A 70,206-nucleotide genomic window follows, 5' to 3' on the forward strand; every position below is an offset into this window, starting at 1 on the left:
GAAAGACAGAAGATGAGTGTAATAAATCCTCGGCGCTATGATAAAATATTTGGCTAATCTTTTTACAATTGAGAATGACATGGGTGGGGATTTTTTTTTTTTTAACAGGTGCATTTCTGCTGATGTGCCTTGGGGGCAGAGATTAGCTTCTGTGCCTGTGCACAACTGCAGCACTGAATGGATATAATACCATGAGCAGGGCATGTCTAGAGCCGGCTACAATGGCGGCCGACTCTGCTACCACCTGAATGTCAATGTTAAAGCTTATTTGTTCCAAATTTATTCATTAGGATAAACCCCTTGAGACACACCATCTCGTTTTCGAGGGAGTCCCAACATATATCACAGTCACTATATAACAGAGGGTCCACAACAGAAATACAATTATCGACAATGTACATGCAAACAAAAAAACAAGGATAAACCACAAACATAAATTAATGAAAATATTGAAAACATACAACCACAAGGTGGCCAAGGAAGAAGAAAGCCACTTTATGTTTGTCATTGTACAGTTGTTTTGGTTACAGTGAAATGTGTTCTCTGCATTTAACCCATCCTATTGTACAGGAACAGTGGGCAGTCGCAGTACCCGAGGACCAACTCCACTTCTTCTTTCCATTGCCTTGGTCGGGGGCACAGACAGGAGTATTGACCCTAACATGCATGCCTTTTTGATGGTGGGAGGAAACCGGAGCACCTGGAGGAGACCCACGCAGACACGGTAAGAACATGCAAACTCCACACAGGAAGGACCAGGGACTGCCTGGGGCTCGAACCCAGGACCTTCTTGCTGTGAGGCAACAGTGCTAACCACTGGGCCACCATGCATCACTTTTTTTTTCTTTCAGAAAGAAAGAAAGTGGCCAATAACAGAAAAACAATAGAAAGGATCACCATATACAATCAGATATAAACATCAGTTATAAACATCAGACTTAAGCATCGGTTGTAAGCATCATGCATACATTATGTGTAAACATCAGGTATAAACATCAGTTATCAACATCAGTTATAACATCAGTTATATCATCAGGTATTTCATTTCATTATTGTTTATTCCACTCATGGTAAAGCACAGCTCCAGAAAGAAACAAGCAATTCTTGATCAAACACAACTCAATTTACACATTCCATGATTGAAAAGGAGCAGGGAGAAGAAAATCTTATTTTGCCTGCCTCTTACTCAAACATAAATAAGCAACAGAATGGATGGTCTGTCTGTCAGTTACTCAACAACTAATACTTACAGCAACATGAATACACAATAATTCACCCACAACTGAAAACCCATTACCTGACAACTTCATATTGTCTAATTAATCTTTCCTTATGTATTCAGGTATAAACATCATTTATAAACATCAGACTTGAGCATCAGTTATAAACATGTATAATCATCAGGTATAAACATCAGTTATAGATATAATGTATAATTATCAGCTATAAACATAAGCTATAAAAATCAGTTATAACATCAGCTATGAACATCCACTATAAACATCGGTTATACACATCAGTTGTAACAGCAGATATAAACTTCAGTTATAAACATGTACTATAATCATCAGGTATAAACATGTATGAGCATCGGGTATAAACATCAGTTATAAACATCAGTAATAACATCAGGTATAAACATCCGGTATAAACGTCAGTTATAACATCACGTATAAACATCAGATATAAACGTTATAAACATCAGTTATAAACGTGTATAATCAGGTATAAACATGTATAACCATTATCAGTTATAAACATCAGTTATAACATCAGATATAAACATCGGTTATACACATCAGATATATACATCCATTATAAACATCAGTTATAACAGCAGATATAAACAGATATAAACATGTATAATCATCAGGTATAAACATCAGTTATAAGCATGTATGAGCATCAGATATAAACATCCGGTATGAACATCAGTTATAACATCAGGTATAAACATGTTATAAACATCAGTTATACACATGTATAAACATCATGTATAAACATCCGGTATGAACATCAGGTATAAACAGTGACAGCATCGAGCAGTCCAAATTCATGGCATTTATTGTTCAAAGTGACGTTTGTGTGCTCAAAAGTCATTTTAAAGCTTCGGAAATCATTTCACAATCTACAGTAATTTTGACCCGTAACTATTATTGTCAGTTGCTACAGTGATGAACAACACGCTGCACTATCTGGAGCCTCTCTTTAATGACGTCGTTACAGCTGCTGTTACACTGTAGCCCGATATTGGCAGGAACGCACATTTCTTCATCATACAATTGAATGTTCATTTCCAGGGTGTTTCCAGCTGTGGGGTCTTTAATGCCGCGAAATGGTACGAAAAGCAAGTTTGTGGCTGAAAGGTCACGGGGTCAACTTCTAACGCGGATGAAGTGGGGGAAAACATATATAACCGAGGCCAACGTCTCCAGGGTTTATACATATTTCCTTTCCCAACAGGGGAGGGAGCAGCCTTCCTTTGTCAGCTTTACTGGGGCTGCTTGTGGCTGTTCGCCGGTACGTTCTCCTCCTTTCAGAGTGCTCGTGTGTTTGTGCAAACCTCCTCACCTTGGAAACTGCATCCCCACGCCTTCGCCGCCCATAAGAATGTGTTCTTTGTCATCTTATGTGGCAGGGAAAGAAAAAAAACCCGCTTTATTCATATGTCCTTGCAACGTATCCGACAGTAAATCCTGCAGAAATTATAGTTGTTTTTTTTTCTTTCCTCAACACCAGAACTCAGTATCAAGAACTCAGAATAAAGCTCCTACAAATAATGCCATCTTCAGACCAGATGGCTATAATGCCGAGCGGACACCCCACCTGCAAATGTTTAGGAGCATTAAAAAAGAGAGAAAATGACCTGTTGTGAACTTGTGATTCGTCTTTCTTCTGATATTGCTCGGTTTAATGCTGAAAGCGCAGCTATTTTGTAGACGTCTCCCATTTAAAAGAGGTCACAGACCCTAAAAGGCCGAACCAAATGGGACGCTTTTCCCTCTTTAGAAAACAATGCTTATGTAGCCCGTGGAATGAGATACCACACAGGTCACCATTACTTCCGGGGTTCTTGTAGCTTTAATTTTATTGTTTGAACCTTCGAATGCAGATCGTTTTACTGAGTGCATAAATTCCTGTGTCTTTCGAGCAAACAGCTCAGAAATGTTCACAGATGTGGCAAGTTTAACAGAAAAGATTTTAAAAGGAAAATAATAAATACAACATACAACATACGGTGCAAAATACGGCAGTGGACTATGTATGTTAAACAGGGTTTAACAAAGACATGTGGAACTTCCTGAAGATCACGCAACTTCTCACTCTGTCAGTTACCTTTAAACAGAATTAAAATGCATAAAAAACCTTTACATTTCCCTTACTGCCCAAATACAATGGCATGGTGTGGCTTTATGCACGCCGACATTACCTTGTCATGCCTGCAATGGCGAACAGCGGTCGACGGCTCGCGCCCAAAATCACCGAACATCAACTCCAGTAGCGTCTAAATCAAACCATCGTGTCAAATTACCGACATACAATATTGTTTGGAATAATGTTACAGGTATATTTCACAAGATATTTACCCCTACTTACTACGGAGTCAGAGCACCGTCACACCGCAATCTTCAGGTGCTTCACACAAGAAAAAAGAAAGAGTACCCAGGATGCACTTGGATAACTTGCACGGAGTTACAATAAAAGTCCGCAACACTGCCACTTATTGGTCAAAACATGCAATGACAACCAAAACTATAAAAATACACTCACAATCTGCTTCACAATTTAAATACATCAAATGACATTTTACATGGCTTGACAGTGTAACAATTACATATATTAACAGTTAAACTATACTAAATTTAAGTGGAAAATCATTTAACAGATTTAACAGATTTACCACCCGGCTACACTTACTTTAGAGCCACTTGGTGTCGGACCAGCAAATGGATCCGGCGCGGGTAGAAGCACACACTAAGGATGCTGGAAGGCAGCTACGTGCATTTAGAAGCAGAAGGACCTTGAGGACCAGTTCTTAACTGGTTCAGCTAAAACACTGGTGTGTGTAATGACGGAACAGATGTCTATCAGCAACACATGCACAAATCACTCTCCGGCGTTGCCCCAGTTTTAATTAAAGTACTGAGGTGACCGAAGACGGCGGAGGCAATGATGTGCTTTTATTGCTCATTTGTGCATAAAGATGAATCCCTCACGGGAAAGCAAAGCCGATGGATTCTTAGTTTTATTAAAACAAAAGATTATCAACTCTGCTACCCATGCACACACAAAAAAAGAAAGAAAGAAAAGAAAAAGGTTATTCTGCAGCAGCACAATGACAGCCCCCCCCCCCCGACATAAAGAGATAAAAAGCCCGCGCCATGACAGAAATGAGATGACAAAAGACATTGTCCCGGTCGTCATTATATAACGCCTTCCTGTTGCAGGCCTTAGACGCGCCACTTTCGTTCCGTGTCCCCCAGAGGTGGCTGCTCCCCCCCCCCCCCAAACTCAAGGTAGAGGACATTGTTGGGACGCTGCAGCTTATACATGTTAATGCCCTCTTTTACCTATTCCAGCCCTGCTAGATTGATGGCTCAGCAGGCTTCTCATTGATCAATCAGACACAATCTGCGTCTCAAATGAAGCCCGGCCGGGGGGATTGTGCATTCTTCCAGGGGACCCACATCCCCGAGGGTATGACAGTGTGTTGCGCTGGATCGATTGTTTTCAACTTATTTGTGTAAATACTTTGTAACCTTGTCAATTTATCATTCGCAGCTCTGTTGCCGGCGAGCTCGCGACACCGACAATGCACAGAACAAAGCCCTGTGACGTGTCGCCAGATAGAGATCCGCGGCTACGCCGTCGCGGCCGTGCAACGCTTGTATGCGAATTAACTATGCGTTTCATCACGATGATGGATACCGCACGTTCGACTACCAAGCCGTATTTCCCACGAGGCCCGACACGAGACCTTAGAGAAACACTGTCAATCCCCACCTTTGGTGGATGAAGCCGTTCCGGGCGTTCCTTTCTCTGCACGGAGATGAAACTCAGCTTTGCTGATTGATCACAGTTCCTCTTCTCTCTCTCTCTTTTCTTCCTTTAAGAAGTGTATCGTGTTTTCTAAACCCCAGCGTCTTTTTTCAGTCACTACCAATTGGGACCCCCCGAGAAACAATTCAGAGCCTGGGATAGAGTAATTTCAAGGTTTATATGGCAAGGTCAAAGGTCAAGAGTCAAACGTGAAACATTACAGATTGGGGAACATAAAGGGGGTATGGTGTTGACAGTATGGCCACGCTGCGCAAATTAGACCAGTAATTTATTGGTGTGCGAAGGACTATGAAACAAAATGGATAAATCGGCGGCATCTGGGAAGTGTAGCGGTCTGTTCCGTTGCCTACCAACACGGAGATCGCCGGATCGAATCCCCGTGTTACCTCCGGCTTGGTCGGGTGTCCTACAGACACAATTGGCCGTGTCTTCAGGTGGGAAGCCAGATGTGGGTATGTGTCCTGGTCACTGCACTAGCGCCTCCTCTGGTCGGTCAGGGTGCCTGTTCGGGGGGGGGGGTAGCGTGATCCTCCCACGCGCTACGTCCCCCCTGGTGAAACTCCTCACTGTCAGGTGAAAAGAAGCGGCTGGCGACTCCACATGTATCGGAGGAGGCGTGTGGTAGTCTGCAGCCCTCCCCGGATCGGCAGAGGGGGCGGAGCAGCAACCGGGACGGCTCGGAAAATAAGGGTAATTGGCCGAATACTATTGAGGGGGGAAAAGGGGGGGGGAGTTTATTACATTTTCTAAACCGGTGTTTTTTCTTTAATCTCCCAAAGTATCGGCATTATCAATAACATCCCAGCTTCCACACTTCGTGTCAGATATGTCGGGTGCCAAATCATCACTCACCCGATGTCTGCCTCTCTGCACCTCGCCTCCTCTCTGAAAACATATATAAAAGAAGGAGAATACAAGGATTATAGTTTCCTCACATGGATGACCACTCTCAGCATTGAAATACACACAAAACCGAGTACAAAATTCACTCTGAGAGCCGTAAAAAAGAAAAAGAAGATATTGATCATGTCTGCGATTATCCCAGTTCAACAACCAGGTGAAATTCCCCCCAACAAAGAAATGAACAGCCATGTTTGCTGCGTTTTTGTGTAGGTTAGTTCCCACATTTGGCATTGATTTAAAAAAAAAATGCAATTATGCAGAAGCGGCTGGAATCCAAAGAGGGTGATCTGACCCACAGAAAGGCACCGTGATCTTTTGCAGAAAATAAATAAAACCATCAAACGTGCCTTCGATGGGAAATTGAACCGGGGAGGTCATTTGTTGTTCTACCGTCATTTATCAGCAATGAAAGGAGGAAGAAAAAAAAAATCAGAGTCATTTTCAAAGATACTGTCAAACCGTCTTTTAAAAGATGCCAGCCCAAGCAATGTTCTGTGGTGACCCAGTTCTTTGCTCTCCATCAACCCAGACAAGACTGCAGATGGTTGACGAATCCATGTTCTCCCGTGTCGGAGGCAGACTCCGGGTGACGACTCGGATGTTTCCTGTCCAACGGAGAGGGATCCACCTCAGGCGGCGTCAGCTCCGTCCTTATTTGTCATACGTGTCTGCTGTTTCCCATGGCTTGAGACAAAGGCCAAATAATGTATGGGGAACATGCATTTTTAATGGGACATCCTCATCAAATTCACCACAGGGGACTGAGTGGAATACCAATGATGTTTTATTCCTCTCACAATAACGGCGACGCGATATTGAGGACAGAGGCCGTGGAGGACACATCTTACTCCTGCGATGACAAAACTTGCCTGTTCATTGGTTGAATCTGCCCCCCCCCTTTTTTTCTCCCCAGTTGTATTTTGGCCAATTACCCCCCACTCTTCTGAGCCGTCCCAGTCACTGCTCCGCCCCCTCTGCCGATACGGGGAGGGCTGCAGACTACCACACGCCTCCTCCGATACATGTGGAGTCGCCAGCCGCTTCTTTTCACCTGACAGTGAGGAGTTTCGCCAGGGGGACGTAGCGTGTGGGAGGATCATGCTATTCTCCCCAGTCTCCCCCCTCCCCACCGAGCAGGAACCCCGACCGACCCGAGGAGGCACTAGTTCAGCGACCAGGACACATACCCACATCTGGCTTCCCACCCTCAGACACGGCCAATTGTGTCTGTAGGGATGCCCGACCAAGCCAGCAGTAATCTGGGTGTAGGTAGGCAACGGACTAGACCGCCACGCCACCCAGACGCCTGGTTGAATCTGTTTCAAGCAATATGTTGCATCAAGTGATTACTCTTCACACCGAAATGTTCTCAGGCACGGCTCCAGGATTTCAGTTTTGGGTGGGCCAGGCCAATTATGGATGGGCCTGGAATTCTCTAGGGGGGTCCGAGGGCATGCTCCTCCGGAAGAACATTTTTCAATATTGATCATTTAAAATGCATCAATTTGGTGCATTTTGAGACCAAAATCGAGCTAGATAGAATAACAAAGGTAATCACAAAAAAACCCCTCAAAATTCATGCAACATTGACAAAATGAGCCAAAATGTTAAAAATTACTCAGTGCAAAATATATACTGCTTGAACAGCAGCAGGACCATCACTTGCCAACGTTGAAAGCCAGTGAGTGACCATTTTGAACTATAATTCTATCACAGACCGAACAATAGAGGGCGCAACAGGTCTGTGATCAAGCAACCACAGCCCAGTCAAATGCCCTGTCCCGATACCCACCCTACGCGCTACCTAGCGTGGTGCAGTTTGGTACTACAGCGTTGCGTAGGGCATGCAGAGTCCCCTTTGGGAAGGTTTAAATGAAATTAATTGGGACGCCCGAGTAACGCGAGCAGAGCAGCGAGCCAGTATTCAGAACTCGCTCATAACGTCATCTGTCATGTGAAGACTTGCTGCTAGAGTTCATTATCAATCACTATCAATCACAGTCTACACATCTCTATGATCACAAGACGGTGGCGGAGAGGAAGAACGTGGAGTTGTGGATACCAACTCTTGCTCATCTCCTGGTTGCAGTGACGACTCCGAGTCTGGCACCGTTCGTGCACGTTTAAAGAACTTAAACAAAGTTGGTTGCGCCATAGCCTACACCCACATACGGTAGCATAGCCGACCGCTTATATGTTTTCGTGAAAAAAAGCAACGCTTGGTATGGCAGTTGGAACTAGCCTAGCCTAGCCTATCCCGCCGGCGTCGAACATCACATCACGTGTCTCATGAACTTGCTTGCGCATGAACATCAACATATAAAATCACGTTTATAAAAACTATTTTTAGCACAAAATCATGCGATTATTGGCTGATTTCAAATCATTTATGACTAAATGAAAATTTGTAAAAAATAATATATATATTTTTTGGGGTAGGAAAATTGTAGGGTGGGCCTGGTGAAAAGTGGGCGGGCCTAGGACCGTCGGGCCCACCCATAACGCCGTGCCTGGTTCAGGTACACCGGTGCGGTGCACAAAGTGTACCAATGTAAAAACTTTGGTTTATTGTCAGAGACATAGTCATCTCTCTAACCCTGCTCTCGCACTGAAAGTGTCATGAGCAGCAAAAGCAGCCGGCAGCGGAGGTGTAAAAACCAGGCCCAATGGAGGTGTTGATTAGAATCAGCTGGTCTAGTGCATTGCACGGATGGATCAAATACGAGGTTAAAACTTTTACTTTCTGGTCCTGTGCCTCACGCCTCTGGCAGGCAGTCAGTCATTTCCAGTGTGAGCTTGTGTTGAGGAGCAGCCAACACCATGGCAGCAGCGAGCAGTGCCAGCGCCTAGAGCGTAGATTGGAGGTTGAGCTAAGCTTTATGCAAATGAGCGATGACATGTTGAAGAAGAAAGCAATTGTGAAAGGAATATCTTTCATAATGAGTAACTGTAAATAGTGATTACGTAAGTGAGTAATAGGGCAACAAGCTCTCACAACACACTAGTTAATATTAGCAGATGGCTCAAAAAATATTAATAACCGTATTATTATGGTGTCTAATGGTGTATCCACTTACCAGAATAGACTGTCTAGACCAAAGATTTGCCCTAATCTGAACCATTTAGGACTTTGTACTTAAACTTTCAAGAGAAAATTGGAAGGAAAGCGACAGTGGCGGTTGTAGGAATTTTTAACTGGGGTGGCCCAGGGGTGGCAAAGGGATATCTAGAGGTGGCCACAATGTGTTGTTAATATGTGCACACAGCATGCGGATTTTTTTTTAATTGCATTAACATTCTACTAATAATAAGCTAAAACACAAATTAACAGACCACATGCATACACATAACTGTTGACGGGCAGTCTCTTTTTGCAGAACCTCTATGGTCAAGTAGGCTAACATTAACAATGACAAATAGATAGGACTTTTTTTCTGGGACTGTTTACAAACGTTAAGACTATTAAATAGTCAAATGCTCTAAGCAAACCACCAAACAAAAATGCATTATGCAATCCCTGGGTTCTATCTTCCTCTAAATTAACTAAAGTGAATTATAATATACCATACATTATAGCATATACTGATATAACAACACAATTAGCCTGGATTTTTTTTTTGGGATAAAGAATAAAAAACAGATTCTGACCATATTTAATGCCACATGGACTCTGTTCTGCAGAACAAACTGCAAAGTTTTAGGCAATCCCTACCATGTTACACTTAACAGAAGACCAATTTACAGGCTTGTTTTAATCTGAGGAGACTAGCATGAAGTGACTGGAGAAGTAATATGCATCATTACACAGTTAGTGTGAATGTGAGTTTTGGACAAAGCAACTATGTGTATTACCATTTTCAGGTTCCTGAGCTTTATAATAACAAATAATGCTCTGACCTGTAACTAAACCCGTGCAAGTATTTGTGGTCATGGATCTATAACAAGCCATTCAAAGAGCTGATGAGGCCTTTTACTAAAAGGTAGGCGAAGAAGAAGAAAAAGAAGAAGAAGACGACGACAATTTCATGAAAGCTATACCTCAATGTTCATAGTTTGGTGATGTGTCAGACTCAGATGAGATAATGTTAAGATATCAGGCTGACGTGCCTCTTCAGCTAACACATGAATATATTCACATGGACGTTAGATATCCTTCCAGGCTATTTGTTAGATGTGAGGTTGTGGCAGACTGTCTCAGGTTATATAGTCTTGGTTGTACACGTTACACACTGTAGCCTAATAGAGTGGTTCTCAACCTTTTTGGGCCCAAAAATCAAACCAGAATCACAAGGCACGCCAACTCATGGTACTCAACTATGCAGATTGTCTTAAATGTCATAATTATATTGTCATTAGAGAAATGTCCCCTAAATGGCACACTGACAGATGATTAAATCTGACAGGCAGCAATGACATCCTTCATCAAAACTATGTAGGCCTATTTATATGAATCAGTACAAGAGCTTGCAAGACAAGTGTGCTACACATTACTGTTCAGATTAAATAAGAACAGCAAAAACAATTATGATTATTATGATAAACCAATGTATTTTATGATTTGGGGATGATATCAAGGCCTATGACTAATGCAGTAAGAAAACGATGCCTTGCTGATGTGCAATCAAAGATTGCAGAAACATAGATGAGAGAACAGTGCAATGTCAACGACAGCACAAGCAGCAATTCCATGTGAAAGTAATGGGCATCTGATTAACAAGTGCCAATATTGTATAGTATTTGTATTTACCTCTTATCTGGATTAAACAAGCGGCATGTTCATATTACCAGCACCTGTAATAATCATAATCCAGAATATTCAGACTGTGAAAGGAGGGGTGTGGACTTGGACAAGAGACATCAAAATAAATGGAGGGAGAGAGAAAGAGAGAGAGCAAGAGAGACTTTTTCATATAAGTGATAAAGACGAACATCTTGACACCAAGTGGCAGTGGCTTGACAAGTTTTAAATGGAGTGGCAGTGGATTTGCAGTGGATCTTGAGGAGGGGACCACAAAGGGGTACATTCACACCCTTCTGAGGATTAAAAGAAAATGTCATTGGCTGATACAGTTACATTTATTCATTTAGCAGACGCTTTTATCCAACGTGACTTACAAGAGAGTCAGTGATTAGCAGCTAATTTTGAACGTTATCAACTAGCATCAGAGTGCTATACAGTAATCATATCATAGCCAAGGAAGCGTTCCCAGATCAAGCGCATTTAGAGTCTTTGAGCACCAAGAGGTGCAGAATAGGAGAATCAAAGAACAAAGTAGATGCACATTGGGACAAGCCAGAAAACAGGCAAAATTAGCTGTCAAGGGAAAGCAGATTAGGTCTCAATAGCAGACACCAATAGTAACGGTGTTTAAGTAAGAATTTTTCATGTCTTTGTTGAAGGAAATAGGCAAGTCAGCAGCTCTGATGGAGACCGGGAGTTCCACCATCTTGGGACCAGGTCTGGCCATAGAGTTTGTACCTTTGGTAGAGGGGAGATGGCCTTTCAGAGGTAGAACAAAAAGGATGAGCGGGAGTATACATGTTAATATGGGTCTGCAGGTATTCTGACGTGGTTCTTTACACTGCCTGCAACAAGGTTTTGAACTTTATGCGGACAGCAACAGGTAGCCGGCTTAAGGACACAAAAAGAGGCGTGACACAAAATCATCAAAACGTGGCAGTCTAGTCCGTTGCCTACCAACATGGGGATCGGCAGTTTGAATCCTCATGTTACCTCCGCCTTGGTTGGGTGTCCCTACAGACACAATTGGCTGCATCTGCAGGTGGGAAGTCAGATGTGGGTATGTGTGCTGGTCGCTGCACTAGCACCTTCTTTGGTCGGTCAGGGCACCTATTTGGAGGGGAGGGGAAACTGGAATAGCGTGATCCTCCCATGCACTACATCCCCCTGGTGAAACTCCTCACTGTCAGGTGAAAAGAAGCAGCTGGCGATGGCACATGTATCAGCGGAGGTATGTGGTAGTCTGCAGCCCTCCCGGCAGAAACTAGAGGGGGTGGAGCAGCAACTGGGACAGCTCAGAAGAGTGGGGTAATTGGACGGGTACAACTGGGGAGAAAAGGGGAAGGGGGACAATCAGGCATGCAGCATCATGATAATTAAGAACATACTACAGTGAGGCCTTCATGAGGGGATTTTAATCCAAGTTAAAGGCTGTATTGACAAACTAGTTGCTGAGGGATATTCTAGAGTTGTTTAGAAAATAATCAATGTAAAAGTGAGTGAAGTATTGAAAGTTAAAGGGAAATATAATGGTAGTTAAAGAGATACTACAGTGAAAATGTAATTAGGGTTTTTTAATCCAGATTAAAGGATATATTGACAAAGCAATGATGATGTAGTTTGATGAGCAATATTCTCGATGGATGAGAGGCATTTCAAAGAGAATCAAGGGAAAATCGACTGACATACGGAAAATCAAAGCAAGGAATGGTGATAATTCGGGATGCACAACAGCAGAGTCTTAATGAGGGGATTATTGAATCCAAATTAAAGGCTGTATTGTCAAACTAATGACTGTGAAAATTAGTGCAGGATTTTCAACAGAGGTAAAATAAATGTGAGTTGTTTTGAAGAGGAACATTTGAAAATTAAGTAAGCTCCTGAAAATAAAAGCCAGGCATGGTGTCAACTCAGAGTGTACTAAGCCATAAAATAGTGGTTATAGCCTTTAATCCAGAGGCTTCGTAATGTAAACATGGTCGCCTACTAAATATTAAATATCAAGACTTTCAGAGCATCTTTGAAGATAATAATTTTTGTCAACATAGACAGTGCAGGATCTAACAACATTCTAACATATTTTGAGCTGAAAATATGTTAGTATGGTCTTAGGATGGTATAATTGATTGCTTTTATGATAAGCACCCCCCCCCCCAAAAAAAAGAAATATATCACACGGAGGATTTGAGAGAGAAAATCTATGCTTATTTCTTTCTTCAGCAGTAAAACACATATTGCGATCAACCACCTACTGAATTGCCTTCATCATATGGGAGCGTTAGAGATAGGGAGAGGAGCTCGGGCATCCGGAGGGAGCTTGGAGTAGAGCCGCTTACTCCTTCGCATCGAAAGGAGCCAGTTGAGGTGGTTTGGGCATCCGATTAGGATGCTTCCTGGGTGCCTTCCTTTGGAGGTCTTCACGTCCAACTGGGAGGAGACCCCAGGGTAGACCCAGAATTCGCTGGAGGGACTACATGTCCAATCTGGCCTGGGAACGCCTTGGGATCCCCTGGGAGGAGCTGGAGGGTGTTGCTGGGGAGAGGGACGTCTGGAGTGCCCTACTTTGCTTGCTCCCACTGTGACCCGACCCTAGAGAAGCGGCTAAAGATGAGATGAGATGAGATGATATTAGAGCATCAAAGACACAGAGACCCATGTGACATAGGCGACACACAGTGTGTTAGATCACTGAAATATGAGGAAAGGGAATATGTGATATGCCAGCATTAGCCAATTGAACTCTCTGGGTTGACTTTTTGGAAGCTGGGCAGAGATGTTCTGCTAAAACACTGCCACCCTCAGTCTGACCTGCACCACCGTCACTGTCCTCTACATCTACGCCCTTTTTTTTATCCTTTATACATGGACACCACCATCACTGTCTTCTACGTCTACACTACTTTATTTCTTTTATGGACACCACCATCACTCTCCTCTACAACTACACCCCTTTATAGCCTTTATACATGGATACCTCCGTCACCATCCTCTACATCTACACTACTTTATATCCTTTATGGACACCACCATCACTGTCTCTACATCTACACCCCTTTAAATCCTTTATACATGGACACATCCATCACTGTCCTCTTCATCTACACCCCTTTATAGCCTTTATACATGGACACCTCCATCACTATCCTCTTCATCTACATCCCTTTATATCCTTTGTACATGGACACCTCCATCACTGTCCTCTTCATCTACACCCCTTTATAGCCTTTATACATGGACACCTCCATCACTATCCTCTTCATCTACATCCCTTTATATCCTTTGTACATGGACACCTCCATCACTGACCTCTTCATCTACACCCCTTTATAGCCTTTATACATGGACACCTCCATCACTGTCCTCTTCATCTACATCCCTTTATATCCTTTATACATGGACACCTCCATCACTGTCCTCTACATCTACACCCCTATTTAATCCTCTTTATACGCATGAGAGTAGTATTACATTACAAGCAATTTGATCTATTTACTTATTAATCACAGCAACACTCTTTTTCTTCCATCTATGGTAGGTGTCATTTTGTAGAGTGGGCTTCAAAAGGATTTAATACCTGTTGAATTTACAGTTAAAAACGAAATTCCTCAACTACGTTCAACTACAAACATGATGGCTATTGTGTTCGCTGAAAGAGGATGCAGCTTAAAATGTTATTTGTCAGTTTTATAAGCCTGTTCTTGTGTAAAAATGGCCGTTGTGTTCAAAAGTAAGACTGGAGAAGAATTTAATTCTTACTTTTTTGTCCTTTATAGTTCACTGTTGTACTGCATTAATAATTGCACTAACCATGCAAAAATCTGGGGAATTGCATAATTTATGTAAAACGCTTACTTTCTTGATGATTTTTCATGATAAAACAAAATGAATCCCTTAATATTTACCATAGTGGTCATTTTGTACATCGTTATCTTGTGAAAAATTGTATCGTGGTAATATTTTGATCCATGTCTCAGCATTTGTCACAAGCGAGCTATAAGCAAACAAAGAATACCATAATGATCATTTTTCTAACACCATAATATAAATTGGTCTGACTAGGTTCTCCTTTTTTTTTTTAAAACAAATATGCTGCCCATCATCCCAGGCCATTATATGAATGCTCTGAAATGTCACAGGGAAACTGAAAGATAGACAGTCGCTTTCCCTAGGTAGGACAGATGAGGAGATCAGGGATGGAAATAATTTATCTGGCACTATACCCCCTACAGCTTTCATCTCAGATGTTCTCTTGCTGTTGTTGGTCTACACTCCATCATTATAATGAGGGAGTCTCAATTAGACATGGTCTACAATGGGGGTTTTAAATGTCACAGTGCAGGTCCTGACATTTCTCTGTTTGATATGGGATCAGAATGGAGTCATAGAGTTCACAGCTAAAACTAATCTGGATTTCCAAAATAACAAATTTCTTCCTGTCACCGGCTCTGAGGGAAGGCACCATTGAGACATTTACTGGCGCTCTGAACAGGCTACTTGGCTTCTTTCAGAAATTTCTAACAATGGAATCTATTAGCATTGTTTATGAATGTAATTAGCCCTTGGGTGTTAGCATGTCTCAGCAGAGTGTACGGGAGGAATTAGTCGAAGTCTTCGACTTCACCTCAGGCATTGTCTACAAAAGTTTATACGTTTGAATAAGGAACAAAACAAGAGTGTTGTAAAAAAAAAAATCAGCAAATGCATTGTAATGTGAGTGAGCACAGTCATGACCAGCGCTAAACAACTTAAACTAATCACTTTGACAATGCTGAAATTCCACGGGGGTGTTTCAGTCTCTCCAGAAGGTCCGAGCCCAAATACAAGTGACGCCACAACTGAAGGTTACACGAGGGCCATTTTTAAATGTACCCATATCAAGACAAGGCATGCATCGACAGCACTCTTCCCTGGGTTGAATGTCAAAAAACAGACTGTTGCCTTCTTATCACTAGAGGAGATAGTAGTCACACAGTAGATGAATTACCATCTTTCTATTGCAGCAAGACTCCAATAAGTAGCGGATTGTTCGCAGAGAAGTACGGCGACAGCTAGCGAGGGCAAAAACATAGAAATGCATTTGTAAGTCTGGGGTCTGACTATTTGCATGGCAATGAAAGCCCCGAGTGTTCAGCTGTGTTCAGATGTGAGCCCAGACAATAGTGCTAGTGTTTGTTCTTCCCCGGGAAGTTTGAGATGGAGAGGAATGGGGAGAGGAGAAGAAGAAAAGGGGAGGTCGTGAGTGGAGGGGATTACGCATTGTAAGAACCATGCACATTTGCTCCCGCTATTGTGGCTGCTAGATTGCTTTCCAGTACCAAGGCATTTAGTTAAGCAGATTGTGTTTTCTCATACCTCTTGGCAGCAGTTGGCGACGAGTGGCTTGGCAGACAACAGAACCACAGATTCAGGTGGGTGTAGTGATGGGTGTTTAACACCCTACAACAGATTATCTTATTAACACTCATGGTCTATGTAAACTGATTTTAAAATGACCCGGGACCGAATGTCGAAGTAACACGAGTAAGGAGTGTTTGGAATATGAAAGGAAAATATGTATTGTAGACAAGCTGAGAAAATGAAATTGAAAATGATGACAAATTCTGTTACTATTATTATTTCTAAATTATTCCTGGTGGTTATTTGTGAAGTTTTCTTGTGAAGTTGGTGCTTTGACAAATTTTTTTCTAGTTTTATTATATTTATATATTACTGTAATATTTTCAATTTTAATTAATCTAATTTTTTTCATTTAATTCATTTCAATTTAATTTTAATTAATTAAAAATGTAAGCCTGCCATAGAAATCGAGTCTTGAAATTAAGATTTTAACTAAAGTAACAAACTGTAACGTGATAAATCGTTACTAAAAATAATCTATATTAGGAAATAAATTGCTGAAAGAGTTCATCCTGTTGTTTAATGCACTGGCTTAGGTTGTTCTTGCACACTGTGTTTGTTCATTGCAAACGGGCTGGGGGCAAAGAAAAACTGGAGGCCCTACTACTGTGTTTGAGTTTATCTCATTGAATTCCTTCCTTTCATTCACTTTCATATTGATTGAACGCTGCCTGTAGATCTACATATGTAAAATCAAAACAGGCCTTCTCAACCTGTTCTCTCCTATTTGAGAGTCCTTGGGAGTTTTACCCAAAAAAAAAAAAAAAAGATGTGGTGAATTATTCAGTGGTATACAATATGCGGTTGTTTCTGTGACCTTTCCTTGGTTGGGCAATTTCTTCTCTGTCAATCATCTTGGCCCAGTTATTTAAGGGGTAAAGGTAACTAAAGATGTGTGAAATTCTGTCTTTGCTCATCACACATCTACAGAAGGACAAACTCCAGTAGAATAACATTTATGAGAAGGGTAAACCCCTCGAGATGAACCATCTCGTTTTCAAACGGGTCCTTAACACAAATGTACCGAGAAAAAAAAAGGGCAAAATGGCAAAATCTCAAAACGCTTTCAAAATTATTGTTTGAATTGTAAGACTGAAAATCTTTGCAAACTAGAATATACGTTGTGTGATTTCCTCTCCAGCAAAAGAAAAATGATCAGTCAAAATGCAGACTAAACTTTTGAGATAAGTGGATCATTTTCAGAAATGCAGTTTCCTAAAACTAAATTTAGTTGACTGTAGGCAATCTGATTCTAGTAAATCAATATTTTCAGTGTATACTCTTAAAATTATTTCTTTCTGTGATCTCCCCCGGGGGCAAAACGGGAGATATGGGCAAAATAAATTACAAAATTCAGACTTGCATGTGACAACAGCCATTCATCACCTCAAAATAAGTCTCTTTATCTCAACAGATATTTGCTTTTAGTTTCATCTGCTCCACTCCTTTGTCAGTCTCGAGTATTATTAACATGAACAGTATATACATCCATTTAACCCAAACCCCCCTCTATAAAATGGAGCCCAATTGTAGGGTGCTATCGCTGATAGCTGTCATCTGAAATTCATGACGCACCCCCAAAGAGTGATGATTTCCACCAGCGCGCATACAAACAAACAAACAAATTATTTCTAACAAGTACATGATGGCGTGACATTCCCTTGTTGTTTGAGCTCGGTCTCAGGGCTCGTTTGAGGCCCTGATTTAAGAGTTGAACAGTAGGCGTCAGTGCTATTGTTTCACGGGGCGGAACAGTCAACAAGAAGCCCCAACGCAGGCTCCCCAATGACCAATTACACAGCGACACTTTGCCTTGGAGGGGCGAGCTTAAAGCCGGGATGTGCAACAGAGATGCTCTTTTCCACATCGCAAACTGCAGGGAAATTAAAAGCCCGACATTGAATGTAAGTTGAAAATCGCAATTTCCGCTGTGCAAATTGCGGTTATCCCCATGTATTTCCTTTTAACTTAATCACTCCATTGTATCCCTTTTTAAAGATCACTCGCGTCTGCTGCCAACTCAGTAGGGCGGTGCATGAAAGACAACAGGATTGATTTATGGAAATAGAAAATCATTATATCCATGTCTTTATTGATGAACAATCCACGTTATCGAGCAAAGCAGAAAATGCATTGTCTACATTTGCAGCATTTCAGCCTCTCTCACATTGTGTTGGCACATTGGACACACATTTTCACAGCATCGAGTCATGATTCCAATATTGGCACTACTTTATATCAGATAGTACACATCAACATATAGGGAAATAATGTGACGGTCTCACTGCATCTAGTGCTTAACATTGTGAGACCGCAGCTCATTCTCACTCTGTCATATGGTGGAGGAGTTTATAATGTGGGCTATGGGAGGGCTTCTGGAAATGGGAGGAAGGCCTATTAGAGGTAATGAATGGTTGTCAACCACAGGGCTCTCTCTGCATGCACTGTACTGAACACAGCCATGGAAAAAAAAGAGAATTTCAAAGAGCAAACTGTCTGCAGAGCTCAACAGTGTTTTTCATAGGTTTCTCTTGACTATCGAAATGTTGCACCTGTGAAGGATGGACCAAGAAATTAAGACTCTGGAAAGCAAGACCAACCCTATATTTATAATCAGTCATCCATAAGGTCACTTGTTATATTTATCAATTTTCCAGCCATTTATAAATCACTATGCAGCACAACATACTGGGTGTGATACATGAATATGTGCGTTTAATCCCACCTGACACTTTTACTATTCTTCGAACTGGTGGCCAGTATATAGTGCAGCCATTATTACCCCCAAATGTTTCATCTCTCATTCCTAAAAAGGCTTGTCTGTTTAACCCCGTCAAATAAATATCTGTTTAACCGGACATTATTGCAGACACAACGCTGAAACATGTATGCCTGGCATATCTTAAGTCAGACTGATGTGAGATGTTAAACGGTAGCAGATGAGCACTTGCTCAGAATAAAAATGCCAGAGGCGCTTGTCTAGTTTTAACTTAAGGTGCTTGGTTTGGGTGTCTGCTTGCTGCCATATGAGAGCTTATAACAGCCTACGATTCACTGGCCACTAATTGGAATGTCACTCGACATTGCTCAGAGATATGAATACAGACCCACATAAGCAAAAACATACACACTCATTTACATTCTGCAAACAAATTGAATTACAAAGATGAAATCCGGCATTTGTAATTGATTATAGCAACTCATTACAAATTAGCCTTGACTGCTAATTTACTTATATGAGATTCAACACAGCCAGTGTACCAAAACTGCAACTACTTTAAACACTAAAAAATCTTTTCCTCCCTCTATACCTCATTTTATACTTCCTCAGTCTTTTATTAACACTGGTACAGCCCATTTGAAAAACAAATGTGCTTAACTGATACTTCCATTTAACGATTACAATCGTTTAGAGATAGTGGCTTGTATGCCTTCTTGCCTTACCTTGTGACAGTAAGAGTCAAAATAACTCAAGATCCCAAATCATGATTACTGGAGAGCATTAAAGTATGGTTCAGGGCCTATAAACAAAAAAATTATGGCCGCTTTTAGGCAAAATGATTGGAAAAAAGAAGGATATGTAAGACTAAAGTGTGGCATTGGTGCACTGCACAACATCTACAAATAAAGAGACAGACCTGTTTTAAAAGTTTTGTTCCTTCTGCCATTGAAGTTATAAACTCACTTACTCACTTAAAGCAGCTACAGGCAACTTTTCAACCCCCCCCCCCCCCCCGGATTTCCAAGTGTTTTTATTGTGTGCGCCACTGTCGCAAAGACAACCAGATCACTTTCTGTTTATTGGCAGTCTGGCTACTGTCCAAAGCAAGAAACAACCGTAAGAATCCCAATTTGAACTAGAAACCCTGATCTCAGCGTTACGATAAAGGCAAAGTAAAACATCCAGTAGTATTAATAAGTAGGCAGGTTGTGTTACTTACTGATCCAGTAGAAAGAATGCCAACTAAATGTCAGTTTGGAAGCCTCTCAAGTCCCGAGTGTTGTATCGAACTCTGTTTCTCCATTGAGATCTGTTTCCACCTAGCCAGTTTGATACAACCGGGATGATTGATTAACCTCCACCTAACCGTAACCTAACCCAACCCTAACTTTAATCTAACACTTTTTTTTAACCTAATCATAACTGATAGCCAGTGGTGGTAAGTAAAGAAGTAAAAATACTTTGTTACTTTACTTAAGTATTTTTTTCCGGGGATCTGTACTTTACTTGAGTATGTTTTATGTGTCTACTTTCGCTCTTACGCCACTACAATTTTAAAATGGTTTACTTTTTACTCCGATACATTTCCCCGTGCCCCCCGCCAAGTATTTGTTACATTGGCGTTCCAAACCAATGAAAAACGTTGTTTTCTTTTGACAAAAGAGCACGCAAGCTCTTTGCCAGCATACTAATTCCGCTTGCCCAGTCAGCACGCCATTGCTACCATGGAAGATGACTTATTCCTGATAATGGACATCTCCATCCATCCAGCCATTATTCTAGCCACTTATGCCAATCGGGGTCGCGGGATGCTGGAGACTGCTGGGATAGGCTCAAACCATCCTTAAGGATTTCCAAGCCACTTGTTGATGCCATTCAACTGGGTCTGAAGAACCACTTCAGCGAAATCTTTGAAGATCCAGAACGGATTGCAGCCACCATCTTGCTGCCAAAATTCAAAACATTGTAAACCAAAGATGAATCCATCCTCAAAAAGGGTAAGGCAAAGCTTGTTCCTTTTGAACAGATATTTAGTATTTATTTTCAAAGACCTGTATAATGATGTCTACTGGGCAGTGATAGCAGTTCATGCATTAAACCTCACATTAAAGGGCGGTTCACATATCCATCCATTCCATCCATTATCCAAACCACTTATCCTCCTCTCAGGTTCACGGGGTTGCTGGAGCCTATTCCAGCAGTCATTGGGCGGCAGGCGGGAGACACCCTTGACAGGCCGCCAGGCCATCACAGGGCCGACACACACACACACACACACACACACACACACACACACACACACACACACACACACACACACACACACACACATTCACACCTAGGGACAATTTAGTATGGCTGATTCACCTGATAAAATGATTTATTTTGTAACATATGATCAGTTTATTGCTTGACCAATTCAATACCAATGTCCTTGTAATGGCCAGAATTGGCTGGGCTCGCACCCCACTCCATTCGTCTTATTGAAGGTTAGGGAGGGTAAGAGAATGATTAAAAAATTAACACGACCTATGCAGTAGATTAACACACACAATAATGCAAATAAGAAAGGAATAATATGCCACAATAGGCTGCATGCATTCGATGAAAATACAGCTTGCATTGCATGCATCCCTCAGGTGGAAGGTTTATGTTTCAATTATCTGTGGAGAATGATTTCATGGCTATTTGCCAAATGGTAACTACAGTTAAGATTAGAACTACGAAAAATATAAAAATGATAATAATAATAATGCATTTTATTTGTGGGTGCCTTTCAGAGCACTCAAGGACCTTACAGAACACAGTTAAAAACAAAAAACAAAAAAAACAAGCAGCACTGTATCAGACAGCATAAAATCAAAAACAAAGCAGGGTAGACAATAAAAAGTTAATACAACAGATAAGTATAAAATCATCATAAGCACAAAACTCAATGAAGTGTGGATCAGACAGAATATTCCAGTTTGGAAAGGTGTGTTTTGAGATGGGATGTGAAGGTTGAAAGAGAGCCAATGTTGCGAATGTCTTATGGTAGGGACTTCCATAGGCAGGGGGCAGAATAACTGAAGGCTCTCGTCCCCATGGTAGTCAAGCGGGTCAATGGTGTAATGAGTTGGAGAGCAGTAGAGGATCTGAGAGTGTGGGGGGGGGGGGCGTGTGGATTTGAAGGAGTTCAGAAAGATATGAAGGAGCTAGGTTATTAAGGGCCTTAAAGGTGAGAAGCAGGATCTTGAAGTCAATATGGTATTTAACAGGGAGCCAATGGAGTTGCTGAAGAACAGGAGTGATATGATCTATGGAAGGAGTTCTGGTAATGATACAGGCAGCTGAATTCTGGACCAATTGAAGTTTATGAAGACACTTGAGGGGAAGACCAAAGAGGATAGAATTGCAGTAGTCAATACAGGATGTAACCAGGGTATGAATTAGTATGGTGGTGCTGTTAGGTGTAAGTGACAGGTGAAGATGATTAATATTGCGTAGGTGGAAGTATGCAGACTGAGTAACGTTGTTGATGTGAGCTTCAAATGATAATGTGCTGTCCAAGATGACACTCAGACTCTTAACCTGAGGCGATGGACGGACTATAGAATTGTCAATAGTTAGAGAAAAACTATCAGGTTTAGCCAAAGTAGATTTAGTACCTACTAGGAGGACTTCAGTTTTATCACTATTAAGTTTGAGGAAATGGTATGAAAACCAGGATTTAATTTCAAGTAAGCAGTCAGAAAGGGAAGTGGGTGGAAGAGTGGAGGTAGGCTTGGTGGATAGATAAAGCTAGATGTCATCTGCATAGCAGTGAAATTGAATGCCAAATTTCCTGAAAATGTGGCCAAGAGGTAATAAGTAAATAATAATTAGGAGGGGTCCCAATACAGAGCCCTGGGGGACACCGGTAGTAATAGGAAAGGACTGTGATCTCAAATTTTTAAGTTGGACAAACTGAGTGCGGCCAGAGAGGTATGATCTAAACCAGTCAAAGGGGGTGCCAGTTATTCCAATGGAAGATAATCTCTCTAGCAGGATGTTATGTGAGATAGTATCAAAGGCTACACTCAGGTAGAGAAGGACAAGTATGGTTAAGAGCCCAGAGTCAGCTGCCATCAACAGATCATTAGTGATTTTCAACAAGGCTGTCTCCGTACTGTGCATGGAGCGAAAATGACTGGGATTGTTCAAACAGATTGTTGTGCATCAAATATGTACTTTAGCCATCATTGACTAAAGTTTTGAATGCCCCTGTGTTCAATTTCTGCATGTGTATGGGACATGCATTGTTTTTCAGGACTGGACTACATCAGTCTGGACATGGAGCCCTCGCATCCCCCCATTAACTTGCATACCACCTCTTCTGATGATGACGACTTTTTCTCATCCATCAAGTTGAACGCACAAGAAAGTTCCAAAGAACTTGAGGGTATTTGGCATGCTCTGCTGACCACACTAGTCTGCTGAAGACCTTCCCCTCCATCTGCAAGGTGTACATCAATTAAACACCCCCTTCCTGCCTCAGCGGTGTGTGAGAGGCTGTTTAGTATCGCCGGACTTCTATTTAGCCCCAGGAGAGCCAGGATGGACTCCAGCAATGTTGAAAATCAGCTTCTGCTAAAGCTGAACAGAAGCTTTTACAGCTTTAAATATAAATAATGTCTAAATAAACAAATTAGCTGGCCAGTCAGATTCTGTGTAGCCTAATAATATCTTTTGAAGATATTTAAAGTTAAAGGGGTGGTTCACCCTCATTGAACAATTCTTCAATAGTTGTCTTACTTTGCATCTTTCATGCAGCTAATGTTATGGAACATGGCTACTGCAAGTTCAACCCCTATACTGCGTTAAGGTGCTTCATTGTCCCCTATGATTGCAAATCTAACAAATTTTTACTTGCAGTGTTCTAATCTTATCACTTATTCACAGTGCTGTGATCTGCAGGATTGTCTACTGTAGGATTTTAATCAAATCAGGGGAGTGCGGCCTGGACTGCAGATCTATATGTTTGTTGTCATTCATATTCAATTAAAGTATTGCATATCACTGCCACAACAATTGGTCTGCTTAATTGTGGCTATTTCCAGTTAATTTGAATATTTATTTTTAGTACTTAAGTACATTTTAATTTGGATACTTTTTTACTTTTACTCAAGTGGTGTTTGATTGGGGGACTTTCTACTTTTAGTGGAGTCATTTTTTAATTAGGTATCTATATTTTTAGTAGAGTATAGCTTCTGAGTACTTTTACCACCTCTGCTGATAGCTAACCTGTTTCCATGCGAACACTTTCGTCTGGCTAGGGGGAACAGATCTAAACGGGGAAACAGAATTCATTACAACACCACAGCTCGCTCCCTCAAGTGAAAGCCCGTCCGAGGTTTACTCTTGTTTTACCTCTGTTTCTATTGTTCTCCCTCTTCACCTTCTTTGACTTTTGACTCCTCGGTCAACGGGGTTCTTTTTCTCTTGCTGGGTAGAGTTTCCACTGTCACTTTGGTTGTTCCACTGTTCGCCATTTCCACTACTGGGGATAGCTACCGATAGCTACTGGGGAAAATAAAAGCGCTACCCCCTTTTTTGTTGTTGTTGGATGTTTCCCCCTTTTTCTCCCCAATTACCACGCTCTTTCAAGACATCCCGGTCACTGTCCCATCCCCTCTGCCGATCCGGGGAGGGTTGCAGACTACCATGTCTCCTCCGATACATGTGGAGTCGCCAGCTGGTTCTTTTCACCTAACAGTGAGAAGTTTCACCAGGGGGTACGCGTAGCGCGTGGGAGGATCACGCTATTCTCCCCAATTCCCCCTCCCCCGCGAACAGGCGCCCTGACCAACCAGAGGAGGTGCTAATGCAGCGACCAGGGCACATACCCACATCCGGCTTCCCACCCACAGACACGGTCAATTGTTTCTGTAGGGACGCCTGACCACGCCGGAGGCAACACGGGGATTCGAACTGGCAATCCCCGTCTTAGTAGGCAACAGAATAGACCGCTACGCTACCCTCCCCCCAATTGTACTTGGCCAATTATCCCACTCTTCACATCCGGCTTCCCACCCACGCTATTCTCCCCAATTCCCTCCCCCGCGAACAGGCGCCCTGACCAACCAGAGGAGGCACTAATGCAGCGACCAGGGCACATACCCACATCCGGCTTCCCACCCACAGACATGGCCAATTGTGTCTGTAGAGATGCCCAACCAAGAAAGCTCTATCCTCTTCCTATTTTGGTTGCACTATAGTTAACACACGTCCTTTGTGCCGTAAATCGAGCCTTTGTTTTCCCGCGAGATCGCTCCCAGTGGCAGACAGAATTGCACAGTGAAAGCAAGGCTTATAAAAAACCAAACTAAATGCTGATGGAGTCATTATTCTACAGCCATTACACTGTGCAATCAACATTTACTTCATAATGACAATTTAAAGCAACAAAAAAAAAGAAAGTCTAATGCTGCTTTAACCTCTCAACTCATGTTAGTGTATTGCTGTCTCCCTGTTCTCTATGCATGCATTTACTGTATGTGAGGCTCTGTATAAAAGGTGAAAACAAATATCCACTTGTAGCACAATGAAATATTTACCTATCTATCAATCAACACACCAAACACATCCCCATGTCTTCGGGAGTGAACATAGACACGTTTGCCAAGTATAAGAGGAACGATCATAGACGTTCAAAGGAACAAGTGCTCATTGTAATCCATTGCTATCATTCTTGGTATCTAAAGCATCGTAAACCCCTCATGTTAAATTGGTTTCTATGCCAATGACATCCATGCACGTAAACAGTTGACCGGCTACCTATGGTTGCCATGGTGTCACATTTTGTCTCTTTCGCACTTGCATTATTTCATTCTTTCTCTCTTTCGTTCTTTCTTGCTGATATTTCACTGAAAATGTGAAATATTACATTAGTGTTATAGAAGCTTGATTGTCTGTATTGACTTTGGCAGCAGACACTGCAGAGTTTTGTCATAGACTGACATCAAATGAAAGATCAGTAACAAACTGAATTCATGAAGTTTCAGTCTCTGTCTAATTTGGACATTCACTAAAACTATTACAACTCTGCTAATACTATCAATTAGCTAGAGTGGCGGCTGACTTCCCTTATCATTACAGCCTTGACCCTGGTCATTAGGGCTGCCACCTTCTATGTGGAGAAATAAGGGATGCCCCCCCCAAAAAGCCCCCCTGCCACAAGTCCTACAGCTTCTCCCCTTTGGTGATGCAATGATTTGGGGGGGGGGGGTCCAACACGCCAATACAAAAGGTTTGAAGTGCACTTAGAATTACAAGCCTAATAAAAATATTTGCATTATACTTTGGATTTGTAATACTGATTGGTTTGACACAAACAATACTGAAACATCACAAACATAAGGGACTTGCAGACATCATTAAAATAACAAGAAAAAAAACTAACAGTGATTGAGGGTGCTATTTTTAACTGTACATGGCAACCACTGAATTAGGCCTAATGGCACCAATGGCAGCATGACGCTGACGTTCAATGTCACACAGTATGCAGAGCTTATTGGTCTGTAACTCACCACTGAAATTAAACTTCTCCACTCTGCTTGTATAACCCAGGTAAGGGAATCACAGAAAGCTGCATGAGTTCATCTGGACACAATCTTTATTGAGAGAGAAACGTTTCATCACTCATCTAAGTGACCTCTTCAGTCTCAACTGACTGCAGGTATCCCCACCCTTATAAACAATACAGTCGCATAACGACCAAAAACAACAATCAATTTCATATGCAAATTACTGTGACCATTAACTAGAGTTACAATAGCCATGTGTACTATTCACAGATGATTTGGGAACAGTTGCAATCACAGCATTGTAAGATGGCGACAGATGTACTCCGCCCCCCCCCCCCCCCCCCTCGGTTCAGGGATGGCCGTTCCCTCTTCACATAGATGGCCTCTCTGACTCCCCATTCAAACCAGCGTTCCTCCCTATTTGTGTCCAGATGAACTGATTCAACTTTCTGTGATATGGGACAAATCACGTCCCTTATTGACTCAATACGGGACGCAGCATTTTATTTTCCAATACAGGACGATCCCGTATTATTAGGGACAAGTGGCAACCCTGCTGGTCATAGTGTATAATATAGTTGGCGCATGGACTCTAATCATAGTTTTTCAGAAGCACACATCTCCATTTTCCATGTCTGGGTAGACGTTGATCTAATTAGTTGTCTTCATTAGTCAGCTGCAAAGTGCAGTGTCATGCTAAAGGAATGATGGTCAGGCCTACTCACCCATCAAACACAATGCAGGCCCTTGAATGCAAAACAGGGGGTTGTTTTCATCTGCCCATGCAGGACTGCAGTATCCAAAAGAGGGGGCTTGTTTCTCCCAAAGGATGTCAACAGAGTCTTTGTCTTGTAAAGTACCCTTTTGGTCTAGTTCTGTTACCTGAAATTGGTTATTTTAATTACATCCTTTCACTGTTGAAAGGATGAAATACTGTTGTTATGGTGGACTTCGAAACCAGGACAATTCGTGCTCCAATCTCAGTGCCTTCATTTCTTTCATTTCTAACAAAAGTAAACACAGAACTGCTTTTCATTGCAACCCCCCTCGTTATAACGCAGGCTTACATCTGCAGCATCTTTCGCCTCAAAATAAGCCATCTCACATTTAAGTAAGTGTCTTCTATGATCTGCCAAACGATTCCTGACCTTCAGTGAATGCATGTTTGGCAATACCATTCAGCTGGTGATGCTGCTATGGAGCAAATTAGCCACCATAAAATGTGATGGTGAGGCTGGCATCCTCTGTATTCTTAAAATATTGAAGAAAATCCTTTAGCCACCTCCTCCAAAATGAAAAGATACAGGTTTATAATTGGACGAATTGCAGTTTCCCCAGTAATCAAGCATTAGCAGTGCATGCTGTTAGAAATCCACTTTGCCTGCTGATCTTCTTGTTTTTTTTAATTACCTTTGTGTTTTTTCCCCCAGATACGAACATTTATTAAAACCCAATGATGAGAAGATGGCATATGGTCGTGATATGATTTACTCTGCTGCTGAAGAGAAGAATGGATGCAGTGATCCAGAGTAACCTTAATTTTTCTTGTGTTAACCATGGGAAGTGGAGAGGAAAAACAAAGATGGACAGTAAAAATGAGTGCCCCAAGTGTTTTGGCCACAGTGACAGTCCTCTCTTTAATTCCTGGCTGGGTGCTAAGTTCTCAGGGTCTGGAAGCCCAACAACTGGCCCAAGGGTCCACTCATCTGCACCGTCGCCTGAAGAGAGGCTGGATCTGGAAACAGCTTTTTGTCCCTGAGGAGGACCCTACTCCCCGTGTCATTGGCCAGGTACCCATTCAGATCTGACTGCCCTCCACATCCTTAATAGTAGCCACAACTTTTAACAATTGACGTTCAACATGCTTTTCAAAACCAGGCAGTTAAATACAAGGTTTTCATCTTTTTCTCCTCTGACAGCTCAAGTCTGACTATGACCGGGGGGAATTTTCCATCAAGTACATCTTATCAGGAGAGGGTGCCGGAGATGTGTTTGAGATAGATGAGTATTCGGGTGAAATCCGGACCCTGCAAAAGCTGGACCGAGAGGAGAAGGCCTTCTATGTGCTTCAGGCTCAGGCCATCAACCGGAGGTCCAATGAACCAGTGGAGCCCCAGTCAGAGTTTATCATCAAGGTGCAGGACATCAACGACAACGTTCCTCAGTTCGAGAATGAACCTTATGTTTCCAGCATATCCGAGATGTGTCCCATCGGTAGGTCCCAGCAACGCACACCTGTACCTGCTAGGGATCTGTTGTATACCGGAATTAAAAAGCAATCTCGTGGTGTTTGGGTAGCGTAGCGGTCTATTCCGTTGTCTACCAACACGGGGATCCCAGTTCGAATCCCCGTGTTACCTCCGGCTTGCCTGGGCATCCTTACAGACACAAACGGCCATATCTGTGGTTGGGAAGCTGCACTAGCACCTCCTCTAATTGGTCGGGGCACCTGTTCAGGGGGAGGGGGAACTGGGGGTAATAGCATGATCCTCCAACACACGCTACGTCCCCCTGGTGAAACTCCTCACTGTCAGGTGAAAAGAAGCGGCTGGTGACTCCACATGTATCGGAGGAGGCATGTGGTAGTCTGCAGCCCTCCCTGAATCGGCAGAGGGGGTGGAGCAGCAACCGGGATGGCTCGGAAGAGTGGGGTAATTGGCCAGGTAAAATTGGGGGGGGGGGAAGCGATCTCGTGTATTCTTAACTCTTATCCAGACTGAATTTCTGTCCTACCGAGTTTTCAGTATTGACCGTTCTCCTCCAAATAAGCTCTGGTGAAGGGAAGCGTGTTTATTGAAAAGATTAGCTTAATACAGATTAACTCTGAGTTACAAACATTCAGTCGTACTTTCATGACTCGCATGTCTGCCAAAGAATGGTGAAAATTTTAGCCCAAAAGCAAATGTGAGTTTGTGATTGAAAGTTCACAAAAATGCAATGTCTGCAGAGGAATTTTTTTTAAATTATTTTTAGTTTTGAAGCGTTACCTCTACTTGACTAACATTCATTTCAAAGAAATTACCAAGTTATCTTAAATCTGGAGTGAAAGAAAAAGAACAAAGGCTGTTTAAATGCCTGTTATCTGTCTCCCTCTCAGGAAGTTAAAAGGTTTGGATATCATAGCTCTGAATATATTTTTCCTCAATAATGTTATTATAACTACTGCCCTTTCAAAGCAAAACATTACCATTTCAATTTATATGTAATCTACTTTTGCAGTATAATATCTCTTTCATAATAAATCATAATGCATTTGACTTGAAGAGAGAACGGGTGAGGGGAAGGGAGGAGCGTGTGGGAGAAACAGAAGCAGAGACTTGAGAAGAAGAAATGTTGAGGTGACTCTCTGCTTGTGAGATAGAGCGAGGCAATGTTCACTGGAGGAGTGAAATAGGCATGAAGACAGAAGGGGAGAGAGAGAGCGAGGGAGAGAGCGAGAGAGAGAGGTTGGGAGGATATGGATGGTCAGTGGTGAAACGGTCAGAGAGAATCAGAGGAGGAGAGAGAGCGAGAGAGAGAGAGGTGAGGAGGATATGGATGGTCAGTGGTGAAACGGGCAGGGAGAATCAGAGGGAGAGAGGGAGAAAGGGAAGGATGAAGCCGAATGAGAATGAAGGAGAGTGAGAGAAAATAATGGGGCAGGTGGGCCGAGTGAGAGAGATGTCACTGTGGGGCATGGGAGGTTGTCACGCACACCTGCACACCCTCAGTGAAAGGCCACTGCTACAACTCCCCCTGTCCACACACACACACACACACACACACACACACACACACACACACACACACACACACAGAGGAAAAAACAAACAAACACTTTACCAACCCCCACTTCCATCTTCACTTCTCCCCCCTGAGCCGACAGACAGACCCTGAGGGACTATGGCATAATCACTTTATTTCCCCGTTGGCTAGAACCACTGTCTGGACTAACTCTGCCTGTGTGATCCCCCCCCCCCCAATATAACCACCCTCCTTCCTGCAGGGACCACCGTGGCCCAGGTGACAGCCACAGATGCTGACGATCCTTTGTTTGGAAACAATGCTAAGCTCATCTACTCCATCCTGCAGGGGGAGCCCTACTTCTCTGTGGAGCCAAAGACAGGTACCGCCATAGCGCCACATGGGCTTCAATTAAAATACCCCTGTAGTGACAATAAATAGTTTTTATATTTCGTTGTGAATTTACATGGCTCATCCGTACTGTGCCGGAGCTCTGCTGTGCATACTCCATGACGTTACCCTTGATGTGGTCTTAATGAACTCCACTTGTTTCTCTCTCACTCGCTTTCTCACTCTCCCTGTCTTTCTGCCTCCCTTTCATTTCCACCCTCAGGTATCATTGTAACATCATGGCCAAACATGGACCGCGAGGCCAGAGAGCAATACCAGGTGGTGGTCCAGGTGAAGGATATGCTGGGCCTCAGCGGCGGGTACTCCTCTTCCACCACAGTCACCGTAAGCCTGACTGATGTGAACGACAATGGGCCCACGTTTCAGCACCGTGAGTCACTCCCATCGCTCACTGACACACCGCCGGGCCATTCACACACACACAAGAATCAATGGAGAAATGCAATAAGGACACGGTTAATAGTACACCTGAGAGGTATTTATCTGAAACACTTCCCTGGTTTGGGTGGGTGGTTTGCACCTCCAGCGCTGCATTCTGCTGTAAACATCTCATTGTTCTGCCCGCGGTCAAAATTAAAACATGTCGGCGTGAGAGGCGGGGTAGACAGAGGAGGGCAGAGAGAGAGAGAGAGAGAGAGAGAGAGAAAGATATGCAGAGAAGAGACAAAGAAAAATTGTAGAGAGGGAGAAAGAGAGACTGGGAGGGAGATGAGGATGTGCTATTTCTGTTCATCCATTTGTGCATGTGTATGTGGGATGCTTAAGTCCACTGGATGAATTTAATCATTCACACGTGAAAGGACATTTGTCATGACCTTTGGAAACAAACCCGGCCCTCTCAGCGATAAACCTCTCTAAATGAATTCCCCAGAAAGAAATCAATTCTGCAGAAAAGAGAAAACAAGGATGATGCTTTCAACTGTCAGTTCTCCGCTCACATCCCCTGCTTCCTATATTCGGTGGATATGATACCCACTCGTCAGACCATGCAAATATTGCGGGGCCACACGCCGCTTTGAGCCATGCGCCTTGTGTTGTGTCGTGCAATTGCACCTCAAAATGATCATCAGCTGCAGACTATTTTGGGGAGCAGCTGGTTGCTTGAGAAGAATCCTCCCAACGGGGGCAGTCGTCCAAATAGAGTAGCTCGAAGACACAATCGCATTTTCTCTTCTTATTAGAGCTATGCCAGGATTACGTAGGTGCAGTTGCCAGAAATTATCTTCTCACTCGAAATGACCCTCCACTGCAGTGTTCTCCGTCCTCATCATCCTGCACCCTACAGCAAAACTTTCTTCGTTAGCCATTTCCAACTTACTGTATATTACTTTAGCCAAGGCTACAGTGGAACTTTTTCATTCATCTGTTTGTTTATTCGTCTATTAGTTCAAACTGGTTAACTTGTTTGCAGGCGCTGACCACAGTTCAGTAATGAATACGGTGGAGGTGAGCAGAAAATGAGAGCTCAAGAAGGAAGGCAGGGCAGGAGAAATTCTGAATATTGGTGTGTTGTTCTTACTGAAAGGTGCTGAGGCTACATGCTTCACTGGGCGGCACGGTGGCCCAGTGGCCCAGTGGTTAGCGCTGTTGCCTCACAGCAAGAAGGTTGTGGGTTCAAACCCCAGGCCGTCCCAGGTCCTTTCTGTGTGGCGTTTGCATGTTCTCCCCATGTCTGTGGTGGGTTTTCTCCGGGTGCGCCGGTTTCCTCCCACCATCAAAAAGACATGCATGTTAGGGTTAATACTCCTGTCTCTGCCCCTGAGCAAGGCAATGGAAAGAAGAACTGGAGTTGGTCCCCAGGAGCTGCACGGCGGCTGCCCATTGCTCCTAGCTACACAGCTAGGAATGGTTAAATTCAGAGAGCAAATTTCATTTATATGTATGTAGAAATTGACAAATAAAGCATATTCTATTCTGTATTCTTTAAGGGAAAAACACCACCGACACATGAATAACTCAACAGTGAGCATTAAAACACAGCATTCAGTCAACAATCAGCTATCTCGACTTTTGCATGCTAATAACTCCATTTGATATTACATACAGTACTACATATTATATATCCCATAGCATGGAAGGTTTACATATGCCAGGTATTTTCCACCAGCAAATCAAACATATATATATATATACCAACAGTCATGGCTGACGTTAATATATAATACCCGTTAAGCACGACTGGCTGTCATACCGTCTATTGTGGTAGTCAGGGAACTGGTGGGTTTTTCCACTCTCTTGCATATGTACTGCTACTATAAAGATAAATTTTCAGAATGAACATGTGTTGGATAAAGCCGTAACACCCTCACTGCTGTCATTTACTATTCATGGGCGGCTGTTGCTGCTGGAAGATGCTGTATGAGGTGCAGGCCCACGCCATTGCCTGGCAAGCTATCAGTACCACACTAAAGCACTAATGTTTCCCTCAGACCTGTACACGTTTGCCGTCCCTGAAAATGCACCAGTGGGCATCACCGTGGGCAGGATCATGGCAGATGATGGAGATGTCGGTGTCAATGCCAGGATGAACTACAGTCTGGAGGACCTGGAGGAGAGCACCACCTTCAGAATTCAGACAGACCCCGTCACTCAAGAGGGGGTGGTTCTGCTGGCCAAGGTACATACATTCAAATGCATTTTTCAGTGTACACCTGATGTTTTTGGCAGCTGTATGATTGTTTTGATCCTCTCAATTCTGTTTTTTGTTTTGTTTTGTTTTTTGGACTCGGGAGCAGTCTGCTGCACTAAAAAAAGTAAAGAAAATCCTATAACATATTTATAATGCTGCAAGCCAAACATGGTGACTTTTTGCCTGTCAAAATAACTTTATTTCTTCTCCTGGGCATGACATTGAATGTCAAACATCACCTTTCTTTTTATCCAAACACAGCATGGGGGGTTTCAATTGAGATGGTCTTCTGATAATGATAAAAGAAATATAAACGGTATTGTCTGAATGTGAATCATTTGGGAAATGTTCTAATGGTTTTGCATGCTGTTTTCTTTCTGTTACGTGTTAATCAAAAATACAATGGTCACACACATGGTCACAGCTGGCGGTTCACTGACATTGACTAAACCATTTGCATCAGTCAATCTGACTTGTGTCCAGGACTCAAATGAATAATCATCTATCTTAAACACACAATGGCATTGCACAGTTGCGAAGCTGTTACTTTCTTGCAAGAGTTTGCGCCAGTTTATTTTAAGCAGCACATTAAACTGTTTGATAATGATCAGAAAAGCGATTTCTGTTTATCAGAGCCACAGTTATATCAAGTAATTTTGAGTAATATGAGCTCAGCATTCAAAGAGAGATTACTCATTTTATTTCTTCCATCTTTCTCTACTTTACCCCATCGCAGCCTCTGGACTACGAAACTAAGAGACGCTTTGTGATGGCAGCCGAGGCAGTCAACGATCACATGGACACGCACTTCCTGAGTTACGATGAATTCAAGGATAGGACCACACTCAAGATCATTGTGGAGGATGTGGATGAGCCCCCCGTCTTTCTCGCTCCAGTCTATGAGTGGAAAGTTCCAGAAAACGCAATGATGGGAACGGTGGTTGGCACTGTCAGTGCCAGAGACATTGACACAGTCAACAATCCCATCAGGTACTGTTTATATGACCTCTCCAAATAGCAAACCAGGGTGAATGACACATGCCACCACACTGCCAGTATGATAATGACTAGGTGCATATCCAGGCTCGAGAGTGGAGAATAGGGGTTGGACATCCTTTGACAGTGTGCCCTAGACAGATTCCTCCACAGGGTGAAAAATCATTCCATTTCAAATAGTGTTACTGGCTCAGTGCATCCATTTTTACCCTTGATCTCTGTGGATACCCAGTACATGGTCATATTTATCTCATATTACTTTAGTAGGAAATGAGCCCTGCTGAATAAATCATGACAATTTTTTATACCTCACAGGCTTTTCTATCTATTGCCGTGGTATTATCACAAAGCAACGCATCCAGGACGTAGGAATGTAATAAAGCACCATACGAGGTGGCATATGGAATTCAGATTTGAAGTCATTTGCAAGTGGGGCACGTTGCAGAGGAGACAGCAGTGCTGCTGGTGCCTGTAGTCCACCCCAGCAGAGCTGAAGAGTGGCAGGTGCTGCATATCATCCACTCTCTAGCCTTTTTACTGGCCCTTTGGTGACACCGTCACACTGAGAAAATAAATTCACTCTGGCATTTTAGGCGTTTTGACAGCTCTACTGAATAAGTAGATTTAGTTTGGTCAAATCGGCGTGCATGTCATTTTCATTATCAACAAGGTGGTTCAAAACACATAATGCATCACTTAGTCCACATTCCCTCTTATTTATCCTAATTTACCGAGGTAGCATAATTACTTACATTAATAGGTAAATAAGGCCAATGATGTGAAAAACATACAATATATTCCTTTCTACATGTCTCTGCTGGCTACTGAGCTAACAAATATTTTTCTGAATGAAAGTGTGAAGGGTTGGGAGCATCCGGGTGGCGTGACAGCCTATTCCGTTGCCTATCAACACGGGGCTCGCCAGTTCGAATCCCCGTGTTACCTCCGGCTTGGTCGGGTGTCCCTACAGACACAATTGGCCGTGTCTGCAGTTGGGAAGCCGGATGTGGGTGTGTCCTGGTCGCTGCACTAGCGCCTCCTCTGGTCGGTCGGGGGACCTGTTCGGGGGGAGGGGGAACTGGGGGGAATAGCGTGATCCTCCCATGTGCTACGTCCCCCTGGTGAAACTCCTCACTGTCAGGTGAAAAGAAGCGGCTGGCGACTCCACATGTATTGGAGGAGACGTGGTAGTCTGCAGCCTTCCCCGGATCAGCAGAGGGGGTGGAGCAGTGACCAGGACAGCTTGGAAGACTGGGGTAATTGGCCGGAGACAATTGGAAGAAAAAGGGGGGAAAATCCAAACAAAAAGACAAAACAAAGAAAAAGCGAAGGGTTTGCTAAGATATCATCAGTCTTTCCATTTTGCTAGGATGTTTGTTTCCCTGCTGGTAAACTATGAAAGATGCTTGTTAGCATATAAAAAGATTTCAGTCAGACAAAATAAATGGGCTCCTTCACTTTTGAAAAGTTAGTGTTTCTTTTTCTTTTTCTCCAATTTTCCTTGAGAGGAACTTTGCATCAAGGGTTTGTAAATTGTAATAGCTAATCATTTTTTGATCCATGGTTACTATAGTCATATTAAGAACAGCATTATGTCATTAAAAGAAAACAACAAAATTACCTGTTTAATTCTCTAAATTTGCAAGGTGAATTGTTTAATTGGTTGTTTTTGTCACCATGTCACTGTGTGTGTGTAAGCCCCTGTTGGATGTCTGTCAGCTGATAAAAATAATTGAACGGTTTGCCTAATGCATGTGGCCATGGCTACAGCGCTTCGTTCTTTTCTGAAAATAACTTGCTTAAACGTGTGTCCTGGTGATTTTTCCCTCCAGATATTCTATTGACAAAGGCAGCGACCTCAGAAAAGCTTTCAGAATAGACCCAAACAACGGGACCATCACCGTTGCTAAACCTTTGGACAGAGAGACTCTGAGCTGGCACAATGTCACTGTTGCAGCCGAGGAAACAAGTAAGGCAGATTTCCTATCATGTAAGACAGCATTATGGTCATATGGTCAACATTAAGTACGAGCGTCCGGGTATTGTGGCAGTCTAATCCATTGCCTACCAACACGGGGATCTCGCCAGTTCGAATCCCCATGTTACCTCCGGCGTGGTCGGGCGTCCCTACAGACACAATTGGCCGTGTCTACGGATGGGAAACTAGATGTGGGTACGTGTCCTGGTCGCTGCACTAGGGCCTCCTCAAGTCAGTCGGGGTGCCTGTTAAGGGGGGAGGGGGTACTGGGGGGAATAGGGTGATCCTCCCACGCACCATGTCCCCCTGGCGAAACTCTTCACTGTCAGGTGAAAAGAAGGGGCTGGCAACTCCACATGTATCAGAGGAGGCATGTGGTAGTCTGCAGCCCTCCCCGGATCGGCAGAGGGGGTGATGCAGTGACCGGGATGACTCAGAGAGCGGGGTGATTGGCCAGGTACAATTGGGGAGAAAAATGGGGGGGGGGCATTAAGTACATCTACTTTTACTTAGCTGGGAGATGAGACCTAACTGTATATATATATATATAGAGAGAGAGAGAGAGAGAGAGAGAGAGAGAGAGAGAGAGAGAGAGAGAGAGAGAGAGAGAGAGAGAGAGAGAGAGAGAGAGAGAGAGAGAGAGAGAGTCCTATATCATTGGTGTTTTGGAGACAAATTGACATCCATGTCTAGAAATAAGCAAAACCTTCAACTTCAACAAGATTTCCTTCATAGCTCGCTTTTAGCCTTTTCACTCTCCTCTCTTTTTTTCCGTCTTTGAAGGACGCATTGAAACACCATCACCCTTTTTTGTTTTGCCACAGTTGTATATTAAGAAGCTAAACATTTATCAGTCCAAAGTACTATTTTGGCAGAGCTTTTACAAAGCATCTGTGATACATGTACCCAGTGGACTCCAGGAAATGTCTGTCTTCACAACTGCAGAGCAGAACCATTTATCCGCCACTGTGGCAGTGTTCATCAAAGTGCTGGACATAAACGACAATGTGCCAAGGCTTGCGAGAGATTACCAGCCATATATCTGTGAGGGGACCCAGGCGGGAGAGGTATGTATATTATGATGCCTTGATGGTTCTGGTCTAGTCGCCTGGTGCGGCAGCATTGCAGTTTCCATGACTGGGTATGGTAAAAAAAAATTGGCGTGTTGTACCATACCGTATTATATTGTATGCTCTCACCTGAAAACATCTTTGTGAGTGTAATCTGACTCGTGAAAATGTTCGGCTGTAGCACATCTGAACTGTGTATTCATAACAGGGTTTTATATGTGTGAGCTGCAGTGTCATATATCTGAGAGAGTAAAGGCGAGGCTTTTATGGCTCAACCTTGAATAAGTACATTGTCCCGTCCCTGCCACTAAATATGGACAAAGTTGTTGTCCTTATGTTGGCTGTGTTATCGACATTTGTTAACATTTGCTAAGCGATGTGCTTGTCTCTCTCAGCTCGTTCAGCTGCTCAGCGCCGTGGACCCAGATGAGCCGGTGGAGGGACACCACTTTTACTTCTCCATGGTCTCAGAGAAGCACATCAATCCAAACTTCACCATCAGAGATAATCAAGGTTCAGTTAGATTGAAAGGAAAATCTGCCCCATGTGTCAATTTTTAAAACTTTGCAATGTCACCCCTCCCCCATCTCCCCATATACTATCCTATACCCCAACATATCCCATACACCCTGCACTGCTGCTGCAAGGCTGTCTAGCGAAATGCCAAATGTGTTCCCCAGCAACAGCAACAACAACAACAACAACAACAATGAAAACACTATTGCCGGGCGTCTGGGTAGCACAGTGGTCTATTCCATTGCCTACCAACACGGGAATCGGCGGTTTGAATCCCCGTGTTACCTCCAGCTTTGTCGGGTGTCCCTGCAGACACAATTGGACATGTCTACGGGTGGGAAGCTGGATGTGGGTATGTGTCCTGGTCGCTGCACTAGCACCACCTCTGGTCGGTCTGGGCACCTGTTCGGGGGGGGACTGGAGGGAATAGTGTGATCCTCCCACATGTTACGTCCCCTTGGCGAAACTCCTCACTGTCAGGTGAAAAGAAGCAGCTGGTGACTCCACATGTATAGGAGGAGGCATGAGGCATGTGGTAGTCTGCAGCCCTCCCTGTATTGGCAGAGGGGGTGGAGCAGCGACCGAGACAGCTCGGAAGAGTGGGGTAATTGGCCAGACACAATTGGGGAGAAAAACGGGGAAAAAGCCAAAACAATAAAAGAAAGCCCTAGTGCCTCAAATAGTGTATCCATGATATAGCTATATACATAGAGACATGGTTTCCCATCCAACCGTCAAGCATATTTTAAGCGAAATTTTCCAAAGTTGCAGAAAAACCGAATTGCCCCATAACACGCTGTTGTGAAGCTGATCCAAAGGAGGCGCCTTATACAACCCCATAACCGATAACTGGCATGCATGATTGGGGGGGGGGGGAATTAGACCCAGATTGTAAAAAACAAACACACAGAATTATCCTTAAGCAGTAACCCATCAGCTAGTGGTGAAATGGCAAAACGAAATGAGCTGACACATATATATTGGTGTTTTAGAGATATAACAGCGTATACTATACTGAAGCACAGTGTGATTTCTTTTTGAAGTTATAATGCGCATGCTTAGAAATCACAAATCAAAGAGGAAAAAAATCAATCTGTACTCAGACCAAAGATCCTGGCTAATCCCAAATTGCAAAGATGAGATCAGATGAGGCCATCACCTGCTGGTGGTCCGACCAACGGTGTGTTGCTGTTCTAAACTTATGTGGGGAATTCATCTGTAAAGCTAATAATAAGGCAACGAGGGCGAGGGGGCGTTACAGATAACGGTCACCATGGCCACAAGTAAGATTAGATTGTTTAATCATTTTATTTGTAATCATCTCATTACGTTAATCCAGTATCCACAATTTGAGAAAGGACAAAGCCTGCTACGAAAAAAAAAAAAAGCCCTCCAGTTTGAAAGCAAAACTCACATTTGAAATGATTGGTGTGATTTTATTTTGCAAGATTGTTATTTTAGACATGACTGGAATGATCGATATTTTTTGGAATATGTGGTGGTCAATTTTTGCTAGCATTTTTTTTCTCCCCCTGTCCAAATTGTGTCTGTGTCAGTAGGGGTGAGCGTGTCTTTGAATATTATCTTACATTCGTATTATACCATAAGCCATAACATAATGTCAGTCATATCATATTATAACATTACATTATAATATAAAATTTATTATGATGTTATATTCTCTGTTGCATTTTAGAATAAAATCCCTCACTTGTCCTTTTTGCATTTAAAAATATCTAAGGTGAACAAATAGAGAGCGTAGTAATATGGTATGGTCTTCAATTTATTTATTAAAAATGGGCACTGAGGGCGTCCAGGTGGCATGGCGGTCTATTCCATTGCCTACCAACACGGGGATCGCCAGTTCGAATCCCCATGTTTTACCTCCGGCTTGGTCGGGCGTCCCTACAGACACAATTGACCGTGTCTGCAGGTGGGAAGATGTGGGTATGTGTCCTATTTGCCTAGTGCCTCCCCTGGTTGGTCGGGGCACTTGTTCAGGGGGGAGGGGGAACTGGGGGGAATAGCGTGATCCTCCCACGCGCTACGTACCCCTGGTAGTCTGCAGCCCTCCCCAGATTGGCAGAGGGGGTGGCACAGTGACCGGGACGGCTTGGAAGCGTGGGGTGATTGGCCGGGTACAATTGGGATAAAAAATCCACACAAAAAATAAACAGACAAATAAAATCGGCAATCGGCAAGACAATATGAATCATGCATAAGGAACGATGAAAAATACTACCATCTACCATGATGAACAATTACGATTTTTTTAATGACCGTCAAATTTGTTTAAATTGCCATTTAGCATGTCAAAGAATTTCTGACTGAGCTTTTAACACGAAATTCCAAATTGCAGGGACACGGCTTTTTAAAAACAACAACAAAAACAAGCCCTTGTTCCTCCAGTGCACCTCTCAGTCCTGACACAGTTTCCTCCACAACAGATAACACAGCTGGCATCGTTGCACGAAGGAGCACTTTCACCCGCAAAGACCGCATTCACTTCCTCCTTCCCGTGGTGGTAACAGACAGCGGCTCGCCGGCACTTTCCAGCACCAGCACCTTGACCATCAGTGTGTGTAGCTGTCAACCCACCGGGCACTGCCCCACCGGGGGGGTGCAGGCCCTCGCTCTCTCCATGGGGGTGAGCATCCAAACCCTGCTGGGCCTGCTGCTCTGCCTGGTAGTATTCGCTGGTAAGAAAGGAAGAATTTTCCCATGCATTATGTCGGCTGTTGGTTTTAGATCAAGAATAAAGGGATTGCCAGCGCATCATTCAAAAATGGGTATGTGCACACAGGGGCTTAACAATGCCAAAAAATTAACCATCTAAAAATAGGTGCCAAAAAAGGACGCAAAGGACATCCGGGTGCCGTGGTGCTCTATTTCGTTGCCTACCAACATGGGGATCGCTGGTTCGAATTCCCGTGTTGTCTTCAGCTTGGTCGGGCATCCCTACAGACACAATTGGCCGTGTCTGCGGGTGGGAAGCCAGATATGGGCATGTGTCCTGGTCGCTGCACTAGCGCCTCCTCTGGCCAGTTGGGGGGGGGTGGCTGTGGAGAATACCATGATCCTCCCATGCACTATGTCCCTCTTGCAAAACTCACTGTCAGGTGAAAAGACGTGGCTGGCAACTCCACATGTATTGGAGGAGGCATGCGGTAGTCTGCAGCCCTTCCTGGATCAGATGGGGTGGCGCAGCGGCCGGGACGGCTCGGAAGAGTGGGGTAATTGGCAAAATACAATTTGGAGAAAAAGGAAAAATAAAAAAAATAAAAATAGAATAAAGGGATGGCCTGCACAGCATTGAAAAATGGGTATGTGCACACAGAGGCTTAACAATGCCAAAAAACAAGCCATCTAAAGAAAGATGCTACAAAGGGACGCAAAGATGGAGATGTGTGGATACTTATGCTATCTTCACTGTCTCGAAAAGAGGAAGCTAAACACACACCCAGCCTATATGAATACACAATAATCAACACGACATATCAACATAGGCCTATTTAAAACCACAGGTCCATTGCGGTGAACGATAATTTATAATCTAAACATGCATGTTAAAAAGTGGATGCATGCTCATACATTTATCATTTTTAAGGAAAACGTAAACATCAACAAATGAGTCTTGGAAGACCTGCATGGAATACACAAGACAGGAAGACAAGCCACTGAACAAGAAAGGTTCATGGAAAATTCAATTCAATTCTTCATCACAGCCTGATGGATAGGGTGGAATATCGCAGTAGTTGTAATGTGCCGCTTACCCTCCGTGGTTCATTCAACGGTTGGATGTCACAAACTTCCGGTGTGAACTAGGTGACAAACAATGGCGTATCTGTCATTTTCTCTTCTAATTGCACATTTATGCACAATAACTAGTGTTCTAATCCGATGGTTTACCAACATATTGGGCGACATGAAATAAGATATAAGATGTGACAGGAACTACAGGTAAGCTAGATACACCAAACCAACCAGAGTATCAAACTTCTGTTAGTGTTATTGTGAGGAGTGTGATGATGCTTATGAAAAAGAAGTAATCATTTCTATGGTGTTTTGTTGTTAAAAAGTTATTCTTTTTCAGCAGATCTATTGTGTTAGTGTGGGCTAAAGCAGCTCCGCTTCACGTCACCTTGGCAAGTATTGAAAATTTGTAATGAGCAGGAGAATTCCTCAATAACAAATCTTCCATTCATTTGAATTCCCCACTTAAATCTTACCGGTGTGCCTCTAACACACTTTTTAAAATGCTGAATGCTTGCAGAACAATGATGGCTGTTAATGACCATGTTGGTTGCAATACATCAGTAGGAATGCCATCCTGGGACATTGATGGGTTTGCATAGTGAAGAGCTTTATTATGACCTCTGCTGCTTTGTGTAGTCCCTGTGCCCATCCCATGAAAGATTAATGACAATGCCTACTAAACTAACATTCCTTCAGATGAGAACAATATCCAGTGAAAACAACGCAAGAACATAAACACCCTGTTACATCACCCCTTAACATTCCCCACGCTGACAAGTCAGGAAAATAATTCCTCCATTCACCTGAGTTGATATTGAAACGATCATTTGTAAACTGACATGACCTCATGTTTATTTTTGTTTCAACTCTAAACTAGAAGAGTGCACCCAGTGGAGTCCAGATCCACACCAGGCTTGTCTCCCCTTCTCCAGTGCTCTGACTTGGGCGAAAAACCAGCTGAGGAGTTAGCGCTCAATTGCGGTGTAAAACATGTGTTTCAAAGGTTTTGAATCACTGCAACCATGAGATGTCCTTGGTTATACAGTCATAACTTTGCACAAACATTATTAGGGTGACACGCCCAGTAGTGTGCGAGATTAGCAGCAGACAGATATACACCCACGCATGGACAGAAAGACCAGTGTTTTTCCTTGCCACTATAAGACTTTTGCGCAGCGCCCAAGTCGATAGAATGGAAAATGTGAAAAAAGTCTTTAATATGCAGTGCTCAAGCTAAAAAAATCTAACTAATAATAAAAACGTTTTGCCCGTCTGTCTGTGGATGCTCAGCCTCCCAGGTGGACCCTCGCACTAATGTGACCAAATCTAATATGAACTTGCACTTTCCAAAAAGAAAAGGTTTGCTATGTGACCATTTTGTCCTGTCTTTATTTTCATAATATAATAAAGTTCGGTAAACCATTTACACACACGCATGCATGATTCACATCTACGGTTGACTCAGATCGGGCAGCGACAAGAATATGCAACACTCCCTGTTGCTCCTTTATAACTTTCGCATTTTTGGATTATCAAAATTATTTTAATGACTTTTGATCATGTTGCTGCCTGATCTGGGTCAACTGTTGATGTGAGTCACGCATGCGCATGGTTGACTTGGATCAGGCAGCAACAGAGAGCTGCGTTGGTTAAGTGAGCTAGCGAGTGAATGAAGAGAGGGAGCGGCAGCAGCACTAACAAACATTTTTCAAGGGTTTTGAATCACCTCAACCATGAGAGGTTCTTCATCATACAGTCATAACTGTACACAAAAATCTCAGGCTGATAGGTCCAGTAGTTTGCGAGATTAGCTGCGGACAGACGCACAAACTCCCATATGCACACGCACACACGCCAAACATATAAATTCTCTCTAGGCTATCTGCCTAGCGGGGGATAATAACAGAATAAATGGAAACTGGCGGGATTCATTTATGGTGGGCCTGCACACACACCAAGAGCATACTTGATTAGATGCACTGCTGGAGATGCTGAAATCTTGCTGAGTTCTGGTGCTTATTAGTAATAATATTTTATCTTGCTGTGTATCTAGTGCTGTCCATTCTAATGCTGGTGGTGAGGAGACACAGGCGGAAGCAGCAGGAGGGCCTGGAAGCAGAGAAGAAAGAGCTCCAGCTGCCAGGGAAGGTTTCACAGAAGGTTCTGCGCTATGGAGAACCGGGGTGCAGAGGAGCGGATCTGGGCGTCTCCCAGCCCGTCCCCCTGCGCCCCCACCCCAGGAGGAAGGAGAGGAGACTCCGTAGAGAAGATGTCGCAGCCAGCATACGAATGTCCCTCCGACAGTCCCATCTTATTGGCCCCGAGGACGAGGTCTTCAGACAGTTTATAATGGACAGGCTGACAGAAGCTGACCAGGATCCGTACGTTCCTCCATTTGACTGCCTTAGAACCTATGCGTATGAGGGGACGGGGTCGGCTGCAGGATCCTTGAGCTCGCTGGAGTCCTGTACTTTTGAGCCTGGGGATGAGCAACCTGCATCCAGACCCAGACCCTCTTTGGTGCAACTTACTCCATGGCAGGGGACAGGGGAGGAGGAAACCACTTTCTGAAAGACCCTCTCTTGAGAATGGGGTTTTTGTTTTGTTTTTTTGCTTGTTTGACATTACATTACACTTCTCTTAACACGCACCTGTACTGATGGAAGCACCAATCAAAAATGTGCATTTGCAAAATGGTAAAACTTAGGGATACATACTCACAAAAATGTGACATATGCTTCATCAGTGTAATTACAGCTTTACAGCACTGCACTTAAACAACAGCCTTTTTAATTAAAACACCTACTATTCAACTGTTAATTATATCTGTCCTTTGGACTGTGACCTTCTGCACATGAATATAAATATTGCTCAGTTGTTTGTCTTATTACTTTGAACATTGGTTCATGATGGTCAATACGTATACTCAAATTGTACAGTCAATGAACTTGTATAAAGTTGATGTCTATGGCAAATTATTATTCAAATTACTACAGAGATACGGTTATCTTATTAATGCTGTAATGACAGACGAGATATGTAGTGAAGATGTATTAGTTATTTGGTTCCATACAGTATTTAGTATCAAAACCTTGCTTTGATAAAACAAATTAATATATGTATTTATCACAGCAGCTTGTTTCTTATGCAGTTTTCCTTGTCAAACAAAACGCTTCCACAAAACGAAAGTAAAAACCTCGTAAGAGGGACGATCACTCCAAGTACTGAAAAGAAAGCGACTCAAAAAAGGAAGTCTTGATTTTTTTTTCCACATAAGAAACTGATTACATCAAGGATTTAGGATTCAGTAGCGGGATAGCCGTCTTATTAAGATGGACTTCTGTTTTAGCAGTGTAAACATATGCTATAGCTGAGCACATCACATAGCTGTTTCTGGTTCCCTGCTTCGTCGTGACTTTGATTTTTTTTTTTTTTGATTTTGATATACTTTATTAATCCCAATGGGGGAAATTATGCTCTGCATTTAACCCATCCTAGCTGTGCAGCTAGGAGCAGTGGGCAGCTGCAGCGCCCAGGGACCAATTCCAGTTCTTCTTCCCATTGCCTTGCTCAGGGGCAGAGACAGGAGTATTAACCCTAACATCCATGTCTTTTTGATGGTGGGAGGAAACTGGAGCACCAACAGAAAACCCACCGCAGACACGGGGAGAATATGCAAACTCCACACAAAAGAGAACCTGCAATGACACCCAAGGTTGGACAACCCTGGGGTTTGAACCCAGGACCTTCTTGCTGTAAGGCGACAGCGCTAACCACTGCACCACCGTGCCACCCATGAGTCACCAGAGATCCATCCAGTCACAGTGGTTTTGTCAGTAAGATGTGTGGAGGCCCCAAAAAAAAAGATAAATAAATAAACAATAAATGGATTTAGGGCATTTATCATGAAAAAGAGTAGTTGAACAGCAGCACCTGTTTGAGTTCAGTGAGAAAAGGTGGCATGGCACATAAAAACAGGCTCCCCTCCTTTGGTTGTGGTCCACTTTGGTGAGAGGCGGGAAATCCATTCTTGGAGTTGACTGTGTGGGTGGGTGGCTTCTCCAGGGGTGGCTGAAGGTAATTACATGTTGAAAAGGTCCAACCACTCCCTTTCTCCTCAACTAATTGGGCTGTTTGCTGTCTGAGAAGGTCAACGTTTGGGCCAGAGAGAATACCGAGGCTGTACTGTAACTAACTTTCACATGCTAACCCGCGTGGGAAGTGATTTGGATACACAAAACGAGGAGGGTTATATACAGGAAGGAATCAATTGGCAATGTCTTTACAGTTTTTTCTGTCCGTTGCTGTGATTTCCTGTGCAAAACCGTGTGCTACTTCGCCAGCCAGTTTCGAGGCATTACTGCTGTCCAATGTGAGTTTCAGTAGTCTCCACATGAAGCGCTGCTGGAAACAATGTCTCAGACCCGTTCTTTTTAAACTGAATCATAGTCTCACAATGACTTCTCCTGGAGCAGGTGTTCACTGAAAATGTCTTTCTGAGATCCTTTCAAACCAATCTCTGCAGTCTAACGTCTGGGATATTGGATTTGCTCACGATGGCTTTGTTGTAATTTTTTTTTTCAATTGCACCTTAGTGTTTGAAGTCATTTAGCCCTTGGTGTCATTTAACCTTCCAAATTTTTGTCATTACCCATAGTGAGTATCACGGCTAATTTCACCTAACAGCCCCCTTTTTCTTTGTGTAATTATGTCCATTACAGCAATGTGACAGATTTCACTCCGTCAACTGTCTCTGTCCTCTGATCGCCTACACAAGCTATGGATTTTATTTTATCAAAACCTCTGCCAAAGAGCTCGACACTCACTCAGCCAGCTGATGGGGAAACAAAAACAAAAACATAAATAATGAAAACAGACACACAGACAGATAAACTGATAAGCAAGTAGACAAAGAGCTCTATATCCACAATGAAAGTCTGAATCAAAAAGAAATCGTTTGATTTGGACGTATTTCAGTTCTTGGCGTTCAAAGAAAGTTGAATCAGTTCATCTTGATACAACGTTTATGACAGATAACGTTTCATCACTCATCTAAATGACCTCTTCAGTCTAAACTGACTGCAGGTATCCCCACCCTTATAAACAATACAGTTGCATAACGACTGAAACCAACGACCAGTTTCATATGAAAATATGGGTGTGGCCATTAACTTGAGTTACAATGGCCATATGTACTATTCACAGAGGATTTGGGAATGTTTGTAATCACAGCATTGTAAAATGGCGACAGATGCATCTGTGAATAGCACACATGGCCATTGAAACTGTAGTTAATGGTCACACCCATATTTGCATATGAAACTAGTCGTTGGTTTCGGTCGCTATGCAACTGTGTTGTTTATAAGGGTGGGGATACCTGCAGTCAGTTTAGACTGAAGAGATCACTTAGATGAGTGATGAAATGTATCTGTCAATAAACGTTGTATCCAGAACTGATTCAACCTTCTTTGATTTACTTACCTGGATTATTGAGCATGCATCAAGACATTTCTTGGCGTTATTACCTGATGCGTACAGTGTGTGCACAAATAGCTACTGTGACGTAAGATGTTGTGTTATCCAAACAACATGTTCGAGGATGTATTTGACAGGAATAAGAGATTTGCTCCATCCAAAGTGTGCAGTCCCTTGAAGCAAAAAGAAAAACCCGCTCTGACAAAGTGACTGATCCAGTAAAACAACCTTGAGCCTTTAACTTACAAAGCGGACATGCCTTAGATGCAGTCATCTGTGTGTGGGTGTGCGTGCGTGTGTGTGGTTTAATATAGTTGTAGTGTTCTAGAAAAAAAAGCCCTTCCAATGGTCTACAGTCATAGTGAACATGGCCAGAATGTGGGGCCATATCTTAAAAAATATGACCATCCTTTATCGCTCAGTAATTTGTCTCATTGACAAATGATTCCTGTGATAGACTTTCAATTACAGTTGCACCTCAGCCCAGTGGAACTGGAGATCCCAGCAGACTGTGAAACTGAATGTGACTGATGGGGGAACAGAAAAGGTCTGAGACTTATTAAGACGCAGAATTAAAGTATGCATCAACGCCCAATGCGTAACTAGTCTTTTTACTACAATATTGAACTAAACTGGCACCAGGAGAAGGGAATTTTATGTAACAAGCCTTGTACTTTACAACTGCTCTGATCACCCCAGCATGAATGTTGGGAGTCAAATCTGACGGAAAATGTTGTAAAAGATTATGCAGACGTTAATATTTTAGGATTCACAGAATACATTTTCTTTCCTTTAAGTATTTCATCTGATCCACTTGTACTTCTATCACAGTCATGGGCAGCCATTAATTCCAGAGGAGCACTGTCACACTTTGAAATATAATTAACAACTACATATAGTGACAATGCTATTCATACAATAAGTTGGTGCACAATAATGAAGTGGAAATCTGTATTAATGTGTATCAAAGGTTAATGAATTTGGCAGACCTTTCCATGTATAATTTGTGATTGGATTTTTCCATAAGCACAGTGGTGTCTATCTTGGCAAACATACAAACAGTTGATGAGGGGCTAAGTAGAGGAGACGACGGGCTCTAGTTTCCGGGTCATAGCACAGTCGAAGGGGGCTGGCGCTAGTTCACGGCGCAAATCGAGCTAAGGTGTGGCCAACACATTTTTGCTAATTTCAGGACATCCGGCGCAAGCGGGAATCAGGCGCAACGGAGGTACAGTTGTAAAAGGGTTGGATTAGAAGGAATAAATCATCAGTAGGAGTGGTGGGGGCTGTCTTCAATTACAGCCAATCAAATCAGCTCCTCTCATTCCCTTTAAAAGCAGCGAGCTCTCTGTTATGAACGGCGGAAGTCCAGACCAGCCAAGGCAGAAAAGTTCCTCTCAGGAGGAGAAACTCCAAGTATGTCCTTGTTCGGGAGGTGCAGACCTCACCTTCGGGAGGTGGAGTCGACAAGTGCGCATACAACTGACATTAACACCAATTCCAATGTGATATGAGACAACACACAAACATGATTATTTAACAGGCTACCGTTTAACGTGTCTTCGTTCTCACCAGCGTCTTTCTCTCTTTTTCCTGAACATTCTATGAACACAGCAGGAGGCCTTAAATAGTTGCAATCACGGATCAATTAGCCTAGGCAATCAGTTCGTTCTTTCAGACTGAATGAAGTTAATATATATTGAAATCCCCATCACCATGTTGTTTTCCGTGCGTAATGACGCACATTGACTTTAATGCTGGAAGACAGTGATACACGTGCAGCTATTTTGTTTTGTGATTAAAAAGGTTTAGGACATTAGTAAGCAATTATTCACTAAATAGGCCAACATAACATACACAACGTGGCGTGTGTGATTTTGGATAAGTCTATGCCTAGTTCAGCTTCGCCTAATTCACTCTGATTTTGACTGCGCCCCCACGCCCATTTCGGGGCAAGTGATGTCATGGCGAGCCCAGAAATTAGCAAACGCACCAAAACAAGAGAAAAATCACCTTTTCCCCAACAAAATCGTCACTACATTTGTGCGATGCCCCCCGGCCTTGCGCCATCCGGAAACAAGGGCCCTATAACTTGTCCGATGATCTGGTTCTTAATGAAAGTTCGCTGATTCCCAGGACTGTGTTATTAGTCCCAGGATTGATTTATCATCCAAAATAAATGATGTGATACAAGCTTCAGTTTATTGCGGAGAATGGCTTGCGTATGTTGGCCTATTTTTATTGCAACAAGATCGACAGTCAGGGCTCCCACGTCACTCTCTTCTCTCTTACTGACAGACTGAAAGGCGAGCAGGTAACATTTCCTCTATTACTGCCATAAAACACCACGTGAATCCCAAATTGATGATGATTACCGACCTGTTGCTTTGACTTCTGTTATTGTGAAGTGTCTAGAAAGATCGGTTATCCATCCATCCATTATCCAAACCACTTATCCTGCTCTCAGGGTCGTGGGGATGCTGGAGCCTATCCCGGCAGTCATTGGTTGAAAGATGGTTATATATATATTGGTTATATAAAATGTAACATTTCTGTTACCCTTGACCCATTACAGTCTGCCTACTGTTCCAACCAAGGCTGGATTAGTACCCCCAGGAGCCCCCAGGCACTGAAGCTCATAACCCCCCCCCCCCACACACACACACACACACACACACACACCATGCCCACCCTATGTCCCAGCCATTAAACCCCACCTTAATTATTTTGAGCTTTCAGTCAAGCTGGCATGTCAAATCCACCAGCCCACAAGCACACACTTATTGGTCAAAGGATGAATAACCAATCCAGCTGAGCAGGTATGCATATACAGTTCGATAAACCAAGTACTGCCATTTCACTCACAAATCACAAGACATGGCAACAATGGATTAACTCATCCCAGTGTATGACTCTAGATTATGGCAAATTGTGTTCATGGAAAACCACCCAAGCAAACAGCACACCAGTTATTACTGATACATAATAATGTGACTGCCTAGGAATAGGCTTACAACAATGCCATCCTAAGGTAATCACACAGCACAGCTGAGTGCAGGTTTCACAATAAGGCTCACTAAGTGAGTTAGGCAACTTCACACGGAACTGCAAAAACCAACATATAATGAACTTGACAAATTGACTCCAATACAATATAACAGGATCACATCACAGTGAGGCAATGCACGTTATGCAAACATAATCTCAAATAAACTCATCCACAAAATAACCAGCGACACACAATCACAATAGACAATACTGCTCAATGCAGACAATGTAATCAAATGGTTCTTACCTTTAGAAGTTCTTTCTTGACTTGACTTGGCAGCGCGTCGTTGCTGGAGCTAAAGACTTCCAGGCTAATGTTTTCGTTGCTAGCTAGCTGAGGCTATGCATTACTGCAACCGATGGTAGACGCTTCCAGGCTATCGTTACTACTTGCTAGCTCGACTTTCGACTTCCTTCACTTTGTCTAGCTTTTCTGAAAAACACTACATATTAAGAGGGCTTTTTCGTGGCCGCTTCTTTCACTTCCCTTTCCTTTCTTTTTGGCAGCCCCGCTGAGCTTTTGGTTAACGCCGTCAATTTTCTGCTGCTTGTCAATTTTTCCCGCACACTGCTCACTGATATACGGAGCCTTATTAGGGACATAGTGAGTAAAACAACCAGGGGGGAGCAGTCTTTCTATTTGAGTCCAAGTTTATAACAGAGGTCTGGGGCCCCTGCAGATGCGCTGAATAGAGCTGGCGAACACCATGGCGGTGTGACACTCCGGTTAGGGAATCACGGAGGCGGAGCTTCAGTTTGAGGATATTCATTCGAAGAAAAATGGGGTTGTCTACAGGGCGATACAATACAACATCTATATTAATGAACAATAATAAAACATGAGCGATTATAATCCACACGCACACACATAAACATAACACAACACATGCGTCGGCGTGGGGCACGGCGGCGGACGGAACATAGCTAACGCCCAACTAAGCTAACCAGCATGGCATAGCGAACAGCGTCTCAAACAACAGCGACAGAAAACAGATTTATATAAACATATTTCCAAAGTAAGTTGCAGTGAATGAAACGGGCACAAACGAAGACACACATAATGTACTTACAGCTGTCATTGACACACAATGTCCTCGAAATGGGAAAGGAAAACTGTCGTTCACTTGCAGACAATCGGACCGAGAAAGCTGGTTAGAACCGGTTGGAACCCCCCTGGAGAGAACCGGAAAGTCTCTGCGTCTCTGCATCAAAACCAAGGGCCAGTAACCTTACCAGTAAACTCAGGTGAGTGCTCAATACTAGTAATACTAGCGGGAGCCAAGCTAAACTCTTAACAATGGTTTTCCTACAAAGCTGAAAATAAAACTCAACGAGAAGCTCCATAGCGGATGTTTTGACTCGGGGGACAAAGTATTGCGAGTCCCTATAATAACGGCTCCGTACTGATACAACCCAACTGATAGTGGGTCAGGTAGAAATTAATTCCACAATTTTTAACCTTGACTTGATTTAAGAAAAACTGATCTTGAATCTGTGCAATGTAAACCTGCTGCTCTCTATGCCCACCCACCTTGACCGTTAGCTAATCTAGTGTATTGCCGCATGCTCACCAGTCACCGCTTGCCCAGCCATTTCACCAATATAATAATCAAACATGAGACTTAATTTTCTTGGAAACAACTTTTATTTCATTCTGATTGGATAATTATCATGAGAATGGGTCAAGCTTTGTGTCATATATCTGTGGAGCCCGACACACAAAAAAACAAAAACTCATGCATTTTTGTTCTCCCATTGCAGAGGGCCCTTTTACGCTTAGGGGCCCCTGGGCACATGCCCAGGTTGCCCATATGGTAGATCTGGCGTAGGTTCCAACAGATCTGTAGATGATGCTATCTCGCTTGCTCTGCATACTCTCTTAATACACCTTGAAAAGAAAAATACCGATGTCAGAATGTTGTTGATTGATTACTGCTCTGCTTTGAATACAACTGTACCATCCGAACTGGTGTTGAAACTCAGCAGTCTTCGTCTGGGCAACTCTATCGGTAATTGGCTATTTGATTTCCAGACAGGCAGGCCCCAGATTGTGAAAATAAGTGAAAGATACTCATCTACATACGTTCTTATGACCAGCACGCCTCAGGGCTGCTGTCTCAGTCCCCTATTGTACAGTCTGTTTACGCACGACTGTGTTGCCAAATATGACAACAACAGCATCATTAAATTCACAAATGACACCACAGTGATTGGACTAATAAGCGGCAGTAATGAGATGGCCTATAGGAGGGAATGGGAAGATTTAACCATATGGTGAAAAAAAAAACCTCTTGCTAAAAGTCAGTGAAGAAATTATTTTTGGCTTCAGAAAGATCAGAAAAAATCGCATTCCTATTTCCATCAATGGGTCGGTCAGCTGTTGAAATTGTGAACAGCTTTAGATTTCTCGGTTTACATATCACAGGCATGCTGCCATGGTCTCTTAACACCAATTGCACCCTGAAGAAGACACAGCAGAGACTGTATTTTCTGAGGCATCGCAAGAGTTTGATGGACTTTCACCATCAAATGCCATTAGGAGAGTGTCTTGACAGGCTGTATTACAGTGTGATTTGGCAACCTGACTGCTCAGGACTGCAGACTGCTTCAAAGGACTGTAAAGACAGCAATGAAATCATTGACATGCAACTACCACAACTTCATAATATTTATACCACTTGCTGCAAAATGAAAGCCTAAAACATCATAAGGACACCGGCCACCCCGCTCGTGTTCTGTTCTCATGCCTGCCATCTAAAAATTGTTACCGGGGCATCAAATCCCACACCACCCATCTCATTATAGTTTCTTTCCACAAGCAGTCAGGTTGCTGAACAGCTGATGCACCCATGTGCACCTTACATTGTTGTGTTATTCTGTACTTTTCTATATTGTGTTTATATAATGTATGAATTCATGTGTACATAGTCTATGTAGGTCTGTAGTGTTGTCTTGTTTTTAAGGGGGGGTGTCCTTGTGTCAAAGCAGAGAGAGCTAGAGCACAAGAATTTCATTGTATTTACAAACCATAAAGTTGAACTAGAACACGAACTTGAACTACCCTAAATGACAGTGCCGTGCAGAAATACAAAATAAACAAAACATGGCGCCGACTAGCATTATTCCCCAGGGGAATGGGGAGACACGTCCCACTCAGTGCTCAAAGAAGGCACGATTCCCCAAACCCCCGTTATAATTGACATGATAACGTTTCAGTTTAACCTCCCAAATCGAGTTGACTGTGCACACGAGATGTGAAAACAGTTTACTAACCTGTCAGCAACATTTTCAGTGTCCTGTCCATTGGTAAAGCATTCACCACAGGGCTCGGTTGTTGGCCCTCTACTTTTCTCTCTTTTTATTTCACCTCTATATGCAGTCATGAAATAAAATTCCATCGCTATGCGGCTGAAACTCAGCTGTATGTGCCTATAAGGAAAGATGGTCCTACTCAAATGATTAATTTAGAGGTCTGCTTGGCTGCTGTGAAAATTGGATGACACTAAATTTCCTGCTTTTAAATTCGGATAAAAGTGCTGGTCGTTGGTCCTGCTAGACACGGACACCAATTTGATCAAGTAACAATAACAAATGACAACTCTGTGATTTCACAAAGTGTGGCAGCCAAAAATCTTAGTCTTACATTTGCTCCCAGCCTTTCCTTTGATTAGCATATTAAAGAAATCACCAAGACTGCCTTTTTTCACTTACAGAACAGCTAAAATTCAGTATTTCCTATCCATGGCTGATGCAGAGAGACATGCATGTGTTTCATCCAGACTTGATTACTGTACTGTTCTGTTTTCAGGTCTGCCACATGCTAGTACTGAAAATCTTCAAATGGTTCAAAATGCTGGTGGTAGAATCCTAACTAAAATTTGATCATATTACACCAATTCTTGCCTCCCTTCATTGGCTTCCTATCTGTGTTAGATAAGACTTCAAGGTGCTTCTGTTGACTTGTAAAATCCTAAATGAGCTCTTACCTGTCTGATCTCCTTAAACTGTACATTCCATCTCAAGCTCTTCGCTCTCCAAATGCAGGGCTCCTGCGTACCCAAAGTTAAAAAGAGGTCAGCTGGTGGCAGGGCCTTTTCCTATCAGGCCCCGTTCTTGTGGATTAACCTGCCTGCTGCTTTCAGACAATCAGTCTGTTGAGTCCTTTAAATCCAAACTTACAACTCATCTTTTTGCCTCAACCTAAAATTAACCTGCAATTAGTTGCCTTTAAGTTGAGTGCTTCATGACCTGTACTGCATGGCGGGTCGGTTTCTGTCTCAATGAATTTACCAAGCACTGTTCTGCCGACGAGCTTATAGAGCACAGAATATTCACTATTACAAACTGCTCTTTTCTCTCACTGGTCTTTGCTCTCTCTGAATAATGTCTTCTCCCTTCTCTTCTTCTGTCTCTATCATCTGTGCATGTAATGGAGTGATGTGATTCTCCCCCATGTGCACGTGTAGTTTGTCCTAAATTGGCTAAATTGGCGCGGTGCTAATTTGTGATAATGGGCTGTACAGATAAAATTGACTTGACTTGACTCTATTACTTGTTTGTTTTGTTTTGTTTTTTGTTTTGTTTTGTTTTTTGGAAAATGGCCATCGCTTCGAAAGCAATAGTTAAATCTCTTTCCGTTCCTTCCAGCACACACAATTTGTTGAAGTTTGGAAGTGCTTTTCTGTCTCTCTGACCCTGTCTCGCTTTTTGTAGGGCAACCAACAATAACCACGGTGACCACAAAGCTATTATCATGACTAAACTACCATTGAGAAAACCAAGGTCCTCTGTTTTATGTGTGCGTGTGCGTGTGCGTGTAACGTTTGCTAAGAAAAGCGATGTGGTGGGAAATAAGATAGACTGTGCACACCATGTGTGCTGTGTGTGTCGATGGAAATAGCCACAACACACACAAGAACAGAGGTTAGGAAAAAACAAACGAGATCTTAACTTTCAACAAAACCAGACCTTCATCTTTGGTTAAGATCTTGATCTTAAACGTACGGACTTTTCATACTTTTAACGACGTGGCTAATTACTAATATATCAAAGTACAACATGGGCATGTGAAAGAATGAAGAACTGCAAAAAAGAAAAAGAAAATAAAAGTTAAAAACATTAGAAAAACATGAATATCCACGGGGGAAGGACCACAGGGAGCCCGAGCAATTGAATAATGTCCCATTTTACAGGACAGTTGGCGATTTTCTACCATGCAACAATGTGGAACAGGATTCATGAGATCGGGGATCGTATAGGCTTAGAGATCAGCGATTATTTGCAAATGACGGCGACAAAAGAAAACAGAACTTTTTCCCCCTCTTTCGCGCCACCTATCAACAGGAAAAAAGGCGCCAAGTCCGAGAATTAATTTAAAGCTCGTAAACGCGGATCTGAAATCAAACACAACACTCTCCTTGAAACAAACCGCCAGAGTGTCGAGTGCCCGTTCGGCCACTTTTTCTACAACTTTTAATGAGGGTTGCCAACTCTCACTCATGTGGCGTGAGTCTCACGCTTCCACCCTATCTCACGCCTGCGACACCGCAACAGCAACAGAGATGAACAGGCAAACGTACAAGTCTTTCTTTTTGGGGGGGGGTGATTTTCCCCCTTTTTCTCCCCAATTATCCCACTCTTACCCACACCCGGCTTCCCACCGGCAGACACGGCCAATTGTGTCTGTAGAGACGCCCGACCAAGCCGGAGGTAACTGGGGGATTCGATCTGATAATCCCAGTGTTGACAGGCAACGGACTCGACCGCTACGCTACCCAGACGCCCACTACAAGTCTTTCTGGTATAGACATCATGTTCCCTTATTTACATGCGCCAAATGTGCGTGCGCAGATTGTGAGGCAAAAAAGGGCTACGAGTCTTGTGTTTGTAAACGTTACAAGACTCGAGGAGACGGAAAGATCGAGTCGAGTCAATTGCGTTTACTCGCCACACAAAACGACACCGATACAGCACAATCTCTCGTGGCAACCAGCTAACCGCTAGGCTGCTGCAAACATGGCTCCACCCCGGAAACTCTAAGCAGTGCCTACGTCAGCACTCTGAACGTCTGCCTTAAAATAGCAGCAGCCCCTGGTGATTCTACTCTCAACTGTGTATCACCACGATACTGCGTCAGTAGAGCAACTGCCAAACCAAAGTTTGCCTAACCGTCCTCAAGTTTGACAACGATTCCATCGGCTTTCTTGCGTCATGATGTTTGAGGTCACAATGTGACTCCAACCTGTTGAATACAAACAATTCAACCAAACAATTAAACTACGAGGGCTTACCTTTGATTTGATGAAGCAGCACTTGTTTTCCTTCCATAACGGATGGTAAAAGCAGTCTAGGACATGTCCACCGACAAAGTAATAGTATGCTTCTAAAGACTTGCATGCCTTCATTGATTCTTTCTTCTTTTTGGTGTGTCTATGAGGTGTCCAGTCACATCCCTCCAGCCGATGTTTGGCAGCTTAGTGATATCGCTTGTCCGCTGAGCTTCAGCAAGCAGGAACGGATCGGGAAGTTTTTCTTTCAGTGCTTAGCGGAAGTTCCGACTGCTTTCTGTCTTCCTTGCTTAGACATTCAACATATTCTGAGATGTCTACTTTCTCAAATTTCTAACTTTTCTCCGTTTAATTTTTAGGTTTTATACGCTTTCATCTGGGAGTTTCATATTGTTTCTCGGCCCTGTTTTGCCACACGTTCTGCGCACGCATCTTGTTTACAACGCAGCTTTTGTGTCACGTGATAAGGGGTCTATAGTAATGGTCCCAAAGTCTTTCTGGTCTAGTAATGGTCCCAAAGTCTTTTTGGTATAGTAATGGTCCCAAAGTCTTTCTGGTCTAGTAATGGTCCCAACGTATTTCTGGTAATGGTCTCAAAGTCTTTCTGGTATAGTAATGGTCCCAAAGTCTTTCTGGTATAGTAATGGTCCCAAAGTCTTTCTGGTCTAGTAATGGTCCCAACGTATTTCTGGTAATGGTCTCAAAGGCTTTCTGGTATAGTAATGGCCCCAAAGTCTTTCTGGTCTAGAAATGGTCACAAAGTCTTTCTGGTAATGGTCTCAAAGTCTTTATGGTATAGTAATGGTTAAACCAAGCGAATGACTTTGACTCTAGAAGACAGCTGAGTATCCCAAAACTGGGTCTTTTACGTGGGTGTTTCCATGGAGATGCATCTTAAATTACTCTCGCGTGCTTACCTCCGTGTTGAATGAATGCTCTGTAAACAGCTAGCTAGCTTGCGTTAGCCGTCTAACGTTAATTGCGCGGCAGAGAGAAGAATGAAAGCAAGGAATGGAAAGCGCATGCGCGTCAAATCTAACTTCGGCTAAGTTGCCAAAGTTGGCAACGCTGCTTTAAACACTTTTAAAATGCTTTGCACAAACATAAGCCACGTCTCTCTCCGCTTTCTTGATGAGTAAAGAGCACCAAAGGTTTTTCTTTTTTTAATCTTTTGAAACAATACAAAGAAAGAAAAATACAGGCGAGGAACTTAACAGGATGCGATCATCAGAACCGTTCTGTCAGTTACTCCTCGCCTCGCTTGACTCAGAAGAACAATTCTCCCCCGCGGTACGAGCGGGGATCACCCCCTCTTTGATGCAGTCTAAGCACTCCTGAGCCCCCCTTAAGAGCCTAGCTTCCCATGTTTCCTCCTCCTGAACGCAGTCGCTGAAATGGGAAAGAAATGTTTTCCACTTATTCATACCACATCCACCTGATTTCATATTGGGTGGGTCGTTTGTTTGTTTGTTTGTTTGTTTGTTTGTTTGTTTGTTTGTTTGTTTTTCCTGAGGTCTGTAGTGTGGGATGGCTGGGCCTCAGGTCTACAGTGAAAAGTCCCATTAATAAAGAAGAGATTACTTACCCTTGCTGTCAAGGCCCTCTGCCCGCTGAAGGATGGATGCTCTCTCATTAAGTCAGCCCATTGAAAGGTCCTCACAGAACTGTGGGAGTGCCAGCTCAGGTCACTTTATTTGTCTTTCCACTGTCGCGTTCGAGACACGTTTGAGTGTGGTACACAAAGCACCGCAAGCACGTTTTACCTTCTATATACACTATATATACATATTTGTGGATGATTTTTTTATTTTGGTTTTTTAAAACTACATTTGTCTGTGCCTTTCTCCCCCCCCCCTCTCTCTTTCCATCCCGCTACTTATTTCTCTCCCGTTTCCTCTCCATCTCTCCTCTTTACTCCTCGCCTGAGAGCCGGGGGGTTTGTTGTTCACTTTTTGTTGTCTGAGCCATCATTCAAAATGCAAGGCTTTCTTCTGACGGGCAATGAAGCAGGGAAATGAGAAATGACTCGCACGGTTTAGCTCCTCTTCATTTTCACTTGCTTTATTATTATCAAACCCGTGCACACCCACGCGCGTTCGCTCAAACATATAAATTTTGTATACGCGTGCGCACACACACACACGCAGAAACGCGCGCACGCGCGCGCGCTCTTGCAAACGGGCATATATGCACACACACGTACAACTCGCACTCATCTGTCTGCAGACACTTTCACAGGTGATTAGTGAAGTCTCCTTAGTAAAAAGACACTCAAATCTGTAAAGCTGGGGGAGCTTTTTGTCAGTGTCCACACTGCATGACGTACAGCAAGTAGACTCTGACACCGAGGAGAGGAATGGCTCTGCCACGCCGCTAATTAGCTGACATTCATAATTGATTAAAGTCCGAATATAAATAATAAATTGGAAATTGAATTTTATTTGGGATGTTTTTGTCGTTTATACTTACCTGGGGCAACGCTTAGATTGGTTGTAAACATGGCTCTGTAATTGCGCCATAATTTGCCAATCACCTTTAGTCAATCACGTTAAAGGGCAGAGAGAAGGTGGAGTTCTCGCCACAGCCATCCATCCGTTCTGCACGCGGGCTATGCCAGCTTACTTCCCAACGCCGGGCGTGATTTATAGATGGATCGAGGCTGTAGTTTTGGTTCTGAGTCAGTTCTCAAGGCAGCACTTTAAAAATTGGCACAGATTTCATCTCAACTCAGATATTTTACTTGGAAGAAGTTGTGTATATATATATATATATATATATATATATATATATATATATATATATATCTTTGTTGGTCTGTTTCATTGACTCAGATGTCAGTGGCACTGGCTCCAGTGACACACTCTCCTTTTTGATATTTCTGCAGAAGACTAATCTGTGTGTTTGCGTGCGTGCGCGCGCGCGCATGCACGTGTGTGTTTGCATGTGCACACACATTTGCGCCCCCAATTTAATCACCATTCCTAATTGATCACAGAAGCCAAGAGTCACAAGTCTCTCCCTGCATTCAGGGCGCCTGTGAGTCTCCATTGTGTATGCACATATTGTGAGGAGTGTGGTCTCCGAGACAGAAAAAAGCCACCGAGTCACTCCTCAGAAGTAGCACATCATTAATAACGGAGGGACCTTTGAAGATCCTGCATAAATGTCTAATTAGGTTTGGTAACCTTTAGGAAACTCAAGTGGATGAATACTAAACAGGCGCGGAGATCTTGTACTGCATGGCAAACTAAGCACTCAACATGTGGGAGAGTGCGCTGACATTGAGGAGGTTTGTTCCCCTGCATGAAAGGCCACGCAATTTAAGCCACATTACGAGCACGTCTGAACTCATCGGCCAATTTTGGGGCCATTTCATTGTCGTTAGCCATCCTTCATAAGCGCGTCGTCGTTGCGGAGGAGACCTTTTTCCTCCTCCTCCTCCTCCTCCTCCTCCTCCTCCTCCTCATGCTCTGTGGCCTGGTCGGACACCCCGGCGTGTTCACACAGCGAGGGTGCACCATGCTCACGCGCGGCTTCACGTCACGCTGCGTTCATATCGCATCGCAGCCACGCTTCCTGCTGAAGGGAAACGTCCAGTGTGTGTACATTGCGGTAAGTCACTGTGTAAGCATTGTGTTAGCACAAGCGGTTTCGATGTTGACAAGAATTCAATATATAATGAACAATATAAATTACCTTTCCGTCGTTTAATGCGCGGGCTGATTTGGTTTAATATTTGTCTCTGCTCCATAGTTCAACAAGAGGCTGGTACCCCCAGGCTGATCTGAGCTTCTGATGACACAGACCAAGCTCTGTGCACAGGCCGTTCATACAAGCTAATACTCCGTTTAATTGGGCGTCTGGGTGGTGTGGCGGTCTATCCCGTTGCCTACCAACACCAGTTCGAACCCCCGTTACCTCCGGCTTGGTCGGGCGTCCCTACAGACACATTTGGCCGTGTCTGTGGGTGGGGAAGCCGGATGTGGGTACGTGTACTGGTCGCTGCACTAGCGCCTCCTCTGGTCGGTCGGGGCGCCTGTTCGGGGGGGAGGGGGGACTGAGGGGAATAGCGTGATCCTCCCACGCGCTAGGTCCCCCACTCCTCACTGTCAGGTGAAAATAAGTGGCTGGCGACTCCACGTGTATGGGAGGAGTTATGTGGTAGTCTGCAACCCTCCCCGGATCAGCAGAGGGGGTGGAGCGGCAACCAGGACTGCTCGGAAGAGTGGGGTAATTGGCCAAGTACAAGTGGGGAGAAAAAAGGGGGGGCTCGGTTTAATTCTGCTTTGTTTCAGAAAGCAGGTACAATCTACACAGGGCATGTTTTCAAAGTGCAGAAATACGTCTGTTGTAGCACGTGTCTTCTGGCCTGTCCTTTTCTTTCTTTCTTCAGTCTCATCATGCAGATGCTGAACTCGGGTTTCTTGGAATGAAGGATGTGATATAACGGATTGTATCAAGTTAAGTAGGGGGGCTGATTCTAAGTAAATATCACACAAACATGACAGTCTGCTGTTGGACCCCACCTCCCAGTAACATCCTCCCAGTAACATCCTCCCAATCTCATCCTCTCAGTAACATCCTCCCAGCAACATCCTCTCAGTAACATCCTCCCAATCTCATCCTCTTAGTAACATCCTCCCAGCAACATCCTCTCAGTAACATCCTCTCAGTAACATCCTCTCATTAACATCCTCCCAGTAACATCCTCTCAATAACATCCTCTCAGTAACATCCTCCCAGTAACATCCTCTCAGTAACATCCTCTCAGTAACATCCTCCCAGTAACATCCTCCCACTAACATCCTCTCAGTAACATCCTCCCAGTAACATCCTCTCAGTAACATCCTCTCAGTAACATCCTCCCAGTAACATCCTCCCACTAACATCCTCTCAGTAACATCCTCCCAGTAATATCCTCCCACTAACATCCTCTCAGTAACATCCTCTCAGTAACATCCTCCCAGTAACATCCTCTCAGTAACATCCTCCCAGTAACATCCTCTCAGTAACATCCTCCCAGTAACATCCTCTCAGTAACATCCTCTCAGTAACATCCTCCCAGTAACATCCTCCCACTAACATCCTCTCAGTAACATCCTCCCACTAACATCCTCTCAGTAACATCCTCTCAGTAACATCCTCCCAGTAACATCCTCTCAGTAACATCCTCTCAGTAACATCCTCCCAGTAACATCCTCCCACTAACATCCTCTCAGTAACACCCTCCCAGCAACATCCTCCCAGCAACATCCTCCCAGTAACATCCTCTCAGTAACATCCTCTCAGTAACATCCTCCCAGTAACATCCTCTCAGTAACATCCTCTCAGTAACATCCTCCCAGCAACATCCTCTCAGTAACATCCTCCCAGTAACATCCTCCCAGCAACATCCTCTCAGTAACATCCTCCCAGTAACATCCTCCCAGCAACATCCTCCCAATAACATCCTCCCAGTAACATCCTCTCATTAACATCCTCTCATTAACATCCTCCCAGTAACATCCCTTTTATTACTTTTGGAGGACAGGCTGGTTTGTGTTCTCAGTGCCAATCTTATCAGCAGGTTTGGGTCAATTACAACCCGTTCATTCGTTCAACATTCGCTTTGTTGTAACCACACTTCAGAAAAAAATGATTTAAAATTTGGCAGGATTTCTATTGTTCAGACTGTAATTACACAAATCTGCAATACGCATGTTTGGCAGTTAAAGGGGGGGTCTCTATTGTACCGATAAAAGCTTAACGGTGCTCCATTACTGTTGCAGCATTTCTGCTCGCTGTTTTCTCCCAGTCTCGTTTGGAAAAGGCATGAAGGAATCAAGCGCAGACGGTTTTAAATTGTCTATTTATTTTGTGCCGAACCAAAAGAGGTTAAAACAGGGCGGTTGTGTTGCTGAAACTTATCCTCGAGTTGAAGGCTGAAATGCAGAAGCATGCAGACACACACCCGCACAAAAAAGTACGCACTATACACACGTGAACGCGCGCACGCACGCACGCACGCACACGCGCGCGTACGGTTGTCGGGGCGCGGAGTAAAATCAGAAGGGTCCTTAATGGAGGCGGACAGCTCGGCTGCTGCTTCATCAAAGTGCAGAGGAAATGCAGATCTGTGTCCTGCAGGATGCTGCGATATGCTGAATCTGAAAAAACATACCGAAGGGGTTCACACAGACTTTATCACTGCACAGCAAGTCTGCAATGGCAAACGGGAAGAATATGCACCCATGTTCTCCAGCAGCACGGGCACCGTGAACGTATTTTTCATAGTAATCGTTAAAACAAACCGCCCGGCATGTGCTCGTCTGCCCTTTCCCTCATGATAGCATGATCGCAGCAACCACAACAACCAATCATAATCATAATCATCATCATCATCATCATCATCATCATCATTGGGCGCCCGGGTGGCGTGGCAGTCTATTCCGTTACCCACCAACACGGAGATCGCCGGTTCGAATCCCCCGTGTTACCCCCGGCTTGGTCGGGCGTCCCTACAGACACAATTGGCTGTGTCTGCGGGTGGGAAGCCGGATGTGGGTATGTGTCCTGGTCCCCGCACTAGCGCCTCCCCTGGTCGGTCAGGGAACCTGTTCAGGGGGGAGGGGGAATAGCGTGATCCTCCCACGCGCTACGTCCCCCTGGTGAAACTCTACTCGCTGTCAGGTGAAAAGAAGCGGCTGGCGACTCCACGTGTATCGGAGGAGGCATGTGGTAGTCTGCAGGCAGAGGGGGTGGAGCAGCGGGCCGGGACGGCTTGGAAGAGTGGGGTAATTGGCCAAATACAATCGGGGAGAAAAATTTGGGAAAAAAAAAAAAATAAAATAAATATAATAATAATAATAATAATAATAATAATAATAATCATTATGAAAAGAAGACGAGGAAGATGATGATGATGATGATGATGATGATGATGAAGAGAGTTGACATTTTCTCTCAGTACATCTTATGCAGCTGTGTAGGTGACCGGGGGAAGGCGAAGGGAAGCAGAACAGAAGGATAAGTGGCGGGCGGGCGACGAGAGTGTGTGGCAAAGGAGGGAGTTTGTTGGTCTGACTTACCCGAGCTAACAAAACACCATTTCTTTGCACGTAATTATCGGCGCATTAGCACGTAATGGTTTGTTTGTGTTTATGTGTTCCTCTGATTTGAACCCGCAAATATCTTGGCGAAGAACATTCTCCCTGTTAGGAAAGCCACTGAAGTTGTCGAGGCAGGATAAGTCATGCCTCGTCGGGCCTTCGCAGGTGTCAGAAAAAGGTATTTACCAAGAATAAATGCGGTAACTGCAGCGATCCCATCACAGCGTAGCAACAATCGACCAGATGTTGTGTTACTAGGCATCGCGGCGGCGCAGCTCATCTCCGCCATTCAGCAAGGGCAGGATTTCACAATAACCTCTAATGAATCATTTAGAGCCGATGTTCAAGGGCTCCTTTCTCTCGACCCACCGGAACCGCGTGCAAATGATCCCATATTCCACCTTCTGCAGAGGTCACCGAGAACACGACTTGTCCTCACCGCCGGCACGGAACAGGACTTCGGCGGAGTCCCGCATACAAAGTTGTGCGCAGGAGTGTCATCCAAAATCACCTCAGAGACTGACCAGCCTCGACCCGCCACCCGATTGCTTTCCCCATCTTGCACATCTCTCCTGAGAATGACAGAGCGAGGGGGAGAGAAGTGGGGTGGGGGTGGGGGGGCGTCAGCTGGTTTGCCATATTGATGGAGCCGAGGGTCTATGGAGACCTCTAATTTTCTGAGTGAGCGGTCCCACAAAAAGCTAATGATATGTTAATGCTGAATGGCAGACATTAGGGAGGCCAAATGACGGCAGTCCCAATTACCTCTGAGGGACGTGCCGTGTGCGGTTTCGTCACGCAAACAAACTCAGTAAATACAAACAACGCCGTGGAACACCACGCTGAAAGGACTCAGGGGCGGCTGACGAAATGTCAGAAGATTTGAGAGGAAAAAATGAAAAAAAAGAGGTGCGAAACTAGCGACCATACGACTTAAGCTTCAACGACGGTTACTCCCTCCTCCATACTTGATTTTTTTCGTACCCGTTTTCCGGGAACTCTGCCTCTGATTGGCTAGTACTCGTTGCCTCCGTTGATTAGGTTGGTTAAGGTTAGGGTGGTTAGGGTTAGCCAGTCAGAGATAGAGTAGGGGCGGGTCTTCCCGGAATCCAGGTGGACGCTCTCTCAACGAGTACTAGCCAATCAGAGACAGAGTTCCCGGAAAACGGGTACGAAAAAAAATCACGCCTCCCTCCATACACCCAACTTCCTCACACACGGCACATGCGCACGCATGCGCATCACATCAGCCCGTGCCGCCGCCGCCGTATCCGGATCGCGCCACCCTCCATTTTGAATCAGGGCACCACGCTGGTGCAGTGCGGCTCTTCCGAGAAAACATATTTGTCAGGATCGCTGAACTTTTCCATTGTTTCCCTCGTTTGACCTTTGCCCAACTTTTCTCTGTGACAGTGACGGTAACTCTGGTTTGTGGCAGCGCTATCATGCACTGCGTGTTTACTGGAGCAACAGTAGCTGCTTGGGGTGCCAACAACAGCAGCAGGAGGAGGAGGAGGCGGATTGAAATGTGCCACGGCAGATTTTTGAATTCCCAAGCTTCCCACTTGCACATATCCCCTTGTGTGGGTTTACCTGTAAATGTATCCGTACGAGGCGGTGTTTGGCTAGGCTTAGCTGCAGATTGCTTTTTTCCTGGCCCTCTCCGGCATCTGCAGCATATGGCCATTGTGATGGAGGGTAAAAGGAAATGACAGGCCATTTGAAGATGCTCTAGTCTTCGCATCATGAATAATGCAGCGGATGCAGTGAGCAGGTTCTCGGTGCAGGCTTCAAAGTTTATCGGCCTCCCCTGTCTCCCTGGGAGTGAGACTACAGCGCCGCAGGGAGATTAGGCTGACACTGAGCAGAGACCTGGTCAAACTCAATTAAATACAACCAGGATAATCCCACCACACCCTCATCGCTCCGTTCAGTTTTATTTGAGAAATGGACCCTGCGTGGTCGCACCTTCCAAATCAGCACAAGGAAAGCCCCCAACAAGCTGCTGAATTATTAAGTAAGGATTTCACCACCGCTTCAGGTGGGGATGGTTAATGTTTAATGCTAAAATGTGTAATAGTAAACAGAATGTATGATTGATGAAGACGCCTGTCACGTCTGACACACAAACACGGTCAGGCCTCCGCGGCGAGAGGTGCCAGGTAGAGGGAGATTTGCCTGCGCCGTGGAGAAACCAAATGAATTATTGGCCTCTACAATGGCACGGTGAAGTACGTTTCTCCTGGTTTTGCATAAATTGGTCCGCGACAGAGTAGCCTCAAGCGGGTTAGCCACTGATTTACATATGTGTAAATGTGCAATAGCATGCACAGAAATGGTACCAAATCTTTGTTCGGTGGTTTTCTTAAGGTCCTACTGAGGAATCACTTGCCATGTTACGTGTGTTAACTTTTGCACGTATTACATGCAGGGACAATGGGAAACACAACAAATAAATAAATAAATGAAGACAGTGATCTCCCAAATGTCTTACTCTCTGAAGTTTAGTGTCGCTGGAAGTCTAATTAGTCCTGCAGCCCGTCCTCGTGGCACGCTAGTCCTGCAGAAACCCCTCCTATTGACTGGATGGTGATGTTGCGTGTAACTGTTTTCCATGTCTACATGATAAACAAACAGTTTGCCACCCACATATTCAGCAGTGCACCAAGCCAAGCTTGGCTAATGATGATAAACCTATGTAAAATTACACAGCGCTGCTAATTAGGCCTATGTCGATTATGGCTCATTAATGCTGATGCTGCTCTGACATGTTTTTGCCAATCATCTCTAGAAAAGGCCTTGGTACATCATTTTCTAATTACTTTAATTCATCACCATAGAGATGTGCCAAACATGGATATGTTCGTGTTGATTGCTTGCGTTGTTTCCTTTGAAATGGTGTTTGGCGAACATTGAACTTTTTAGGTAACCATCGCCGACGGTGGACTCGTCCGCTCACCTTGTTATGTTATCGATCTCTTTCGGGAACATAATATATAACCTGTCGAATTCATCTAAGGCAGAATAATATGCCGATGTGGTAGGAGGCCATGTGGGATCAAAACTCATTAACATGCGAGAGTGCTTGTAAAATAAATTCAGTTTCACACCCTGATAGGATATCCGTTGCTTTCGGGTAGAAACGTCTTTTTGGTTTCCGTCGGGATGCGGAGATGGATATTTTTGTCCTATATGCGTTGTGTCAACTTCAAAATGTCTGTCCCAAGCTATGATGATCCTGCTAATGTGCAGTTAAACCTTACCATTGACCAAAACAGGTGCTGAGAATTGGGAGGGGCTGTACAAGCCATAATTCATTCTGGGGCCCTCTCATATCCATGCATCCTCCTTTCACATACATTGCACATACTACATACATACATACAATGAAAATGTATGAATGGGTGAGTGAAAATATATAAATATGAGAATAAAAATATATGTATGTGAAAGGAGAATTTATGTATATGAGAGGGCCAGAATATATTATGGCTTGTACGGCCCCTCATAAGAACGACTGTGTTTTTCATAATTGTGTCTTGTGTGTTGCACCGTTGTGAGATGGGTTTAATAGCAGTTAGCTTGATAGCGGCCACATCCCAATGAAACAAATGTTTTGTGATTTCTTTTGGTATTTTTTTATCCCCTTCTTCTCCCAATTGTATCCAGCCAATTACCCCACTCTTCCGAGCCGTCCCGGTTGCTGCTCCACCCCCTCTGCTGATCCGGGAGAGAGCACATGCCTCCTCCGATACATGTGGAGTCACCAGCCGCTTCTTTTCACCTGACAGTGCTATTCCCCCCAGTTCCCCCTCCCCCCTGAACAGGCGCCTCCGACTGACCAGAGGAGGCGCTAGTGCAGCGACCAGGACATATACCCACATCCGCCTTCTCACCCGCAGACACGGCCCATTGTGTCTGTAGGGAAGCCCAACCAAGCCGGAGGCAACATGGAGATTCGAACCGGCGATCCCCATGTTGGTAGGCAACGGAATAGACTGCCATGCTACCTGGATGACGCCTTTGTGTTTTTTGTAACTGTCTTTGTGTTGCAGCATTGTGAGACAGGGTTAATAGTATTTAGCTTGATAGCGGCCACATACAAATGAAATGAACGTTTCATTAATGTGACAAAAGCACATTTCAATTCATGTTTTGTTTGCTTGTTGTTGTTGCTGTTCATTTATTCCCTCTACCACCATCTCTGCCATTTTGACCTATTTTCTGAACGCTGGTGCTCCTCCAGAAGCGAGTCTCCCACACGCCACGCGCCTCCTCAGCGCGTGAGCCATACTGGTACCGGTACTGGGACCAGTCATGGTTTGGGTGTGGCTATTTATGCACGAACCTGCGGTCTGACATTTCTCTCGCTGAAGGCGCACGAAGAGCGAGCGCCGCTGCAGAGGAGCGGAGAATAAAACATGGCTCTGCAGGGCCCTTTGATCTCCCCTTCCCTTCCTTTCGCTTTTTCAAAGCAGCAGCGAGGGGCGAGGAGTCACACAGCTGATTTAAAGCCAGGCCTCCACCCCTCTGTCACCTGACAAGGAGGCCGGGACGGACGGCTAGCGGAGAGGACTTATCCGTGAGGGTGGGTGGGGGGGGGGTTAAGAAAGTCTGGCTTTGGAGTTTTGTTTCATGCTGGGTAATCGTAGAAATAAATATTCATCCGCATGCATAAATATGTGAGACCCGGTCCCCAGATGGCTTCAAGTTAAGATTATATTTCAATTTTTCTCGCTGTGTGCATGCTGCAAAATACAGCATGCCCTTGAGGTAAAAGACTACGGCACCGGAGGCAAGACCCAGAGCAAAAAATGTGGTGAAATCTCATGCGGCAAAGCCACCCCAAAAAACTGTCTTCTTCATAATGACGTCACCAACCCGGGAGGTTGGTGTTCGTGCTTATTTGGGCAATTAAGGAAACGCCGCACGAGAGCGAAAACAGTCAACAACACAACTCCTGCTCGTCGTACTCGACTCACAAGTTTGACCCTCAACGACTGCCGTTAAACCCAATATTGACTGCTGGAATCAAGTCGTGGAGACAGTGCGAACGTGTTAATATTGGTATTATTCATATCCCGCGATGAGCGAAAGAGAATAATTGCAAGATAGATGATTTTAGACACCTGTGTTGCACAAGGGGCTAAAAGGCTGTTGCAGAAAATGATTTCTTTAACAGCCAGCCAAGAGGTCAGACTCTATTAGCAGTGTTCCCGCAGCCAATCTAAGGTGGAAGCGTGTTCCTCATCTCGCCACGAGTCTCTGAAAATGGGGCCCCTCTTTGTCGGGGCAATTTGTTGATGATGCATGATAAGAATTGAGTGAAGTGTCTGGATCGCCCAAAGCCTCCTCCAGCCTCAGCTTCTGGACCAACACGAGTAATCAGCGCAGGTCCAGATTGAAGCCCCGATAGCAGAGGGTCCCTGATTACTCCTAAGTACCCCCAGGTTTCAGACATTTAAGACACTTTCCGCTGATTTTGATGGACAGCTCGCCCGGTCACAGCAACCATCGTTGCTGGATACTGCAACGGGTGTCTCAGTCTTAACCAAAGTCCTTCCCCTGATTACCTCCAGCTCCACCCAAACCAGGAACCCGCAACACCACAAACATGCAGCAACGCGCACACACACACACACACACACACACACACAGACACACACAAACAGAGTCCTTGCAGAGACCCCGGGGCCGTCACTCATTGAAAATGAAAAGACACGCTCACACACCCATTAAATATGTCTTAACAACTCTAAATGATCTGATAGCAGGACGTTAAACACTGTCATAATGTGCACTAAGTATTATCACAGTATGCACTATGGCACCATTAATATTCAGTTTTTACATAATAGATTTCATCACAATCAATTTATGGTACAACTCGCTGCAAAGTTATGCACCGCTCGTCTCGAGCGGCTCTACCGGATAAGAGCAGCGCCTTCCGAGGAGACAGCGGAGATTTGAGGCCACTTACTTCATCGACAAGTGTTCGTCTGTGCAGACAGACAGGGGCCAGGTTTCCCTGCGGTGGCTTTCGTTTTTATCGTCGTCGTCGTTATTGCCGTTTGCTACACACGCCACTTTAGTGGTACACCTGGTTTGACAAGAGCGGATGTGTGAGGAGCAAACGTACGTAAGCGGGTCCTCTTTCATCAGGTGACGCAACCTGTGAAACCCTCCGAGGGGGAACTAGTGCTCCCCCTCAACTCGCCGCATCCGCCACATAATGAACACGCGGTTATCTCGCTTGCCGCCGCACCGCGCTTAATATTCTGGGATGTTATCCCTTTTCCATCTTCAAAGCTGCGAAACTGCTATGTTAATACCTGTGAGGAGCGAGGCGACGTGTTGACAAGGGAGGATGCACAACAAGCACGTTGCCATCCCTTGCATCAGCGCGAGTTACAGTATTGTCAATTGTGTTGCTGATCTCCTGAACGCTGGTGAGTAATAGCTCCGGCCCGAGTCTCGGGTCCTCCACGTTGCGTCACGCGCCCTCATGCATAGTGTGATTAAGCCCCTGACTGATACACCTTGCCCCGCACCGCACCTTGCACCGCAGCGCGAGTGGCCCAGTATGGAAGGACAGCAGTTCATACAGCCATCCGGATTTGTTGTTTAAGTCAGAGTTCATCCGAGCTATTTTTTTTTTTAGAAAAATTACAAACGCAAAGCAAGATTACGGAGCTATTTCTCGGGGTTACGTTATCATTCTCCAGCTAGAAAAGGCCAACAACCTGCTAACGGAGCTCTAAACGGGTTCAAAAGCCGACCGGAGTTGGAGGCAAAGCTCAAACAGGGTCGGCTCACATGAAAACAATCTGTGCAAGCACATGTGAGACAAACACACAGGGT

At 43.9% G+C, this 70,206-nt stretch overlaps 1 protein-coding gene across 7 annotated transcripts; it reads left to right on the top strand.

Annotated features, from left to right (window-relative positions):
* Positions 1-15,974: 15,974 nt before the first annotated feature.
* On the top strand, positions 15,975-44,681 carry cdh19 (cadherin 19, type 2). 7 transcript variants are annotated; one of them, XM_056299131.1, is made up of 14 exons: positions 15,999-16,113; positions 20,595-20,821; positions 23,113-23,244; positions 27,799-28,158; positions 28,288-28,582; positions 30,354-30,473; positions 30,705-30,872; positions 32,932-33,119; positions 33,868-34,121; positions 35,960-36,096; positions 37,051-37,172; positions 37,571-37,688; positions 40,139-40,390; positions 43,501-44,681. In XM_056299131.1, the coding sequence occupies exons 4-14, from the start codon at positions 27,925-27,927 to the stop codon at positions 44,016-44,018; spliced, it is 2,406 nt and encodes an 801-aa protein (XP_056155106.1). In that variant the 5' UTR covers positions 15,999-16,113; positions 20,595-20,821; positions 23,113-23,244; positions 27,799-27,924; the 3' UTR covers positions 44,019-44,681. The 7 variants fall into 7 exon arrangements, with proteins under 7 accessions (XP_056155107.1, XP_056155106.1, XP_056155109.1 ...); XM_056299134.1 differs by lacking the exon at positions 23,113-23,244 and having other exon boundaries at positions 27,799-27,897; positions 28,029-28,158; XM_056299132.1 differs by lacking the exons at positions 20,595-20,821; positions 23,113-23,244 and having other exon boundaries at positions 15,975-16,113; positions 27,799-27,897; positions 28,029-28,158.
* Positions 44,682-70,206: the final 25,525 nt, after the last annotated feature.

This window comes from Lampris incognitus, chromosome 19, assembly GCF_029633865.1.
Source record: "Lampris incognitus isolate fLamInc1 chromosome 19, fLamInc1.hap2, whole genome shotgun sequence".
Classification (NCBI taxonomy): domain Eukaryota; kingdom Metazoa; phylum Chordata; class Actinopteri; order Lampriformes; family Lampridae; genus Lampris; species Lampris incognitus.

What these genes read in the sequence shown, in the direction of transcription:
- cdh19 (XM_056299131.1), top strand. Translation starts at nt 27,925, where the DNA reads ATGGGAAGTGGAGAGGAAAAACAAAGATGGACAGTAAAAATGAGTGCC. An exon ending in GGGTGGTTCTGCTGGCCAAG is followed by an intron (nt 33,120 to 33,867) that starts GTACATACATTC and finishes ACCCCATCGCAG; the next exon opens with CCTCTGGACTACGAAACTAA. An exon ending in CTGCCTGGTAGTATTCGCTG is followed by an intron (nt 40,391 to 43,500) that starts GTAAGAAAGGAA and finishes CTGTGTATCTAG; the next exon opens with TGCTGTCCATTCTAATGCTG.